The sequence below is a fragment of the Mytilus trossulus genome, chromosome 9, assembly GCF_036588685.1.
Source record: "Mytilus trossulus isolate FHL-02 chromosome 9, PNRI_Mtr1.1.1.hap1, whole genome shotgun sequence".
Taxonomy (NCBI): Eukaryota; Metazoa; Mollusca; class Bivalvia; order Mytilida; family Mytilidae; genus Mytilus; species Mytilus trossulus.
In genome coordinates this window covers 40529835-40601923 of record NC_086381.1, presented here as the reverse complement: position 1 = coordinate 40601923, position 72089 = coordinate 40529835, and the positions used below count along the sequence as shown (strand labels likewise).

The 72089-nt window shown below is 33.3% G+C and overlaps 2 protein-coding genes and 1 long non-coding RNA gene across 5 annotated transcripts; 1 reads left to right on the top strand and 2 right to left on the bottom strand.

The window, feature by feature from the left end:
* Nucleotides 1-36891: 36891 nt before the first annotated feature.
* On the bottom strand, nucleotides 36892-56020 carry LOC134682910 (uncharacterized). 3 transcript variants are annotated; one of them, XM_063541824.1, is made up of 3 exons: nucleotides 55877-56020; nucleotides 54801-54855; nucleotides 36892-40692 (listed from the first exon to the last, which is right to left on the bottom strand). In XM_063541824.1, exon 3 carries the CDS (start codon nucleotides 40646-40648, stop codon nucleotides 36968-36970), a length of 3681 nt encoding a protein of 1226 aa, XP_063397894.1. In that variant the 5' UTR covers nucleotides 40649-40692; nucleotides 54801-54855; nucleotides 55877-56020; the 3' UTR covers nucleotides 36892-36967. The 3 variants fall into 3 exon arrangements, with proteins under 3 accessions (XP_063397894.1, XP_063397893.1, XP_063397895.1); XM_063541823.1 differs by having other exon boundaries at nucleotides 55886-56020; XM_063541825.1 differs by having other exon boundaries at nucleotides 55882-55967.
* On the bottom strand, nucleotides 51112-53873 carry LOC134684622 (uncharacterized). The gene is made up of 2 exons (XM_063543922.1): nucleotides 52755-53873; nucleotides 51112-51775 (listed from the first exon to the last, which is right to left on the bottom strand). The coding sequence occupies exons 1-2, from the start codon at nucleotides 53871-53873 to the stop codon at nucleotides 51158-51160; spliced, it is 1737 nt and encodes a 578-aa protein (XP_063399992.1). The 3' UTR covers nucleotides 51112-51157.
* A 591-nt stretch (nucleotides 56021-56611) lies between the features above and the next one.
* Nucleotides 56612-66152, top strand: LOC134682911 (uncharacterized). Its single transcript, XR_010100930.1, has 3 exons — nucleotides 56612-56726; nucleotides 60378-60557; nucleotides 65841-66152. It is a non-coding gene; the product is annotated as an uncharacterized LOC134682911 (long non-coding RNA).
* Nucleotides 66153-72089: the final 5937 nt, after the last annotated feature.

Genomic DNA, 72089 nt, shown 5'->3' with positions numbered 1-72089 from the left:
GGCGGTATTCGTGCCCTGCTTCATACTCCAAAGTGACTTTATACACCAAGGAGGTTAACTTTTATCCCATATGGTTTGCATTGTAAATATTGAAGCAGAATCGGTAATTTGGTAACTACTATTCGTACTCCATAGCGATTTTATACACCAAGGAGGTTAACTTCTATCCCATATGGTTTTTGCATTGTAAATATTGCGCCTTTTGGTAACTTCTACTTCATACACCAAGAGGTTAACTTCTATCCCATATGGTTTGCATTGTAAATATTGCGGCAGAATCGGTAATTTGGTAACTACTATTCGTACTCCATATCGATTTTATACACCAAGGAGGTTAACATCTATCCCATATGGTTTTTGCATTGTAAATATTGCGCCATTTGGTAACTTCTACTTCATACACCAAGAGGTTAACTTCTATCCCATAGGGTTTGCATTGTAAATATTGCACCAGAATCGGTAATTTGGTAACTACTTTGTATAACTTTGTATAAAAGTGACACCATTTATATACAATGTTTTATATAAAGATCGTCTTGCACACCATAATAGTTAGTATGTTTATTAGCGTAGCTCCCCCATTTCCCTTCCCACGCAAAAAAATACAAAAATCAATACTATTAATTTACGGCCTTACACAACATAACCAAGGGTAATTGGGATGGGGGGACTAGGCCAATTATGGAGGGACTAGGCCAATGAAATGTGATCACGCCGGGTTTGATCACACACGTGACTTCCTACTATACAGGTGTGTGTGTGTGGGGGGGGGGGGGCACTTTCTTTTTTTCTTTTAAAGAATCTTCCCCTTTTAAGATGTGATCTCAAAGAATGTGTAGGAGAGATTCGCTCTCTCTGTCTGTGTGTGTCTGCAAGGGTGGTGGTGCATGTCGACTGTGTGTGTATATTTTTTAGGATTACGAGGCGCAACTGACAAGCGCGTCCGACTCCAGATCGGAAGGTTGCAAGTTCGAATCCAGTCGGAGTCCAAAAAAAAAAGTCACACACACAGTGTTTCACACGCACACAGAGAGACTCTCTTTTGGGGGAGGGATGTGCACGGTGGTAATATTCAACATATTGATACTGAAAGTCTCAGCAGTGCAGTGCAGTACCTCATGTGTATCCTGCCAGAGAGTTTTTTTCAGGATTAGTCGAACCTACTTAGCTTGATTCTGAAAAAAACTCGCCCTATCTCTGAGTTTCGGGAATCTTGCACGATACTATTAACCATATCATGACCATACGGTGTAGCACCATAATACAATAATTGTTAAAGGTGACCCTCCATGTAGTGTTGCACGCACACACCATAAAATATAGTTAGTTTAGTTATGATATGTTAAAAGGGAGACCCTACCTCTCCAATCAGGAGCTTGCATAACACCACACTATCATCATAATAATTAAGTAAAGGGTGTGGTACAGGTAACACTCATAAACCCATCGTCTTGCCATGCACCATTTATCATAATTACACATTTACAGTCGTGCTATACCTAACAAGTTGAACCTAAAATAGCTGATTCTAAACACCTCCCCCAGGTCCAATGATTCAGGATTCTTGCACGATACTATAAACAATCTCATTACCCATACAATGTAATACCATAAGGTTTGTCCATCACACGGTATTGCACACACAACATCATCGTAATAATAATATTTGTTAAACCCCATTATTTGGGATACCCATTGTATTGCACACCAGCATAAAGGTGTTCATAATATCACATCAACTGGCTTATTCTTAAGTATCGTCTCGCACACACGCACACACGCTTGGCTTACTGGCAGTCGTAATAGCCGCAATGGACTACACGCCCAACCAGAAGCCCTGGTGTCTCAACTACATGAACGGAGACGCCAGATTCAAGAAGAGCATGGTCGGCATGACGTTGGACGACTAGAAGGACGGATTGAGCCGCGTGTATTGCAATCTCCTCTTGAAAATGAGAAAGGATGTAGTTCAGAGAGACACAAAAGAACAATAAACACACAACAAAATCGGCGTCAAACTTTTATTATGAGAGTTTTTTTTTCTTTTTTTCACATACACAATTGTTGGACATGCGAAGATTGTACGTTTGTAGTCCTAGCGGTTCGTAAACCCAAATGCGACGTCCCCATCACAAACTCTGGAAAGTCGTCGTCCACGTTTGGTTTCCTCTCCCCGGGTACGATGCTGTGCCACTGTATGAGGTTTCCTCCGAATATCACCAGCTTCTTTGCGTAACTCACGTCGTCCTTCAGGTGCGTCTTGGCCAGAGCCACGCTGTGCTGTAACAGGTCCGAGTGCTTGCCGATATACGAGTATAGCCCCGTGCTGGTAACGATCACGAACAGCTTCTTCATGACCATGAAAGGAGTTGGCGTAAGGGGCCGTGGTCTCGTGTCCACCGTGCAGGCATAGCGTCCACTTGGCCTTTCCCCCATCGTCTCTCCGATGATGCTGTCTCAAGTCCATGTAGACTCGTTGTCCTCTATCGAGTGCACGACGGGATAGCGGTTGTCTTTCATGTGTTTCAACACGGCCACGAACTGCCGGTAGCTGGGTCGTATTCTCAGCTTGTACAGCATGTCCGCCAGGAATTGGTTTATGGTCGTAGGCATTTCGTTGTCTGTGTGTCTATGTGTGGCACCTTTATTGTCTTTCTTTAAGGTTAACACACCTAATATCGAAAAGGCAAACGAGACACGACACAACACAAATATAAATTATGTGTCGTGTCGTGTGGTGATGGTATATGATTCCAGAGAGAGAGAGATTAGGGTAGAGGAGAGAAGTGTGTGGGGGCATGTGACGACATGGCTATGTGTGACAATCATCACCACCATTAATAAACAAAACACATCATTTTGATATATCAGCATCATACCATCCATACATCCATATCATGCATTGTATTCGGACGTCCTCGTGTCCATCGAGTCGCAGTCACAACATTTTCAGCAGTCAATAATTGTCCATATTGCCCTACACATTGGACAAGTGGGTTTGTCGTCTTTCAATAGACCACTTTCGAGTTCATCTGTCACCGGAAAAAACTCGTCAATTATACGCGCCTTTATCACCGTCATTTGTGCGTTTAGGGGCGTCGTCACTTCCTTCCAATGTTGAGCGAGTGGTTGGAAAACTATAATTCTATTTTGTACGAATTATTCGGCAAATTGAATTCTCAAAATTGACAATCAACACTGCTGTCATTAGGGAAATGTCAGTAAGTACCTACAGAGCAACCATTATTTCTAGTTTATCCTGCACAAAGACGATCACTAAGACGCTTGATGAACGTAAATAGTGCAGGGATACAGGCGAGCCCCTCTATCTGGTAAATGACGTCATAAAGGCGTGTATAATTATCGAGTTTTTGCCGGTGATGGATGAACTCGAAAGTGGTCTATTGTATCCACTCTTTAATGCAGGCATCATGAAATACGTGTATGCAATTTTCATTCATACACGTTAAGTCATTATACATCTGTATTGATATCTTACATATTGCACATTCATCCTGGTCCTCTGTTTTGTGGCTTTGGTCCATTTCTGTTTTAATTGCTTTCAAATTGGTAGTTTCTTCAAATCGGAGTTCAATGTTTGTTTTAATATTTTGATTTCTCTTCAAAATCAAACTGATCCAGATATGGATAATTCGAGAGAGTTTATTATCGAGAGGGTTTGGTTTCTTCCTAACAGTCGCTATTCCGTTGCTAACGGTCCACTCCAATTTGCTGATGTAGTCTCCAAGCAGTCGCAACGACATGATGTTGTAACCCTGTATGAGTCTGATCGCATATCCGTCGATGATCTCCCTCGCCGCAACCTTGTTATCCGTGTCCTTGTACGACATCCTGTTTCGTTCGTCCAGACACAACTGAATTTTTTCCGACTTTCCCATGTCCATCTCAAAGCCGTAACTAAAGTCCCTAAAACTGTCGTACTTGTCCACCACCCTTTCCAACCTCGAGTACTTGTTAACAGTCGGAGTGCCGTATACCATCACACAGTACTCTCCCGCCCCACGCTCCTGCATGTTGGCGTAACACACCATCTCCAAGGGCTGGTTTCCACCGGGTATCCAGCTAAAGCGTTCCACCTTCAGTTTGAGCTCATCCTTCATCAGGAAATCGTGTCCCATCTGGCGCATCGCGTCGAATTTATCCTGGCATGTTGGAGAGTCGTTGTTGTAGTACACGGTAAACATAATTGTATGTATGTATGTTTAGCAGCCGCTTTTGTGAAAAGAATCAATTATTATGAGAAGTATATATAGTGTATATATGCCGATCGGGCGGTGATGAACACCCCCACAAACGACTCCTATAAATCCAACGATTGGTCTATTTCTATTCTTCTTCGGTTGTGCGCATGCTGCATTTCGCGAAGGACGCGTCGTGATCTTGCAAGACGGTATCCGTGCCCTGCCTCGTACTCCATAGTGACTTTATACACCAAGGAGGTTAACTTGTATCCCATATGGTTTGCATTGTAAATATTGCGTAAATATTGCGCCAGAATCGGTAATTTGGTAACTACTACTTTGTGGAGCAAATCGTACTCCATCGTGACTTCATACACCAAAGAGGTTAACTTCCATCCCATATGGTTTGCATTGTAAATATTGCGCCAGAATCGGTTATTTGGTAAATACTAACTACTACAAATATTGCGCCAGAATCGGTAATTTGAACTACTACACTACAATTTGGTAACTACATGTACTACTTTGTGGAGCAACTCGTACTCCATAGTGACTTCATACACCAAGGAGGTTAACTTCTATATAATATGGTTTGCATTATAAATATTGCGCCAGAATCGGTAATTTGGTAACTATTACAATTTGGTAACTACTACTCGTACTCCATAGGGGGTTAACTTCTATCCCATATGGTTTGCATTGTAAATATTGCGCCAGAATCGGTAATTTGGTAACTACTACGCCAGAATCGGTAATTTGGTAACTATTACAATTTGGTAACTACTACTCGTACTCCATAGGGGGTTAACTTCTATCCCATATGGTTTGCATTGTAAATATTGCGCCAGAATCGGTAATTTGGTAACTACTATTTCATACACCAAGAGGTTAACTTCTATCCCATAGGGTTTGCATTGTAAATATTGCGCCAGAATCAGTAATTTGGTAACTACTTTGTATAACTTTGTATAAAAGTGACACCATTTATATACAATGTTTTATATAAAGATCGTCTTGCACACCATAATAGTTAGTATGTTTATTAGCGTAGCTCCCCCATTCCCCTTCCCAGGCAAAAAATACAAAAATCAATACTATTAATTTACGGCCTTACACAACATAACCAAGGGTAATTGGGATGGGGGATAAGGCCAAGGAAATGTGCCCACGCCGGATTTGATCACACACGTGACTTCCTACTATACAGGTGTGTGTGTGTGGGGGGGGGGGGGGGGGGGGGGCGGTCACTTTCTTTTTTTCTTTTAAAGAATCTTCCCCTTTTAAGATGGTAATCTTAAAGAATGTGTAGGAGAGATTCGCTCTCTCTGTCTGTGTGTGTCTGCAAGGGTGGTGGTGCGTGTCGACTGTGTGTGTATATTTTGCAAGACTACGTGGCGCAACTGACAAGCGCGCCCGACTCCAGATCGGAAGGTTGCAAGTTCGAATCCCGTCGTAGGCCAAAAAAACATCACACACACACACAGTGTTTCACACGCACACAGAGAGACTCTCTTTTGGGGGAGGGGTGTACACGGTGGAAATATTCAACATATTGATACTGAAAGGCTCAGCAGTGCAGTACAGTAACTTTACTACGCTAAACCTCATTCATCAGTTGTTCTTGATTTTTGGTTATGAAATTGACAGTTTGTTCGGTAGTTATATGTCCTTTGATTACTCTTATACGTTCAATTGCAGGCAAAACTACATTCATTTCAAAACCCATGTCAAACATAGACATTGCAACGCTATTTGAAAGTATATATGCGTCGGTAGTAGCATGAATGTTGTTGCTAATTGAAGCAGTGTTGTTAAAGGTGTTGTTGCTAGTTAAAACAGTGTTGTTGCTATTTGAAGAAGGTTCCATCCTCATTCCGTAGTTACTTATGGTGACGTTGTATATCTGATTTGCACAAGCCATGTTTTATGATTTGAGTTCCGAATCATAAAGACCCTTGTCCCATGGTATGATGTTGATTTTGTAATTTATATCATCACTACAAATGTGATTTCTGCATAAGCGTACAATAGACCGACTGTCATTTTTTTTTTTTTTTTTTTTTTTTTTTTTTTTTTTTTTATCTTTTATTGATTTAATCAACAACCACATACCATACGTCGTTTATATCATTTATCATTTATCATTTATCATTCTACTTGGTTGGTTGACTCCCGGGTATAAAAGATACATCATCATGGCAGTGAACAAAATTGACTCAAACGAGAAACTTGCACGTACCATTGGCATGCAGGCTACTGCTATAAACGGTGACTAAATTGCGTACAATGTAAAGAAGGCCGAATTGTTTAACAACATCAAAAAGATGGATCTGTGTGGAGGTATGAGTGTATTGTCTGCACACGACGACGTGGTGATGTACGTTCCGTTGTGTACGTTATTTCCTTCTTTATTTAAGGGTATCAGCCTGTTTCCGCAGTATAAGAAAGCTGGATTTTATGAATACGAACCGTTTGTTAGTTATGCTGTCATCATATCCAAAACACCGCTTAAGGGCATACGATACAGTTACAGGGAAGTTAATGACGTTGCTAACGTAAAATGTTATTTTCGCGACGAAAAGCTGTGACATACCGGGAAAAGATGCATTTAAAAAAAAAAAAAAAAATTGTGTTTATCTTTTAAAACCAAAAAGTTATGTCTTTCTTTCGAAAAAGAAAATACGGACACAAATCTTAATTTTTAGCAAATATACAAAATTTCAACCGCATTTTACTCAAAAAGTAGCAATTGAAGGTATATTTTTTTAATTACATATTTGATTTATACAGGTAAAAAATAGCCGATATGCAATTTTTTATCAACTTGTAAATACAGGTTCAAAACTGTATCGTTACACTTAAAGGTAAGCATTCAGACATTTATGAAACGTTCTATGCGGGTGGTATAGTTCAACTAGATGACGCTGAATTGAAAGAAAGTTACAATACGGAATATATAGATGGAGCTAATGATGATGCTGGTAAATCCCTCTAATGATCATTGCGGCTCATATTGTTTATACTCAGTTTATTCCTCTATCAATAAGCTTTAGCTTTGATGAATAATTTTATGCTTAAATAGGAGCTGACGGGTTGCAGCAGTCTATTCCATTATTCAAAATAAGTTATTTCTCAAAGTTCACGCGTATATCGATCTTAAAGTCATATGTTACTCCTTTACTATTCGTAGCGGAACATATTGACTATATACCTTGTGTTCCTCTCTTGAAAAGCTTTCTGAATGAGATATAAGGTATATCTGTAATCAGGGACTGAAGGGTCCTGGCAGTCGGTTCCTATTTATTCAAATTATCCATTTCATTATTCAAAATTGGCTATTTCTTCATTTTTATGCGTATTTTGGCATGTAGGTCCTCCGTAACCCCTCTAATAGTCATTGTGGCTCATATGGTTTATACTCAGTTTATTCCTCTATCAATAAACTTTGATTTGGTGTATAAAATTTTTCCTTAATTAGGAGCTGACGGGTTGCAGCAGTCCATTCCATTATTCAAAATAAGCTATATTTCTCAATGTTCATGTGTATTTCGATATTTTTAAAGTCCTTCGTTACTCCTCTATTATCCGTTGCGGAACATATATAACTTTTGTTCCTCTCTTAATTAGATTTCGAATGAGGTATAAGGTAAATCCATAATTAGGGGCTAAAGGGTCGCAGCAGCCCATTCCATTATTCAAAATATCTAATTCATTATTTAAAAATTGGCTATTTCTTAATTTTCATGCGTATTTTGGCATATAGGTCCTCCGTAACCTCTCTAATGGTCATTGCGACACAGTCGACTTGTTATGTCTATAATTAAGGATGTATTCTTCTGACATTTCAGTCTCGTTCAGTCTCGTTGAAATCTCGTTCATGAATTATTTCCAAAACTTGTGATGCAGGTGGAAAATCAATCTCCGGCGCAGATTTCCTATCCTTTCCATACATGCTTTGCAATACTGCACTTAATATTGAGTGTAGTGTTACAAAGTAATGAACGGAGCAGATATGTGATCTCTACGCCGGAGATTGGTGGAAAATATCAATGAATGCTAAAAATATTATAATCAAACATAACTCTGTGAAAAAATTGGGTATTTACAATAAACGGTTTTTGAGTTATCCAGTTTTCAAATTTTACGCCCAATCAAGTCAGTATTTTTAGCCAAAATTTTGAGAAAATGGGTGAGGGATACAAAAATGTTTTTACAAGAATCATGTACCCCCAGCCATTTCATTTTAGTCTTTTCAAATTTCTTAGATATGTATTTTATCAATCATTTATAACAAAAAAGTTGAAATAATATGCATTTTTTTCTTTAAACTGAGAAAAATCACAAAAATAGAAATTTGACAGCATGGTAAATTTTACACAAAAAAGCGTCAAAATATGATAAACTTTCTTATATTAACACCTATAGTTTCTTTAAGTAAAATTTATTCAGATTGGTCCACTTCATCTTTATAGAAAGTATGAAAAAAAGTTTTATTGTGGAACTGTGATTTTTTTCCCAGATAATAGCCCAAAAATAGGTAAAAATCGATGAAAAATGGGAAATTCATCAAAATTGGGCCGTAGCAAAAAACCGAGTGCACCACCATTTGATTTTTTCTTCACCAATTATTTTGTTACAGTCTTATAAACCCAAAAATCAGGTTAAGAGAAAAAGTTTAATTCTAGAAATTTTTGGCTCCTCAGAAGTGTACATCCTTTATAAAAGGATGAAGAATAGAAAAGGTCCAGTAATTTAAAAAAAAAAAATACCACGTACAGTACATTGTATTTCATTTTGATATATGTTTTGGTATTCAGGTCGTCCATACATGTCATTGAACCAAGGTATTTCTGTTAAACATTGTTAGGAAAACCAACAAGTTTGTCCTCCGAAACTAAATAAAAATAAAGTTATACATCTAAAGAGTTTTTTATTCTATTTTCTCATATTAATTTGAATATTTGTAATGCTGAGTTCACACGTAATTCGAATTCGATTCGCAAAAACTAATTCGAATTAGTTTAATTCGCATTCGAAACGTTTTACGTCCTAACGTCAATTCTAATTCGAATTACAATGCGCATCGCTTTTAATTGGTAATAACAAAAGCGTTTTTCTAATGCGATTTAGTTAATTCGAAGTAGCCAATTCGAATCAATTCGAATTAAAAAAGAAGAGTGTGTGAACGCGTATATCGATCTTAAAGTCATATGTTACTCCTTTACTATTCGTAGCGGAACATATTGACTATATACCTTGTGTTCCTCTCTTGAAAAGCTTTCTGAATGAGATATAAGGTATATCTGTAATCAGGGACTGAAGGGTCCTGGCAGTCGGTTCCTTTATTCAAATTATCCATTTCATTATTCAAAATTGGCTATTTCTTCATTTTTATGCGTATTTTGGAATTTAGGTCTTCCGTAACCCCTCTAATAGTCATTGTGGCTCATATGGTTTATACTCAGTTTATTCCTCTATCAATAAACTTTGATTTGGTGTATAAATTTTTTCCTTAATTAGGAGCTGACGGGTTGCAGCAGTCCATTCCATTATTCAAAATAAGCTATATTTCTCAATGTTCATGTGTATTTCGATATTTTTAAAGTCCTTCGTTACTCCTCTATTATCCGTTGCGGAACATATATAACTTTTGTTCCTCTCTTAATTAGATTTCGAATGAGGTATAAGGTCTATAATTAAGGATGTATTCTTCTGACATTTCAGTCTCGTTCAGTCTCGTTGAAATCTCGTTCATGAATTATTTCCAAAACTTGTGATGCAGGTGGAAAATCAATCTCTAGCGCAGATTTCCTATCCTTTCCATACATGCTTTGCAATACTGCACGTAATATTGAGTGTAGTGTTACAAAGTAATGAACGGAGCTGATATGTGATCTCTGCGCCGGAGATTGGTGGAAAATATCAATGAATGCTAAAAATATTATAATCAAACATAACTCTGTGAAAAAATTGGGTATTTACAATGAACGGTTTTTGAGTTATCCAGTTTTCAAATTTTACGCCCAATCAAGTCAGTATTTTTAGCCAAAATTTTGAGAAAATGGGTGAGGGATACAAAAATGTTTTTACAAGAATCATGTACCCCCGGCCATTTCATTTTAGTCTTTTCAAATTTCTTAGATATGTATTTTATCAATCATTTATAACAAAAAAGTTGAAATAATATGCATTTTTTCTTTAAACTGAGAAAAATCACAAAATAGAAATTTGACAGCATGGTAAATTTTACACAAAAAAGCGTCAACATATGATAAACGTTCTTATATTAACACCTACCTATAGTTTCTTTAAGTAAAATTTATTCAGATTGGTCCACTTCATCTTTATAGAAAGTATGAAAAAAAGTTTTATTGTGGAACTGTGATTTTTTCCCAGATAATAGCCCAAAAATAGGTAAAAATCGATGAAAAATGGGAAATTCATCAAAATTGGGCCGTAGCAAAAAAACGAGTGCACCACCATTTGATTTTTTCTTCACCAATTATTTTGTTACAGTCTTATAAACCCAAAAATCAGGTTAAGAGAAAAAGTTTAATTCTAGAAATTTTTGGCTCCTCAGAGGTGTACATCCTTTATAAAAGGATGAAGAATAGATAAGGTCCAGTAATTTAAAAAAAAAAAATACCACGTACAGTACATTGTATTTCATTTTGATATATGTTTTGGTATTCAGGTCGTCCATACATGTCATTGAACCAAGGTATTTCTGTTAAACATTGTTAGGAAAACCAACAAGTTTGTCCTCCGAAACTAAATAAATAAATAAAGTTATACATCTAAAGAGTTTTTTATTCTATTTTCTCATATTAATTTGAATATTTAATTTGTAATGCTGAGTTCACACGTAATTCGAATTCGATTCGCAAAAACTAATTCGAATTAGTTTAATTCGCATTCGTTACGTTTTACGTTATAACCTCAATTCTAATTCGAATTACAATGAGCATCGCTTTTAATTGGTAATAACAAAAGCGTATTTCTAATGCGAATTAGTTAATTCGAATTAGCCAATTCGAATCAATTCGAATTAAAAAAGAAGAGTGTGTGAACGCGTATAACGAATTAGATTCGCATTCGATTCGAATTTAATTCGAATTAAACATTAGAACTTAGAACTTTTATTAACACTCATGACAGTTTGCACTGTAACAAGAGGCAGACAAATGATACAAATAATAATTTACAATGGCGAACAAGATAGAAAGAAATATACATACATAGTTCATTATAACTAATTATTCTCTGTACACAATGCAAGTATACACATAATTACATAACACGTGATACTCATTCAAAGCTATAATAATGGGATCTGAGATCGCCAGTCGATTACATGTAAATGATAATATATTAGAATTATAGATATTTCATAAGTTTTTTGATAAAAAAATAGACAAGTTATTTAAGACTTTTACATTACATAGAGACATCAAACCTTTCATTTTATATTCTGAAGGGTTAACAATATAGTAATTTGGGATATATGCACGTCTTAAATTTTTAACCTCGTCATTTTGACATACAAATAAGTAATGCAACTGATTTCCAATACAATCATTTTTGCACAAGTACATAGTATTTCTAGGCCTCTTTTGGAATATTATATATATTTGTCATCAACCAGTATCTAGTGGAATTTTGATATTTGAGCATCTAAGTTTGGTAATATATATTCTATTTTCTTTTTTTAATTTTACCAAATAATTTTCTAAGCAAACAACGTGTTTAAACAGTAAATAATATCCACCTCTAGAAGAGTTTTCAGCATCACTAAACCACTTTTGAATAAACTGATCTTGTAAAATTTGCTTTACATATATTTGTATGTCAACATTTTCTTAAAATACATTGATTGTTCCATACATAGCTCAAACTTGTGTTCTCTAATGTAGATTTAATAAAATTAATCCACAAAATTTGGTATAATAATGATCCTGATAATTTCGTGGTGTTTAATAATAATTTTGACCAGAATGATAAAATTCGTAATCGTACTTTAACTTCCAAGGGATACATGCCAGTTTCACCGTACACCATATAATTAGGAGTACTGCTTCTTGATGAAAGAATTATTTTCAAAATTTTGTAATGAACTCTTTCTAAAATATCTATGTTTTCGAAACCCCATATTTCTCAAGAGTAAATCAGTATGGGTTCAACCAAAGAATCGAGCAATTTTAGTTGCAAATCGATAGGAATATTTGAATTTTTCTGTAGAGAGCATAGAGTGCCTTTTCTACTTGTTCTATCAATTTTTTTCTGGCATTTGTAAATCTACCGTTACAATTAAACAGCAAGCCTAGATAAGGATAACAATCTACTATTTCAATATCAGAACCATATAATTTGAAATCATGTACTAAGTGGTTTATTTTGCTTTTTCTTTTTGAAAATATCATAATCTTTGTCTTATCTGTGTTCACAGAAAAATGCCATTGTGTACTATATAATTCAAACATATCTAATGTATTTTGCATATCATTTGCTGTTTCAGCAAGTATGATAGTGTTATCTGCATAAAATAAGAAAAAAAATTGTAAATATAGTCCAACATATTCCTGACAATGCGCCATTTATGTTAGGGGACAACCATTTGATATTCTGGGGGGGGGGGGGGGGTTGGGGGGGGGAGGATTTTGAAAATAAATAAATCAGCAGGGGCCTGTTTATCGAAGCTCTCTTAGGATTAGGACGTGTCCTAAGACCAACTTAGGACACATCTTAGTCCTAAATGGGTTTATCAAACCTGTCGCAACTTAGGAAAATCCTAGGAATTGTCCTAACTTTAGGATACCAATTTCGGTGTCTTAAGATGGTCTTAGGATGGTCCTTACTTTAGGATACATTCAAAGTTCGTCTTTTGTTCATTTTCACGCGTATTATTTTTAAAGCAGTAGTAAAAATAGTCGAAATTCTCCGTAATGATATGAATAATGCACGAGATTTGCCTTTGAACTGTTAAATAATGTGACACTTCGAATTCAACTCACTCAAAAACATGTTATGATTTTTACGTATTATAATATATCTTGTTTACAGTTAAATTGTTATTTTTTTTATTTTTTTGTCATGTTTTGTTTCATACTGTTTAAATGTACAATTATTTTACAATAAATATTTATTACCTTTAATTAAAACTATATGATATTAGTTATTAGATTCTAATTAACCATATTTGAAATAAAATTATTGAAAAAATACATCTATGATATCAAAATTAGTTTTTTCCATATTTGGTTTGTATTTTCTTTACCGCTAATACTTAGGAAATCAGTTAGGACGTCCTAGCTAAGATATTCCTAAGATAGCTTCGATGTGCATGCTGGGACGTGTCGTAAGTCGGTCCTAACTTTATCCTAACTTCTGTCCTAAGAAATTCTTAGGACCGATCTTAGGACAGTTTCGATAAACAGGCCCCAGGTCTATAGCTTCTTGGGCCCTCAGCGGTTCCAAAACCCTTCAAAAAAGAATTTTGCCTCGCTCCGCTCAGCGAAATATGTTTGACAATACTTTTGAAGAAGGCTAAGTAAAACCATACTTTGATACTATGTATGTATGCAATACATGTATATTGGTTGGGAAATGATTCATTTCGGGAAGAAAGATATAAAAAAAATAATCTAATTATACCAATTGTCTTTTATAATATGCTACATGTATGTATTTGTGTTTCGTTTGTCCTGTCCTGCTATGTATAATACAAGAGGACAATATATACAAAAGTATTAAGATAATAGTATTATCTTAATATGTTTGTATATATTGTCCTCTTGTTCACAAGTAAGTGTCTGAGGTTATGAATAAAATCTTGAATCTTAACATTTCTGCAGGGGATAAAGATTAATTTTGATTAAATAGTACTCAATAATTTGACTATACATGTATTATTCATATTGTATTATTCATATTTAACAAATTATTTAAAAATTGTATGTTTTTCGAATATCATAATATAGATATAGGAAGATGTGGTGTGAGTGCCAATGAGACAACTCTCCATCCAAATAACAATTTAAAAATTAAACCATTATAGGTTAAAGTACGGCCTTCAACACGGAGCCTTGGAAAATGAATAATCAGTCCTTTGCTTTAATGAAAATGAAAACTCTTGCTTCAATAGTGCAGAAAATGAATAATCTGTCCTCCCAGTTTACAAAAATAAATAACCGATCAAAAACAAATCCTCCTGCCTGCCCCCCCCCCCTCCCCCCCTCCCCCCCCCCCCCCAGAATATCAAATGGTCGTCCACTTATTCTCAAACAAAAATTCTTCTAGATCCGAAAGAAAAATAGAAAACAAACAAAAAAAGGTGATAAATTTTCTCCTTGGCGTACACCGATATCACTAGAAAAAGAAGCCAGAAATATCATTTCCCTTTTTGACACAAGATTTAATGTTATCATACATATTAAAAAATCACTCTTTAATTGTTTCCGGTAACTTGATTTTTTACCAACTTTTGCTATAACCCCAATCTCCAAACAGTATCAAACGCTTTCTTAAAGTCGATAAACTACAATAAAGTTTTTTTACCAATAATATTCTATCAGCACATGTAAACAAAATATGTTATCCAATAGCCTTTCCTGAAGCCAGCTTGTGCTTTTGGAATTATTTCAAATAAGTCTGCATATTTTGAAAGTCTCCCATTCAGTGTGGCAGTAAATAATTTTCCCAGAGAAGATACTAGAGTAATTCCTCTATATGAGTCAGGATTAAGGGGGTCCCTCTTATTTTTGAAAAATAGCAAAATAATACCTAATGCCCAAGCTTCAGGAATGGCTCCAGAGTCTAATATATTATTTTAAAGGGGCATCATAAATTGAATGGTAGATTTCACATATTCATTGATGACCATATCGTAACCTGGCGCTTTTCCGTTTTTAAAATCTTTAACGGCTTTAAAAATTTCATTTTCTGTAATTTTACCATTTAAATGTACGTATAAACGATGCATTAGATGACACCAAAATGACGAATTTAGTAATACGGGATATAGCTGTAGTGTCACAGTCATTTTTTTTAATTTTTTATTTCACTATTCACCGCTTCAAGTTGAATAATCATAAACTATTTCATTATTCATTTTTTAACATTGAATAGTGAATAGTGAACTATTTCATTATGCATTATTGAATTCTGAATACTGAACTACATGTATGAATAATGGACGTACTTCGGCGCAATTTAGTAATACTGTATTTGTTTACCTCAACTATTGTATCTGTAATTAAATTGTATGTTTCTCTGTAAACTTTTATTTAGTATTTAGAGAATAAAGTGTCTTTCTATCTATCTATCTATCTAACATTATATTTGGTATTTGAAAATCACACCTCCAAACTTGAATTTTAGCACAATCCTTGGATTTCCAGCATCAACTTTAACATTTAATGTTGAGATTTCACGTATGAAAGATAAGGTTAGAAAAATATTTTTGATCAAAGACTATTGATGATTTTTATTTTTTGTTTGTCATGAAATCAATAAGATAGCAGATTTATGAGATGTATAAGTACTTAAGAAGATAACTTCAAAAGATATAAATGCATTTATTTTAAACAGTTACACTAATTATACCTTGCTTTGCTTTACCCTTTTAACTTTGTAATGTGGTGTTTTCTGAATACAAAAATATTTTAACCAGGAAAAAGTCGTCTTTTTCAATATATCTTTTATAATAAGTAGTAAATTACAAACGTTATATCTTTTGTTTTGTGGAGGCGGCTATTTGTGTTTCACCTGCACATACATTTTTAACTGTAAATAAACTACAAATTAATGTTATTTGCCAATTATAACTTAGAGGTCATGAACAATTGAGAAATTGAGATTCAGTCAGAAATAAAAAAAAAAAAGAAAAAAAAGAACTCAGTTTTAATTTCCTGCTGATTTGACAGTATTATTACATTTGAACTGTTTATTCCTTTAAAAACAAAATTGGCATTGGTCGTCACTGATTTTGCTGATACCATGTTATAAACATATACCTTTATCTGTTTATGATACATATCTACACACAAAACTATATAAAAATGGGTTATGTGTGTTCAAGATTTCTTACAAATAGTTATAGATCTATATAAGACTTACGATAAATTTTACACTTTTAAAGATTTTGTTGTGAAAAGACGTACAGACCCTAAGGGTTTATTGTCAGCACTTGGTATTTGCTGTTATTTCAATAGTCTTTTTTTGTGAATGGAAGGAGATGTGTGGAGTATAATAAACAAGTGTCTGATTGAGACAGCAAACAAACAGCACGAACAACCAAACACCGATCTAATTAGAATGTAGAACTCCGATTTCATTATACATACTTTGTATGAAGTATAACGACATCGGAGTTCTATATTTTAATTAGATTACAAAAAATATATGTCAGGAAATGAGATGCTTTGATTGGATAACTGGTTTTGAGAAAAAGTATGTCAACCTGTTTAATAACCTCGTTACCCAAAACAACCTTGGTACTGATAACTTATCAAGTAATTGCAAGTGAACAAAATAGGTCCATGTTAAGGACTGTACTTAAACCTATAATGGTTTACGTTTTACAAATTATGACTTATATGGAGAGTTGTCTCGTTGGCACTCAAACCACTTCTTTTTATATCTATATAAATCTATCAATGGATTTCCCCAAAATCATGTCGTGTTTGCAGAGAAAACAATGTCTTTTGAATAACAACACATATTCAAAATTATCACTTATCTTTGTACAGTGTGTAACAGATGAGAAATCTATTTGATCCTGAAAGCTATGAAAGTGTGATTAGCATATATAAATAAGTCTATTGTCAATCAACCTATTCGGGAAATAGATACGCGGGTACCACATGTGGAGCAGGATCTGCTTACCCATCCGGATCACCTGGGATCACTCCTAGTTTTTGGTGGGGTTCGTATTGCTGATCATTGCAAAGTCTTTATTTTTATATGTTGCGTCGTGTGTACTATTATTTATAAAATTGATAATGGAAATGGGGAATTTGTCAAAAAGACAACAACTCGACCGTAGAAAAAAACAACAGCTGAAGGTCACCAACAGGTCTTCAATGTAGCGAGAAATTCCCGCACCCAGGAGGCATCCTTCAGCTGGCTTCTAAACAAATATATACTAGTTCAGTGATAATGAACGACATACTAATTTCCAAATTGTACACAAGAAACCAAAATTAGAATAATACAAGACTAACAAAGGCCAGAGGTTCCTGACTTTGGACAGGCGCCAACATGCGGCAGGGTTAGACATGTTTGTGAGATCTCAACCCTCCCTCTATACCACTAGCCAATGTAGAAAAGTAAACGCATAACAATACGCACATTAGAATTCAGTTCAAGAGAAGTGCGAGTCTGATGTCAGAAGATGTAACCAAAGAAAATAAACAAAATAACAATAATACATAAATAACATCAGACTACTAGCAGTTAACGGACATGCTAGATCCAGACTTCAATTAAACTGTCTGAAAGATTATTATTTCATCATATGCACATCAGGCAATCAGTACTATTATTTGTCTGTTTATCTTTTTTCCCTTTAAGCCATGGCGTTGTCAGTTCGCTCCTCTTTTAATTAAATTCGTGCTGTTTAAACCAGCATGATAGTTGTTTGCTCCGTGTTGAAGGTCTCGCTGTGACTTTGAGACGCAGAAAAGCAATGAAAGCGCTTTTCCTTTGCGTTTTGTGTGTGTGTTTTTTTGCTATGCATGTACTGACTTTGTGGCATGCTGGGATATCTCATATCCTCTGTTTTGTACAATTAAAGTTATTATCATGATTAGTACACCGAACTTAACAATCAAAACTCAACTGATATTACCCGGACAATTATTTTTTTTGGAATCCAGAGTTGGAGAATTTACGATAAGAAAGATGGTTCCTTCTGTTATCTTAAATAGAAACTCTAGGCTGAAGTCTTAGGTTCTGGGCATTTTTATGAAATTTTACCAGATTGCTATAAGTTGCAGCGTAATTGCATTCATCTTGTCTATCCATTTCTTTGTCAGTCTGTCTGTTAGTATTGTTTTTCTATTCATCTAACAAGACTTTGTATATTCGTTACACTTTTCTCCGGTACTACTGTGATATTTGGTCAGCAGCCTAAAAGTAATAGATTGTCACATATTCTATAACATTAGAAGATGTGGTATGATGCTAATTAAACATCTCTCCGCCAGGGACCAGATGTTGTAGAAGATGCACATTTTGTATATACGTGAAGGACTCTGAAGTACGATGGTCACGCTAAAGTACGATGGTCACGCTAAAGTGCGATGGTATACGCTAAAGTCCGATGGTCCGCGAAAGTAAGGACGTGAGAAACGTAGTTGGATTATGACGTTTATTGAGGTAGCTCGGGACTACTCGACTGCGCATAATTTCACGCATGCGCACGAAAAGTTTGTGGTGTAAAATTTTTGATTGATTTAAAATGTTAAATTATAGTAATTTGTCCCTAACAAATTATTATCGTTATTATGTGTATCTGTGAAAGACCATGACATTTTTTCCAATTTCACCTTTTCCCCGCCAAAATTTATGATAAGGGCCGTTTCTGGCCCCCTTTTTCCAAAAACTTTTAAAGGTTGAAGTTAAAACCCATCACGCCTGTGTAATGTACTGCAGTATCTGCTCGTCCATGTAGAACCCTATTTTTAGGTGTTATGTACTCAAATATGTTCAAATTTAGACCTGGAAAAGGCCTACACGACGAAAAGTGTTTAAAAAAAAAATCTACAATTTCGTCATGTTCGAAGACGAAATTTGACATCAGCACCAACGTAGTGTCCGTAGACCATCTTGAAATTTTCAACCATCAACTGTCTTCTTATGTATCATTCACATAATAAAATATCATGGTGGTCTACTTGTACATGTACGTGAAATTAGTTGTGTCCCTTGAAACAATAATTAATGTTTATGCATTTTAATTTTAAATATTCAACGAAATCTTACAAATTAATTTTATTATAGGTTCTCAATAGAATCATGTTCAAAACAGTGTGGTCCTAGCCATTGATTGACGACCTAAATTATCCCATTGACTGTGACAGATTAGGTGAACGTTTGTCTGTAACGACCATTGCTCACTTTTTACTTATTATAGAATTTAAACTGTGGGGTCACCAAAGGTTTTTATGCCTTTAATTATAAAATAATTCGAAAAATTATTCAGGAATAACCTTTATGTTTTGATTCATATTATTGATATAAATCAACACATCGTATTATTCCGGATTCGTTTTTCGAATTGCTTTATTTAGGTGTTGAGAACCTTTGGTGACCCCACAGATTCAGTGTCTTTAAAAAGTACATATAGTGAGCAGTGATTGTTACCGACAAACGTTCACCTAATCTGTCCCAGTCAATGGGATAATTTAGGTCGTCAATCAATGGCCAGGACCACACTGTTTTGAATATGATTCTATATTTAAACTCTTTTTGTAGTTCTGCAGAAAATAATTTCCTCAACACTTGTATATTTTTCACTTTGAAGTTCTCTATTTAATTATCTACCGAAAAATAGATTTATGTATCATATTTATTAAGTGCATCATTCTTTCAGTACTCGACCGTGCAAGGGCTGTATCACCAGTCGAGGTTGTTAAACACTTCCATATATAACTTTCTGTATCATGACAATACCAGCATCAAATGTGCATTGTGATGAAGAATGAAAACTGTGAATTGGCGACAGTTGATCAGATAGTCAATCAAAAAATTAAGAATAATAAAATGACTTGTGTCTGTTTACAGTACTGAACTAATGCACTATGCATGTGCAGTTATTCAATTTGCTTTCGCAAATTTTTTGTTCTTCCCTCGCCGGGATTCGAACCCATGCTACTGCGATATCGTGACACCAAATCGCCTGCACTGCAGCCGTCCCGCTAGACGACACGACCACCTGGGCTCTACAATAATGAAGCTTTCAGTGGCCGTGTGTTACCTTTCCTCATCAGTTTTTATCTAGCGGCGTACTGCAGTACATGATATATAAGGCATGGAGATGTTAATGTTACAGATCAGCTCAATTATCTATAGTTAAGGATCTTACAAATAAATGTAGGATACAGTCACAGAAAATAATTATATTTATAAGTACGTCTGAGTCAATGACAACTCTACAACAAATTTATCCATCGGATCGACATCAATGATGGTGATGCATGGCTGTGTACATTATGTACATACAACTCGTCTTAACACAAACCCAACAATGTTAGATCTGTCAATTTGCTCTCGCAAATTTTTTGTTCTTCCCTCTTTGGGTCCCTCCCTCGCTCTTCGAATCCCGGCGAGGGAAGACAAAAAAAAATATTTAATTTAAAATCACTTTTTTCATTGAAACTTGTTCCGTTCTTGTCTGCCGCTTACGATCACAAAATGACTTTTTACCCCACTATACCCAAATATAATCCAATAAACGTTTCAATGCAATATTCATGGTGTGGAATGATATTTGACACATATTCATTTAAAAAAAACCCAACCATATGCACATTTGTGTGCATTTAGAAGCTTTTTAAACGATAGTTAAATCAAATAGTAACACTAAAAACCAGAACGGACATGAACATATACAGGGCAATTTTTAAATTGCTATTTCTTTTTCACTCTTTCAAATTTAAGTTTTATTCAATAACATTTGTATTTTCTTAATTAGATTTGAAATGATTTTCATACATGTAGATATAATAAGAAATATTTTATTTCGTATTGAAATATTTTCCAATTTTTTTTTTTTTCATTTTTTAAAAATAAATGCTTCAAATGAAATTTGAAAATGTTCTCCTACATGAAATAAGATTTTAAATATTCATTGAACAATTTATGTTTAATTATCACATGTTTAAAGTTTACGTACACGTGGACGGACTAGAAATTAAAAAGTTGGTAGTTTCAATAGATTTTTCTACATTGGCTAGAGGTATACGGGGAGGGATGAGATATCATAAACATGTTTAAGCCCGCCGCAATTTTGCGCCTGTCCCAAGTCAGGAGCCTCTGGCCTTTGTAAGTCTTGTATGATTTTTAATTTTAGTTTCTTGTGTATAATTCGGAGTTTAGTATGACGTCCATTTTCACTGTACCAGTATACAGATATTTTAAGGGGCCAGCAGAAGGACGCCTACGGGTGCGGGAGTTTCTCGCTACATTGAAGACCCATTGGTGGCCTTCGGCTGTTGTCTGCTCTATGGTCGGGTTGCTTTGACACATTCCCTATTTCCTTTCTCAATTTTAAATTTCAAATTAAAAACTTGTAGTTTATTAAATTCCATTCATCTAGACGAAAAAATATTTTTCTGATGCCACAAATCAGGCCTGAATGTGGAGATTAAAAGACTTGAATGGACATACAATAAAAGATCGAAGATATAAAAATAAAAGGTGGTCCATGCTGTACAGTCGGTGCAGGATGAAAATAATCCATCATCTATGTAATCAAAGTCTTGAACACTTCCATATAGTTGGAGCTTTCACTGTCGATGTCGGTTATTTATTACAGACTATTGGTAGCACTCCACAGTTAGGTGTATAGTTTCGCATTTTGGCCCCTGTGGATTTTTCAAATATGAAAGCTATCCCTATATGTACATGGTCAAATTCCAGCAAATGAAAGAGCTTTTGTTGTTGTGCTTCATCCAAAAGTCACATTGAGGCCTTCAACATAGATCGAAACCTCGCATCTCACTGCTAGTTCGAAATGACCCCTAGAAACATTTTATTTCATCCAGATTTCAACTATCAGATCTTTTGGAAAATAGAACAATATGTTTCAATCATTTTTTTTATTTTAAAATAATTCAAAATAGCAAGGCATAATACTGGAAAGTAAAACGACACTACAATGTCATTTTTTTCATACAAGTTTCCACATAAAATTTTATAAGCATAAAAATATCACAGGCATTTGTTGGCAGATTTAAAGTATTTAGACAATGAGTAAAATGCAAATGTATTGGTTAACAAATTTAACAGATTTTTTTATACAATCGTGACGCTTGGATTTCAAAAACTCCTAACATTCATATATATATCAAAGTTTTCCGAAAATCACAACGCTCATATATATTTCAATGCAAAATCTTTTATATGTTTTTCAATTATCACATACACAATTTTGACATCTTCGGCTTATTTAAAAGGATTAAACAGCATATATCATGTATTTACAGACATTTAATCATAAGATGAAATAACTGACTCAATGATAATTTAAGTTGTTGAAAATGCAACACGGCATTGATATATATATAATATAACATACACATATAAAAAAAACCACGAGGAACACCTTAGCCTGTATCGCTCATCTGGTGTAAAAAATACACCAGCTTGCTAAAAAGAACTGTTATATTCACATACTTTACCTAGTCTTAATGTTGCAGATATTTTTTGCAATTTACTTGTTTAACCTACATTCAATTTTTTTTTTAGATAACAGTAAGAACTGTAGGGGACACCTGTACAATTCAGGATATATACCTAGTTTCTTTGAAGTTAAACTGAAGGTACAATTTTTAGAAAGCTGTGAAAATTGCAAAATTTGGTTGAACAAATAGGGAATTTTAATTGGTGGTGTGACACCTTTTGGAGTCCGGCTCCAAAGAGTCCCGCTAAATTGAAATATTCTTTTTTAACTTTGAAAACGCTAACTTTACCAATTTCCCTTACAATTTAACCTTTAAAAAATTGAGTTTCTAAGAAAAAATAACCATTTTGACTAAAATTTACGGAAGCGTATTAGCGCCACACATTTTTTTTTTTATTTTTTTTCCTATGTTTGCGTTATAACGCAAACCTTTGCGTTATAACGCAAACATTTTGCGTTATAACGCAAATATTTTGCGTTATAACGCAAACCTTTGCGTTACAACGCAAACCTTTGCGTTAAACGCAAACATTTGTGTTATAACGCAAACATTTTGCGTTGCGTTATAACGCAAAGGTTAGGTTTGTGTTATAACGCAAAGGTTTGCGTTATAACGCAAAATGTTTGCGTTATTATAACGCAAATGTTTGCGTTATAACGCAACGCAAAATGTTTGCGTTATAACGCAAATGTTTGCGTTATAACGCAAAGGTTTGCGTTATAACGCAAACATAGGAAAAAAAATAAAAATGTGTGGCGCTAATACGCTTCCGTAAAAATTAATAACGAGCAAATAAAAATACCAAAAGTTTAAGCTGAACTGACGAACAGGCGTCGAAATTACGTCAATGTTGGATTGTTGACAAAGTTGGAAAATTGTCAGATTGTTGGATTGCGCGCTTTGCCGTCCAACTAAATATTTGAATTCTCAAATAACTTACAAAAATCATAATAATATACAATTTCAGTAACAGTTATATAAAAAACAAATTTTGGATGGTACTAAACAAATTTCTATGGTAACTAAAAATACAACAATATAACAGCGCCCCCGGAAGGCGTAAAGGAACAACATTGCAAAAAGTTATGTGTGTCACCGGCGAACCAAAATGACAAATATCAAGGATAGTGAGCATTAACATCTGAAACATTGAAGAAGTTGACTATAAATACTAAAAGGAATTACAAGGAGTATGTGAAAACAGTTGCCAACACATAAACATAGTGTTTTTATTGAACAATCGTTTAAAGTGACACATTGGTTCTACTGCGCATGTCAATACATTTCATTCAGAAAATTCTAGCACAGGTGCGTGGAATTTACAACGATTTACTACGATCTACTACAGTTACTACAATTGGATCATCACAAAAATACAAGATCTTCAGTTGGATTATTCAGTGAATTATTATTATGAACTGGTAATTTTATAACATGAACTTCCAATGAATTGTTTATCAAATATGTACAAATGACACTAATTCAATATTTCTAGAAAAATCATAATATTATAATTGTTCTTACTTTACTTTATTAAATGTTAATTAAAACTTATTTGCTTCAATTATCAAAGTTCCAGACTACAAGCATAACAAGTAGTACAATACAAGTTATTTCACACAGTTACTGTTTCCTACATAATAACTTTAAAAAAAAATACAGAAAATTAAACAGTATGCTTTATTACATGTAATACCAATTTATAACATACATCAAAATATCTTACAAGTCTATATACTAGACTTACATGTCTATTACACGTCACAATAAAATACATGTACCCTAGTCTTCATGCTTAACAAATTGTAAACTTTGATGTTGATAACAACTCTTTGATTGTTTAGTTTGTTGCACTAAAACTCGGCGGAGGACATTTGAGCGAAAAAAATAGGACGTTTGAACGCGAAAGTAGAAACCATTTCAGCGCAAGCATTTTGGTCCGTGTAACAAAGTATTAAAAAGTTTTGAAATTTTAGATTTTTGGAATTTTGATCAAGGTTTTAAAATATCAAAATTTCAAATTGTGTTAAAGTTTGAAATTTTGAAATTTTAACCAAATTATTAAAATATCAAAATTCTAAATATCGTTTATAAATTTGATAGTTTAGAAATTTGACCAAACTTTTAAAATACTAAACCTAACGCGCATTAAATTAATGTATTTTATTTACTGTAGAATATTGTGAACATTTTATACGCAAACTCAATCTGTGTAATTAATATGAATGTATAACTTATGTATGGAAAAAATATTAAATAGATTTTTTTTTTTTTATGATAGAGTCCACCGTTTATCCCTGGACGTTGGATCATTGTAAACACAGGGCCCCTTGTGTATTCTTCCCTGAGTTATACAAGGAAAATGTAATCAGGTGATTTTCAATAAATGTATTTCAAGTCTTAAAAAAAAAAAAAAAAAAAAAACCTAACGCGCAATTTTGATTATTTCACTTTTTGAAAGTTTGATTTTTTAAATGTTTGCTTAAAACCTAAAAATCGAAAATAGAAAAGGGGCAATAAGAGGGATACCTGTAAAAAGCGAAACGAAATAAAAGCGGAACGAAACGAAACAATATGAATTAAAAACATACTGATACTTAAAAGTTTATGTATGAAATAAAACGGACAGTTGAAAGCGGTGAAAAATTGGATGACAAAATTAATATTTCTTAAAAGAAGATAATTCATTTAAAAACCAGACGTACGGCTCTGATATTGACCATTTTACCTGCTGGTTTTTCTAGCACCCATATTTTAGGAGAAACAGGATTAACAGTAAAAACTGAACAACTCGCAGTAGGTCAAATAGTATGGTTATGTTGAGCATGTATTTACATTTTCTACTAAACTCTACAAATAAATAGGCCCAATACACGATGTATTATCTCTTTTCATTTCATTTTTTTTCTGTTTTGCTTTACGTCTTCTTACTTTCTGCAATCATGTTGGCTAAAGAATATATCATTTCATGTACATAATGAAATATCATCTTAAACGTTTTTATCTGTTCTTTGTAAGTTGTTTGCCCTAAATATTCAGCTTTAAGCGTTCCGTAAGGAGGTCGATCAAGAAAAGCGCTTCATGATACTGAATGCACGGTCTAAGGTTGTGCTAGTCCACAGTGTGGGAGGGTTTTAATATAATCTTTTTTACGCTGAAATTAAGACGGTAATAGGATCCAATATCAGTAGATTGGTGTACTGTTACAAGGTATCTACAAAAACTCATCATAGATGGATACCGGAATGTAAATTTTGCCGGTTTTTGCGCCAGACGCGCGTTTCGTTTACAAAAGACTTATCATTTACACTCGAACCAAATCAAGTTAAAAAGGCAAATAAAGTCAAATAAAATTGAAAAGGCCAAATAAAGTAAACTTTTTAATCCAACGTATAGCTCTGGTTTTGTAAAAGTTGAAACCTTTCATATCATATATAAACGTATACCATAAACATTATTTTCACGAGCATTCATTTTTATGTAATAATTACCGCTGTACTACATTAAGCACCTAACTTGCATTCATGTTTATGCAATAGTTGCCGCTGTACTACATTAAGCACCCATCTGGTTCATTCCCTCTATTCCCACTTTTGATAAATCTGGTGAGAAAAGGTAAAATTTCATGTGGGAATAGGAGGAAAACTTGTGCAAACAAGGGATTATACTGTACAAACATTTTTTAATCAACTGTTAATTGACTAGTGTTTTTTTTTTTTTATTAGAACAGATAATAAGATATTTTTGCATCTGTATGAATTCTGTTTTTTTTAAACAAAATAAATATGAAAGAAATTAAAACAAATATAAGTAAATTATTTTATTACTTTGACAAGTGTGGACACAAATCCAAGTGGATAATATGTTTGGATGTTTAATAGTTTTTTCTGACATAAAGAGGTCTTTGGTTTTCTCCTATAGGGTTCTATGGTAAAATATAGCAGTGTCTTTTATTTCATGTTCAAGACTGTCATTGAGGAGACACTAATTCAAATCAGTGCCAACCGTTCATAGTGTTTGATAGTGTTTTTTGACATAAAGAGGTCTCGGGTAAACTCCTACAGGGTTCTGTGTTAAACTGGTGCAGCGTGACCACAATATACTGTACCAAAAACTAAAAATAGCATTGCCTTATTTCAATGTTCAAAACTCATAGAGGAGACACTAATTTAAATCAGTGCCAACCATTCATAGAAGTTTATTTAGTTAGACTGTGCCTTTGTTATCAAATCTACATATTTGCCAACATGCTTTGAGTGCTTCCTGAATATATAGATAGATATGTTCCTGTAATTTAATTTTGTTTCATTGTGGTTTCCTATCAACATTTAAACTTTAGAATAACCTTTTTTGAATATAATCATCAGCTAAGCGTGCTCCATCCCTGGGGAGATTTACTTGAAGAAGAAGAAGGCATTTGTTTTTATCTAAACGCTACAAAAATAAGTCTATTCCGTATAACTGTGATCCTCATTCAATGTTACAACCTCCGGTCTTTTGTATTGATCCTATACCCCTATTAATTTATCATGATTTTACGGAATGGAAAAAATATTATCAACAACACAACTTCTAGGTTATCTACGTGCATAAATAAACGTATTGGTAATGCCACTACAGCCAGATTATTTAACAAAAATGCACGTGGATATCCACAAATTTTCCCGTGCAATGCCAAAAAATGACTAACTTGTTTTAGATTAACTTCTCAAAATACTATAAGGTCAACAGTGAACGGGAGAACCTTTTCGCTCTCCTTTTCCTGTGATATTACCTGAAAAACTCAAAACCTAATATATGTGGTAACTTGAACCCAACCTAAGTGTGGTATTCAATATGTGGGACAGACGGGACGAGAGTATTTCAGAAGAAATCAAGAACATCTGTACCGCTTTCGTAGACCCAAAAAAATCAAAAGTTTAGTATATCAGCATTTAGATAAGCATAATCATAATCTGAAATATATAAAATTCCAACCGCTCGAAACCGTTCAAAAACAACCAGGAGAATCACACAAGCAATTTGAAAAAATCACGCGAAGTTCGCGAATTGTTTTGGATAAAAAGACTTCAAACAGCTTATCCTCTCGGTCTAAATGATAAAATATTAGGGCAGGGGAACATATCTAAAACTCATATCGATGTCATTAATATTGTTGATAAACGACTTAGAAATAATAGGTCTCATGGTAAACGCAAGAACCGCAATCAACGTATTAAACATCGTATAAATTATACACTTGCTGATCTGTTATCTATAATAAAGAATAATGGCAGACATCAAGTATTATGCAAACTGGGTCAGATACCTATAAGTAAATTATATGCTATTTTTCTTGAGTGTGATAAAATTTCTTTTTTTAGCCCATTTTATGAATACACCCGTATTATTACAGCCTTTTGTCATCACAGGCTTTTTCCTATTATTGATAAACCTGAAAATCGTAAACGACATTTTCTCAAATTAAAATATATAAATAGAGGTATTGATTTTATTAATTTGTCTAGCATATTCAATGACTCTTCTGTCTATAGCTTAATACCTCCATATTTTGATAATATAGAACAACCCATTATTTCGTATTCTTATAAAAAACCGAGCAGAAATTTGATTTTCAATTATACGTCAATTACAACAGACGTCAATATAGAAAATAATGTTCCTTCCACTTGAGATTGCGAAACATCTAGTTTTAAATATGTTCCCTATGGTCATGTTATCACAGGAGACCTCAACATAGTCGATGACCGTGAAGTCATAACTTTTCTAAAGAAAGGACCGAAATACCGTCCTCCATCTACAATAGATTGGAAACAGTGTCGTCAGGTCATTAAAGACGCTCTGTCTGCCTATTGTAAAAATTGGTGCAAACGTGAAAAATCCGATAAAAAATCTTAAGACAGTTATTTGAATAAAATTATGAATACTGTTGATATTCGAATATCTCATTTAGAAAACAATTCTGAAATTAATAATAGGAACCATGATATACCCATTTCTAGAATAAAAAACAAACTCAAGGTACTCGCAGAGCGGTTTGTGTTCGTACCGGCAGACAAGGCAGCAAATAATGTAGTGGTGGTGTGACGCATATACTACACGAAAGTTCTTCAAAACGAAATAATAAATTCCTCTACATTCAGGTCAGTGCGCACCACAGAGAGTCAAATCGTTAACAAGCATACCACTGCCACTGCCCAGCTTAAAGCATCTTCCGAATATTTGAAAGTCCCTATCATGTACTGGTTACCGAAATTACACAAAAAAACCATTTAAATTCCGTTTCATCTCCGCTTCGAGTAAGTGTTCTACTACTAATCTATCAGTGCTTCTAACCACCTCCCTTACTACTATCAAAGAACTGGTTATTAACTTTTGTAATAAAGCTTATGAAAATAATGGTATTAATTATTTTTGGAGTGTTAAAAATTCTTTAGAGGTTTTAGATAAAATACATGCTTTCAATGGTCCTTACAATTCTGTTGACAGTTATGATTTTTCTACTCTGTACACTACACTTCCACACAATCTTATAAAGAAAAAGTTTTTGTATTTGATAAAATGGTCTTTCGAAAAATCTCATTGTAATTTTATTTGCTGTAACTCGTTTAAGGCCTTTTTCTGTAACGAAAAAGGAAAGTATGCTAGATACACTTACTGGAAATGTGAGGATATGATTGAAGCTTTAAACTTTCTGCTTGATAACATTTATGTACGTTTCGGCGATAAAGTGTATCGTCAGGTAGTAGGTATTCCTATGGGCACTAACTGTGCCCCTTTAATAGCAGATTTATTTCGATATTGCTATGAATCTCAGTTTATGACCAAACTCAGTAAAGACCCATCATTGTTACATTTGGTTGATACATTCAAAAATACCTACCGTTATCTGGATGATATTTTTTCGTTGAATAATCCGGAGTTCTCTAAATATACTTCAGAAATTTACCCAAACGAACTTACTTTAACTAAATCTAACATAAACAGCAGCAGTTGTCCTTTTCTAGATTTAGACATTTCAATTTCAAACGGGAAACTTCACACTAAAATTTACGACAAAAGAGACGATTTTTCATTCCCTATTGTTAATTTTCCTTTTTTAGACGGCGATGTGCCTTTGGCTCCATCATACGGTGTTTATATATCGCAACTCGTTCGGTTTGCCCGTGTGTGTTCTGATGTCATAGATTTTAACGAACGTAATCAATGCATCACTGGTAAATTGTTGTGTCAGGGATTTCGATACCATAAATTACTTAAAACTTTTACTAAATTCTTTCATAGATACAAAGATTTGATTAGTAAATTTGGCTGTACCTGTAGAAAGCTTATTAAAAATGGTCTTTCTCATCCTAAATTTTATGGTAATATTGTACTTAAAGCGAGGAAATCACTATGTGATCCTTGTAAACTCATCGAACCTTTAAACAAACTTATCAGTAAGGGTTATCGTACCAATATTGTAATTAGATCTCTGAATATAGTTCACATTGGCACTAATATTGATTTTGTCATTAGCAAATTAAAACATAACTAAATTTCATTATCTTTTGAGGCGAGATGTATAGGGGACACAGCCACGTTAACTTTTATTTCTATAGAAGTCGCTCTTCACTATACTACTACCTGTCGATACATTTATTTTTGGCATTGCACAAGTCATGTCTTCTCTGACTATTAATGACGTTAAAATACTAAATCCCTGTGATGTGTTTTAGTCGATTTTAGTCTCTGATGCATGATTTTTTACTATTAATTGGTTTTGGCTTTTAACTAGCTGTCAGTAACTGCGAGTACTCTCAAATCGTATTTTCTTGTTAATTCGACCTGTTGATACTGTTTATAATACTTTTTTGTCATTTTTTATTTATATGGATCTTGGCTGTATACCAGCTTTGATTATTTGTAATATCTTCAATTTTTTACTTATTCTTACAACATTTGTATAAACTTCAAGATTACAAAAAACCGGTTTTTTTTCTAAAGTGAACATTGATTGGTTAAATATTTCTCAGTGTGTTTGAATTTGTTTGACAGCCTTTTGGTCATGACTGTTTGTCTCTAATATTTAATTAACTGTGCATTTGTATTCAGATATCGCAGATCAAATTTATTCGTTCTTTGTGTAATCATACGTTTTTTGATTGAGTTAAGTCTGCTAATTGATATTTTATCGTATGTTTTTATATGTTGTGATGTTATGCTATTTTTTCAGAAAAAGGGAGAAGGTTTGGGCCCATTAAAACGTTTAATCCCGCTGCAAATGTTTGCACCTGTCCTAAGTCAGGAATCTGATGTACGGTAGTTGTCGTTTGTTTATGTAATATATACGTGTTTCTCGTTTCTCGTTTTGTTTATATAGATTAGACCGTTGGTTTTCCCGTTTGAATGGTTTTACACTAGTAATTTTGGGGCCCTTTATAGCTTGTTGTTCGGTGTGAGCCAAGGCTCCGTGTTGAAGGCCGTACTTTAACCTATAATGGTTTAATTTTTAAATTGTTATTTGGATGGAGAGTTGTCTCATTGGCACTCACACCACATCTTCCTATATCTAATCTATTTATCAGAATTTTTCCTTATTTTCAAGTATTTCTTTTACGAAAAAAGAAACATATTACAAATAAACACGGTATTATACCTGAACAGTGTACCAAATATGTTATGCTTTAAAAAAAAATACAGGTAAATCTTAGGTGAAATTCCAATTAACCCTGATTGTTATAAAAACAAATGGTTTATCAAAACATCTATTGTTATTTGCAAGTGGGAATAGAAGGAATAGTAAATTTAAAAAGTGGGAATAGGAGGAAGACACCACCCATCTATCCAGTTGAAGGTGTCGGCTGAAAATTGTGTTCAAAAGTTTTAATCAGCGATAAATGGTATTCTTCTGGGGAACCAATATTTAGATAGTCCCTGTTTTTTACTTGATACTACCACTAGGGGCTTCGATAATGGTACATTAAAATATTCTGATCCCTAATTTGATTATATAATATTCTGTGCCAGAAGAGGACAAAAGAAAAATTATCCATGCCTTTTAGTGTTAAATTTTGAACCAGACAAGTTGATTAATGGCGAAGAAAAACTTAATAAAATTGTTTAGCGCTTCGACAAAACAACCTCACCCCACTTTTAAAGTTACATGGTTGCTACAAATGTACCTTAAAGACAACGTTTGGACTGGTTATCATACACGTAGCTCCATTATAGGTTCTAAATGATAATCAACCACTGTTTTATTATAGTAAACAAAAGGAATAGATTTTTTTGTATTAAAGGATATTACTGTCCCGTATTTGCATTTTGTTATTTGGGTATTTTGAAGTTATCGTACGACAATCGACTTTTAGCAAACTAAAAATTCACATGTACACCCAGTCAGAATGGGGCGTGCAAAGAGAAGCCACACTGTCAGCTGCATGATGGATTTTTTCCATTTTTGGCCGTACACCAAAGTCGCTCTCGAAAAACCAGTACAATGTTAAACGCTGAATTTGAAGTAAAGAATTCACATACGGAACGCTGAATTTGAAGTAAAGAATTCACATACGGAACGCTGAAACTGAAATTTGAAATTCAAGCAAAATAAGAACGAAACAATTAAAGACATAGGACTTGTATTTCCTATTGAAGTGCGTTTTACTGTTCGTATTACTGTGTTTTTCATTCTTTATTGGCTAGAGGTATAGGGGAGGGTTGTGATCTCACGAAACATGTTAAAACCCGCCGCATTTGGGCGCCTGTCCCAATCCAGGAGCCTCTGTCCTTCTAAGTCTTGTATGATTTTGATTTTAGTTCAGTTATGTTTCGGAGTTTAGTATTACGTCTATAATCGCTGAACCAGTACACTTTTTATATAGGGGCCAGCTGAAATACGCCTAGTACAACTTTTATTGCGACGCTATATTTAAGTATTCCTTCCGTATCATTTCTTGGAACTGAAATACATCATAAAAGGCAATATATTATCATCATGCAATCGATAAACAAGAATGAAAACGTTTCAAGTTGTATGCCAGCCCACCGAAGCGCTTTTTCTGGATCTACCTTCATCAGGAACGTCAAAAAGGCGAATAATACTATATGGTTTACTGCGAGTTGGTCATTTTTCACTGATACTTCTAAATGTTGGGCACTGGGAACACAAAATAGCTTTGAATTATTTATCTCAAACGCTAACCTTATATAAGAGATTTAAATCAACGTAGTTGATTCCGGTTTAAATAGGTTTAATTATATTTTTTTTTGATAGATGCACAACCTTAAAATTTCAGGATACTGTTATCCCATGTGATGTCTAATATGTTTCATAAAAAAACCCCGACTTCTTCTTTTCATTATTTATTTTGTTATTAAGAATGATTTGATATATTTCATGCTATTTATTTATAACTAAGAATAGTTCTGATCAGAGCCGTGTTAATATCAGTGATTACAGGTACCCCTCTTGTCGCCCCTTTATATTTTTGATATTTTAAGCAAACATTTAAAAAATTAAACTTTCAAAAAGTGAAATAATCAAAATTGACCATTAGGTTTAGTATTTTAAAAGTTTGAACAAGTTTCTAAAATATCAAATTTATAAACGATATTTAGAATTTTGATATTTTGATAATTTGGTTAAAATTTCAAAATTTCAAAACTTTAACACAATTTGAAATTTTGATATTTTAAAACTTTGATCAAAATTCCAAAAATCTAAAATTTCAAAACTTTTAAAAACTTTGAATTGATAAGTGTTACACGGACCCATTTTAACCCATTTTAGCGAAAATTAAAATTGTCAAAGCCCATCTTAGCGAAATATGTTTAACCCTTTTTAGTAAATAAATAATATATAATAGATTTAAAAAAAATAATAGACTCAAGACATGTCCATTAAAATACAACACTAAAAGACTCTAGACAGCACAACACAAAACAATATAAAACTTTTCAATTAAACTAAAGTCTAAAAGGTTAAATCAAATAATAATAGTCTGTTCTAGTTTGGAATTTATAATTGGCTCTAGATATACCCCTGTACAACACTGTTCATAGAATTGCATTAGGAACTGCTCTTTCTCTTTATCTTTTATTAATTGTGTTGCACATTCCTCTATAAATTCTATGTCTATCCTATATCGGAATCCATCACAAATTATTTTGTTTTCCTTTGTTCGTTTCAACAACTTTTATTTCCATTATGAAAATATATTCCATCAGGTAAATTTTAAGGGCATACGATACAGTTACAGTGAAGGTAATGACGTTGCTAACGTAATTTGTTATTTTCGCGACGTCAAACTGTGACATATCGGGAAAAGATGCATTTTTCGACTGATTTTTATCATTCAAACTGATTTAATTTGAAAACTAGTTCATGGACCCCTATTTTTCAAAACGGCATTTTGTTTAATTTTGCAGGGAGATTATGTGACCCAAATTTTATAAAACTGTAAATAGAGGATTTTTTTTAGTTTTGATAAACATGCAGTAAAAAAATTACGTTTTTCCTCAAACTATGAACATTTGATAAATATGAGTTATTTCTGAATAAAAAATTGCATATTTTTTAAAGATATTTATAAAATACAGAAATTACCGATTATTTAACAAAAAAAATTTGTGCTTATCTTTTATAACAAAGAAGTTATGTCTTTCTTTCGAAAAAGAAATTACGGACACAAATCTGAAATTCGAGCAAATATACAAAATTTCGACCTCATTTTACTCAAAAAGTAGCACATGAAGGTATATTTTTTATTACATATTTGATTTAATCAGGTGAAAAATTGCCTATATGCAAAATTTCATGAACTTGTACATACAGGATCAAAACTGTATCGTATGCCCTTAAATGGGGTCTAATGTTGGCGCTCAAATGTCCCCTACTAGTTTAAATTTTTTCGCTCAAATGTCCTGCGTCCCTAAAACTATGGTAAGCATCTGATAAATTGATTAGAGTATGCATTATTGTTGATAGATATAGGAAGATTAGGTGTGAGTGCCAATGAGACAACTCTCCATCCAAATAACAATTTAAAAAGTAAACCATAATAGGTTAAAGTACGGCCTTCAACACGGAGCCTTGGCTCACACCGAACAACAAGCTATAAAGGGCCCCAAAATTACTAGACGTGTAAAACCATTCAAACGGGAAAACCAACGGTCTAATCTATATAAACAAAACGAGAAACGAGAAACACGTATATATTACATAAACAAACGACAACTACTGTACATCAGATTCCTGACTTAGGACAGGTGCAAACATTTGCAGCGGGATTAAACGTTTTAATGGATCCAAACCTTCTCCCTTTTTCTGAAACAATAGCATAACATGACAACATAGAAAAACATACGATAAAATATCAATTGGCAGACTTAACTCAATCAAAAAACGTATGATAACACAATGAACGAATAAATTTGATCTGCGATATCTGAATACAAATGAGACTGTATGTACATGATGTAAGAACCTTGATGTTGTTTATGTGTTTTTATTGATGAGTTGCTGTCTCATTGGTTTATACCGCTCATCTCATTGTATTCATAAAATGATACTGAAAGATCGTTTAAAACATGTCTTACAGTTCCTTCTTATTCCAGTTTTATTTCACAACACGAGTTTTTACAAACTTATTTAACGTAAGCCAATGTATATATATTTGACTTTAAAATACTATCTGGCAGGGGAAAGTTAATTAGCAAAAGTCAATATTTATTTGCCCAAACACATTGAACGAAGTATGTATGGCATGAAACGTAAATGATAAATTATAAAACTGGCAATTATAAAATTCAATGAATATTTTGGAAAGTGACAAATTCTGAAATAATTTCGTATATTTGCTCACCAATAGTAAAATATTAAAGAGATAAGATAAAGATAAATTCATTTTGTTAAAGTGTCACGTATTGATCTTACACAATAGTAAAATATTTACAAGTACATTCACATAAACAAAAAGATCAGTACCCAGCCTTTAAAGACTTATGAGACACTATTATCATGATTATATACATAATACTGAGACACTATGATATTCATAATACATCTAGTTTAAAGAATGCATCTCACAACTTAAACAAATTTCTTTGGTAAAGCTTCGATAAAAATAAAACATTACTATATATTCTAATTAAAAATTAACAAAAGTGAAAGAAAAAAGAGAAAATAAATAGAATAAAAAATTAATTCAAACCACTTTCACCAATTTTCTAAAACACATATACTAAAAAATTTCTATCAACATACATTGTATAACATAAACTATTACAACACATATATTTTCATAGGCTTATGGACGGTTATATGTTATAAAAAAAAATTCCTCCTGACGTAAAATTAGGTAGTATAGTGTTATACTTAAATGTCATTACAAATCATTAAAGCATTGACCTTGAACTCTGTACTCATGTTTTCAAAATTTTTAATAAATGGACGTGCCTTTTAAAACAAACCATATCTAATGTCTTTATACAGAGGGCAAACCATTCAAAACTGAGTTTCGTGTTCCATATCATTAAATTTACAAAATTTACATTGTATATTATTCAACGGTCTGGTATATATTCCTGTCTCTACAGCTACATGTAGGGGTAGCGATCCACTGTGAAAAAACGCCATAGTTCGAGTAACTTTTCTTGATTAAAGCGAAAGAATATACTGTTCTGATCTTACACTTTTCTTGTACATACGGTAAGTCATTATTTTAACTTGTTCCTGTTAACATCGTTTCTGTCGTCATTTAAATCTTTCTAGAAATCAGCCTGGTCAAAGTTCTTAAGTTTTTCATTTATGAGGATCATCGCCGTTTTAACACTGAAAGTGGCGTTATGAACAATATCAACAACATCTTAAACGTTTGCAAGTTTGTCTATTTGATGACGCCACCCTTTTCGTCGCCGCGAGTCCCACGCTACTCCTTTTGATATAAGTTGGTAACTCGTATGATCTTACATTTTAGACGATCGAGGCATGATAGTTTTTGCTTCGTATAACATGAAGTAAGTCCAAAATCTCCGCGCACGGCTGCGTTGGAAGAATGCTTCCTAAAAATAAAATCACAAAAATACTGAACTCAGAGGAAAGAAAGTATTTTGCAGCTTTGTTCAGTACATTGTTAATTATTCTGTGGGATTTGTATCCCATAATGGCATTACCGTAGAATACTGGTTCTAAAAACCGGTTCTATCATCCTCTGGTAAAATATTAAAGGAACGATTTACTTATTTTCAGGATAAATGTATGACTCAAACTGCCAGATATATTGTTAAGTTTGCAAATGCTCATTACATTGTCTTCTATTAAAAAAAAACCCAAATTCTTAATGTTTATTTGCAAATGCATTTTCTGTGTTCTCTCGAATATTAATTTCTCCGAACTGTATATTTGCAATGTCCGTACGCGTAACTCGATATCCCATCATCAAGTATATATCTTTTGTCATCAAATGGGGACAGGCCCCGTTTATTTATAGATATATTATATAACTGGTGGTCATATGAACGGATCTGTGTCGAAGTAGACGTATGAATTTCTTTATTAATCAAACACTGTTTGTAATGTTCGTGTCTCGTGTGAAGCTTGGTGACACTCTTTTTTATACCAGCCGCTGTTTTCTTTTCTTTAAGATTTCCATTTTCTTCATATATTAATGAGTACATCTTGGACTTTAGACCGACGAATTCCTGAATTGGAACACCATTGGTCTCATCCTTCATCTTCCCTAATACCTTCTTATTCAAAGTGCTATGAAGAGGATGTTTAGGGTCATAATCTGATGTATCAAACCAGTCCTTGTTCTTAATCATATCTTGGTATATGTCATCAGTCTCGAAGCTATAGCATAATGAGTCCGTGTCCGTAAACAAGAGTTTTGCGTTTGTTCCATATTTCTTCTTTATTTTATTATAATGAAAGTCATACATCAACTCTTTTGACAAATCAAGTATTGTGAATCCTAAATAAATTGGCTTGTTCAAGTATAATCGTGGCTTCAGCATATGGACAGCCACCAGGTCGTTGTTGAATGTTTTGAAAGCATTGAACGTTGGTTTGTTGATTAGTTTTCTGGCTTTTGATTGGTTATTAACTAACTTAATATCTGTTCTCTTTCTTATATTCTCCATTGTCTTCCCAAAAACTACATTGTTCATTGATTTAAAAAAGTCTTTCTCAAAACTATTTTTGGCCATCTGTCGTTTGGCTGTGTTAAAACCGATATATTTCTTTAGCCATTGTTCTTGTTTAAATACCATGACTCTATGAGTCTTAGTCAGTCTCATTCCTAATGATAAATACAGTTTCAAATTTCTGTAATGTACGACGTATTTTTCCTTATGATATAGATTCGGTATTAATTTGTCAGTCGATGTTCTAGATATTTTTAAATCCTCAAGCAGCTTTTTTGCATAGGGAGATAACATAGCCTCTGTTACCTTAACTTTTTCGGGAGCTAGTGGGTATTCGTTGTGGCTATCATGTAATTCTTCTGGATATTCCAAGTCCACTTCAAATATATAACCATTTTCACTATCATCTTTAATGCCATTGACATCTAGATTGCCTTTTTCAAACTCGTCTAACCATCTGAAACCTTCAACTGGAAGTGCCTGTGACATAGCCCATCCGTATAGGTTGTTTGCATCTAGGTACATCACGTAGCTATTTGGTTTATTTTTATCGTAGTTTGGTACATCCTTATTGTTAGCTTTGGCATGACGTTGAGATATCATCGATGTTCCACCTCTTAATCCTTTCTCTACAAACAAATGCATGTCTATGTCTGTAAGTAATTCTAATTTAACTCGCGTCATTTTCAAGGCAGCCTGCCATGCGAGACCGGGTAATGTAGGAAAATGTGCAGCATCTAGTCCATAGTATTTGAGGCAGATATCTCTGAAATTTTCAAAGACATCAGCTAATGCAAGGACATCTGCTGCTACATATAGGTCGTGGTAATCTCCAAGACTCTGCATGTTAAACTGCTGCCATACTTGTTGAGCATGGTCATAATCAAGCTCGGATATACCTTCATTTGATAGCGAATTGTAAAAGGCTTCGATTGGTGGTAGTTGACTCTCCGTGAATTTTGAAGTAGAATCAAAATACTCATATGGATAAACTTGTTTTCTCAGAAACAGGTGCATCTTTTTTTTCGTGAAATACATAGTCATGTGTCGAAATTTACTAGGACTATCTTTTGCAAGGTTCTCAACAAGATTTTCTAAAGACGAAGGCATGAACAGGTGCGAATCAATAAAATCCATACAACCCATTGAGAAAGACGTATACTTCTCCATGTTGTTTGGTATGCATTTTAGCGTTTTGTTGACCTTTCCAATGGCTTGGATGATCAAATGACTATCATATCCACTAAGGTTATGAAAAACAACCGGAATTCTGCCTGTAAGCCTGTAGTTGATATTACATTCTTTATGTGCAGGACCTCTAAATTTGCCTGTTATGTGACAGTGGTCTCTAACTTTTATACTATCATGGCTTAGTTTGCCTTGACATATATGGCATTCTGTTGCTTTCATATATGACTTCATGTCACCTGGGGTCATTTTTAAATATTTATGTTGCTGAAATTTCTGTTCAATTTCTTCTTGCTCTTTTATCATATGTTCAACAAATTTATCAGCCGCATCGGCACCTCGGTAAACCACTGTTTCTTTTGAAGTTTCTGGTGTCAGACCAACTACTTTGTATGCAAAACCACACGGAGTATGCTTTGTAATCTTTGATGTTGATGATTTTGTGTAATTGTTTTGACATCCAACAATAGGAACCAGCAAACATTCGAAATCAGCATAAATAATGAACGGTACCTTCAACTGTTTGCGTATATCTTTATAATAGAGCCATTTATCTGCTTCTTTAGGGAGATCGATTTTCTGTATTCCGTGACTCTGACAATATGGTGCGTGGTTGTTTAATATTCTTTCCTTTGTAAATCCTTGCAAGCAATATAGGCAGTAGAAATGTTTATGTCCATCAGACTTTTGATCGCCTAATAATCGATTTAGATTTTTGATATAGCAGAAATGTGATTTTTCCCTGTTCGAGATAATCATAAGATTTACATGAGGTTGAGAACGAAGATTAGTGATATGTAGAGGAAATATCTCATTGTTTTTATATCCAAATATGTTGATGGAAACATTATTCTGCTTCTCAAATCTTGGAATATCCCTCATTTCGACAGGAAATTCAATCCCATCAGTATTCAATGTTTTAAAATACTTTTTGTATTTTGAGGTCCTCTGTGCATCTCGTTGTGCTGGATGTAAGCCAGCAAGGATTGACCACACGAAACATTTGTTGTCATTGTTTTTAATATTGATGATTGCTTTTTTCGACTTCAGTTTTATCGGGAGTTGAATATAACTTGAGCCCCGCAATGGCCTATACCGGGCCATATTAATCGTTAAGTCAATTACTTTATCTGCGGTCCAGTTACTACCTCTGCACTGGTAATCGGAGAAAGAAGTATTCATTTTATCAATGGATTCCTTTAAGCCCACATCAATATCTTCGACTTTTAGACTCGTTTGACATTTGCCGCGAAAATAAGGTTCTGCTGTTTCTTGTAATTCTCCATTTGTTCTGCTCATTCTCATTTTCATTGACATATACCATTTTATACCACCACTATCTCTAACTTTTTGTTTGATGATGTCATTCACATTGTCATACTGACTGTTCATAAAAGTCATCGGATCAAAAATGGAAATACAATCGAATTGATTCAGTCCTTTTGTCTCGATATTATGTGTTTCAATGGTTCCATTGAGGGCTTTGACATTACATTTGTATAGCTTTATTTCTACATTTTCATCGATGTCAGTACTACTATCTCTTCTTTGCTGGCATCTTTGGCTTTTGATGTGACGTAGATAGTTGTCACGTCTGTTAAACGTCTCTCTACATGGTTTACACACATGTTTCTTTCCCGAATGAGCCGTCCTTTTATGCCGGGATAGTCCTTGCTTATGTGAATAGGATTTTCCACAGGTCACGCATTCATTTTTGGATATCTTCATTGGTCTACTACAGCTTCTATTTGTTCTACTTGTTCCTTCAATATCTGTAAATAAAGTAAGCATATATATATAAATATGTATATATATAACAAGTCAAAAAGGGTACAACATCACCATAAAATAACTATAAAATATACAAATATTAGATATTTCGGATAACAGATATCCTTCTTCAATAATAGCACGATGTCAAATGAATCATGTCAATTCAAATTGAGACTCTATCAAAATCTTGATTTATACAATTTAAGCGAACGCTGGAACAATTTTAAAATTTCCAAACACACCGCAAAGACTACAGAAATATGCCAAAAATAAAAATAGTTATTTACGATGTGGAATGGCACAACTTTAGATTTCCAAAGGATGTGACAGTTGAGATGTAATAACTGCATTGAGGGCAGTCCTCAAACAAAAAAATCAAAAGTGTCCTTACCGATCCAGGATGGTATAAATTAGGCAACGGCAGGGCAATTACAACGGAAACTACATATTAAAGCCTTCCAAACGAATAGCAGTCTAATAGTGATTGAAAAAATAAGTTTTGTATATTGAGCTTAAATAATTGAACGTGGCAACGTACTTATACATCATCCCGAATCAATGAAAACCTGTAATTTAAACGGTAATTTTAAAAATAATTTCGAACTGTAAAGCCAGTACTAAATCCGGCGTTGTTTAAAACAGGTGGTCACAGAAAAATGAGGGACTCGTTCTATGTTTTATTTATTTAAGCTCAATATACAAAACTTATTTTTTCAATCACTATTAGACTGCTATTCGTTTGGAAGGCTTTAATATGTAGTTTCCGTTGTAATTGCCCTGCCGTTGCCTAATTTATACCATCCTGGATCGGTAAGGACATTTTTGATTTTTTTTGTTTGAGGACTGCCCTCAATGCAGTTATTACATCTCAACTGTCACATCCTTTGGAAATCTAAAGTTGTGCCATTCCACATCGTAAATAACTATTTTTATTTTTGGCATATTTCTGTAGTCTTTGCGGTGTGTTTGGAAATTTTAAAATTGTTCCAGCGTTCGCTTAAATTGTATAAATCAAGATTTTGATAGAGTCTCAATTTGAATTGACATGATTCATTTGACATCGTGCTATTATTGAAGAAGGATATCTGTTATCCGAAATATCTAATATTTGTATATTTTATAGTTATTTTATGGTGATGTTGTACCCTTTTTGACTTGTTATATATTATATTTTGTAGTGTACAGAATCATATTACATGATCCATCGCCTTGTAAGATTGATCGTTGACTATTTATTCAGTCATTAAATATGTATATATATATATCTAATAATTATTTCTATGACGGTATCTTGCATTAATTTGTAGTATTAATAAAATTAACGGTACTAATTTTCTTGCACCAGATGCGCATTTGGACAATACATGTCTCTTCAGTGATGCTCATGGCCAAAATATTTGAAATCCAAAGCTTTAAAATCATTTACAATAGATATTCTTGATGCCTTATTTATCATGTACTGTATTACGCCGCTAGATAAAAACTGACGAGGAAAGGTAACACACGGCCACCGAAAGCTTTATTATTATGAAGCCAAGGTGGTCGAGTGGTCTAGAACGTCGGATATAGTGCAGGCGGTTTGCTGTCACGATATTGCAGTTGCAGGAGCTCGAATCACGGCTAGGGAGGAACAAATTTGCAAAAGCAAATTAACAGAGCTAAATTTGTTGGGCTGATATTTAGACGAGTTATTTGTATTTATATACATATTTAAATGTATCTTAAGGTTGCATATAATTATACACAACCCCTAAGGGCTCAATTGCTCAATTCTAACAAAAATAACGCAGCAAGAATGTGTAAATACTAGTATCCTAAATGCGAGACACAATACATATAATACCAGCAAAATAATGAAATCCGAAGGAAATCCTAATAAGATGTAGAAAAAAAACCGAGTTAATGGCAATTACTTCTTAAGGGATCAAAAAACTATGTTGATCCTGTTGATTAATTTGTAGAACAAACTTAGTTGGTCATGGATTGCCATTTATACTTTCTCATTATCTATCATAAAAAATGAACGAAACACAAAACACAGTAAAATTTAATAAAGATACACTATTTCCCACAATAACCAAACAATAGGTTGTCGAACTTGTTTGAAAATTTTCTCTTGTATGATGAAAATATTTGTAGATCCTACTTGGTCCAAGGACACAGTTATCGTCCTTTTGTTTTCGTTGTCTATCCCTAGTGTAAACAGTGTATAACTTGAATGTTTTATTTGATACAATTTCCAAATTTATTTCTTGATATTACATGCCTGAAATATTAAGTAGGGGGATGTTATTACATGCTAAAAAAATTGGGTGCTGAATCTTTATTTTAAGTAGTGATTTGGTCCAGTGTAAAAAGGTCACATTTTATCACGTCTGAAGCTGTCAAACTGAATTTTACACCCCCTTAACACAGAATTATCAATATTTTGAGTTAGAGCTGGTAGAAATTTCTATAATTTTGATAATATTTGTCTCAATGGTAGTACACTACACTGTAAACATCTTTTTAAGAAAGAGCTAGTGCGATGTTTTGAATTTAAGTTTATTGTCTAAAAGAAATGCACTACGAAATAACTGTGTTCTCGGGCCACTTAGCTGAATTTTGTTTTGGCCATTCACACTTTCTCAAAATCTATTATAATATTACAGATGATAACAAAAAAAAACAGTACAATTTCATTATAATAAACTACCAATATTTCGGAGAGTTACCATATATGCATATGGGTGATCCGATTGGTTTGAAAATTTCATAGTAGATAGATCTTGATTTATTCATCACTTTAAAATCATATCACTATAGTTTTTTTTAGGTAGATGCCAAAAACTATATTTGACCCCTATTTTCATATTTTTTGGTTAATGGATCAAAACATTAGATACCATTTGTAAACCAATTACCCTAAGAAACATTCAATAAAGAATAGAAGTATTAGGGTCAGTAGTTTCAGAGAAGAATATTTTAAATGTTACTAAAGAAAATGAAGTAATGGTGTAAAATTGTCTTTAAAGGGCAATAACAATTTTGATAATGTAAACTTTTTTGTAGAATTATTTTTGCTAAAAAAAATCTGTTTACAATTTAGCTTTAAATTCAATAATGTTCAAGATAACCAAAAAAAAAAATAACATTACAATAATGGACCTATTGCATATTTTTACCTAGTATCAGATTTGCTCTAGTTTTTATATGTATGCCAAAAACTGCATCTGACCTTTGTTATCTTTTTTTAGCCAATGACGCCATGATTGTTGATGAATCAAAACTTCGGATATGGTTTATACACTAGAAACTATCATACATATTCAGTTATAATGTTAAGGTACCTGGCCCAGTAAATTTTAGAGGAAAAGATTCATGAAATAGTTTACGGTACTGACATGATTTAACAAACTTTACTAAAATTGTCCGTTTATAAATTTATAAATTATTAAGAAACTAAGGTTTCAACTCCCTCAGGCAAAGTTGGCTTTAGATGAATTTGGCTATTTATTTTAGGTATTTTTTGACATACAGCTCTTCAACGGTTTCGGTACTTATACATCTTCGGATTTCAAATGTTTGGCTTTGAGCGTTCCTGATGAAGGTAAATCCAGAAAATCGCTTCGGACGCAAGAAATTAATAACGTGTTGTTTTCAATATTTTACATCACTGGGTCGATACCTCTGCTGGTGGACTATCAGTCCCCGAGGGCATCATCAGCTCGGTAGTCAGTATTTCGGTACTGACATGATTTAACAAACTTTACTAAAATTGTCCGTTTATAAATTTATAAATTATTAAGAAACTAAGGTTTCAACTCCCTCAGGCAAAGTTGGCTTTAGATGAATTTGGCTATTTATTTTAGGTATTTTTTGACATACAGCTCTTCAACGGTTTCGGTACTTATACATCTTCGGATTTCAAATGTTTGGCTTTGAGCGTTCCTGATGAAGGTAAATCCAGAAAAGCGCTTCGGACGCAAGAAATTAATAACGTGTTGTTTTCAATATTTTACGACGAAGACGAAGACGGACGAAGACAGACACCAAGTAATTATATGAGCTCATTTGGCCCATTGGGCAAGGTGAGCTAAAAATCGGATTTTTTACTCTAGAATATAGATCACAAAAATTTATCATTTTACTTTTAGGTCAGACAATACTTGGTCATGTGTTGCCAAAGGCGTTATAAAAAATAGGTAATGATAATTTCAATGGATGAAATGAAATAGCACTGACATAGTTTCACGGCCGACACTCGGCTAACCGAGAGATAGGTCTGTTAATCTATATTGAGTATGCGGCTATATCGGCGGTGGGTCTGTTAATCAGTTTGGCTAAAGTCTGTTAATCAGGTGTTATCGTGAAAACCAGTGCAAGGTCATTATGTTTCATTGTATAACATTTTAATTATATTTATATCATAAAAACAATTCATGTCTGACAAAATGATTTGGAGTACTGAATTCAGTGGTGTAATTCATTTTTTTCTAGCTTCAATAAACGATCCATAAAATGAAAAGGCAAGTTACTCATCAGTAAATCTATACACATTTTACACACACAAAATGTACACAAAAATGACAAGTTGGTTGAATTTGCTGGCATGCAATCTTTTGAACATCGAAAAAAGACTGGCATTATGTTTGTTTACCATATTAACATCAATATGTGAAAAATCTACACGAAAAACTGTATTTTGGTGACATAAATCAATTTTTGATAAAAATATGGTCTGTTAATGGGTCGGATGTATAAAACTCGGTCTGTTAATTGGTCTGTTAAGAGTTATGAATGACATTGCAAGTATTATTTAATTGCTATATGTGGTGTTATCTGAATAAAGAGATAGGCTCAAGATTAGTGGCTAGAATAAATGGAAACAAAACATGAACAATGAAACATAAGTTAAGACATTGGAATCTGAAAATTGATAGAAATGATTTTAAAAAGTGTAAAATCAAAGTCATATTAATTTCATCTAAGAATGGTCGCATATATCATGTGGATTCTGTTTCATTGTTATGAATGGTTCCAATTTGTCATTTACATAAAACAAGTACATAAATCAGAGATAAACTTCGTAATGTTTTTTTTTATCAAATGAACTGAAATATGTTTATAATGCAAACAAATATTATAGACAAAACTGTCTCTACACCACCTTGAATGTCACTCGATAGAAAAAAAAAGCACGTTTGCGAACTGCGATTCGGCTAAATGACTTACGATATCATAGGAATACATCATTACTCGAAAAATAGAATTAATATTATACATGTATTGTGATTAACAGGAATATACAATTGTCTTGTTGTTACACATTAAATCAGCACCCAACACTAATATAAAAAAAAACTTCCTAATGTCTATTTCTTGTTTAGAACCACGGTTTATAACTAAATTACAGACATTTCCTTAGGCGGCAGAAAATGAAAATGATGACTCAGTACAAAGGAAAATACATACCGGAAATAAACTCCTCATTAATAGATACCAGGATTGAAATTTTATATGTGCACCTTATATGTACGCCTGACACGCGTTTCGTCTACGAAAAACTCATCAGTGACGCTCGAAAAAAATGTTTAATAGGCCAAAAACAAAGTTGAAAAGCATTGAGGAAATGCAACTAATACCAGCGTTACACATCAGCGTATAGCTCCGGCGTGTTAACAATAATTCTAATATGACGTCCTTAATTATTTCGCTTTGTAAACAAAGCCGTGTTCTAATGAGCACAAAATATGTTTGACACATGCGCACACATTTATTTTTATATTAAAGTTATTTCCATCGTTATCCTTTAAAATATAAACATTCAAGTAGCATACATAAACTTTTATAATACATGACATGTTATATCGAACAACATATATTTACCCTGCTCGTATTTTTTAAACTTATCAAATATGAAATGTAATGTACTGACTCCTCGTGGAGGAAACGGGAACAGCTAAACATTTTTACGGTATTTTCGTACGCTTCGACCTATAAAAAAAATACTGTATTTGTCATATTAGAATCGCAAAAATTCCTTCAAGTCATGCATGCTCTATGCTCATTTTCACATGAATAAGGCATTATATTTGACCACAATTTACACCTCGCTAACGCTCAGTGTAAAATATCGACAAATATAATGCGTACCCATGTTAAAATGAGCATAGAGCATGACATGAAGGAATTATTCCTTAATTTACGCTGCGGGTATGCTTTAAGCGTGTGTTGGGCGTACTAGAGGCTAAGGCTAAGCGTTTATCCGGCGTTCATGAAACGTATGTTTGCGTATGTTGTATGCTTTTTATGCTGCATAAAAATTTCCTCGGGTTGTAGCGTTCATCAAGCGTATTTACTTTCCTTCAGTGGCTAGAAGTATAGGGGAGGGTTGATATCTCATAAACATGTTCATCCCCTCCGAAATTTTGCGCCTGTCCCAAGTCAGGAGCCTCTGGCCTTTGTCAGTCTTATATGATTTTTAATTTTAGTTTCGTGTGTAGAATTCGGAGTTTATTGCGACGTCCATTATCACTGTTCTAGTATACAAGTACATATTTTTTAAGGGGCCAGCTGAAGGACGCCTACGGGTTCTTCTCAACATTGAAGACCCATTTGTCTGTTGCCTGTTCTCTGGTCGGGTTGTTGTCGCTTTGACACATTCCCCATTTCCTTTCTCAATTTTACCTTTGTATTTCGACGTACTTCTTCTTCTTCTGATATATAGTTTCAGCTTCATTAATATTGAAATTTACGAACTGTTGCATGTATGGTTTAAAAATATGAACAAAAATTCATCTTTAAATTTGTAGAATACTTGGTGATATTTACATGAAAGAAAACAACAAGTGATTAAAAAATATGTACATTGTTATTTATAGAATTAAATTATGTTGTGGAGAACAGTTGGTGTCAACTGATCTCTGTGAATTTTAATGGTTTGATTTGCTACCACAACTTGTGGCAACAAGTTCCATTGGATGATTGTTTGCGGAAAGAATGACCATTTGTAGCTGTCTTTAGAGGTGGATATTTGCCTAAATGTTTGAGTATGTAATTTTCTTGTTCTAGTATTTGATGGTATGAGGACTAGTGATGGGATTGCAATGAGTCCATGGATGACCTTGTAGAACATGATAAGTCTGGTTTTGAGGCGGCGCTCAGTGAGTGAGGGCCATAGTAGTTCGTTTACCGTGACATACATATCGGGCCGCACTCCTCTGTACCATTTCTAGCTTATTTTTATAATCTGCAGTGTGTGGATCCTATAGACTACAGGCATATTCAAGTTTTGGTCTCACTATTGATTGGTAAGCACGGGATTAGATACTGGTTAGAAATTTTTAAGTTTCGCCTCAGAAAGCCAAGAGATTTATTTGCATTTAATATGATGTTGTTGTAGACTAAGTGATTGTTCCATTTTAAGTTAGACTGTAGGGTTACATGTACGCCGAGATATTTTGCAGATGTTACTAGTTCTAAAGTATGGTTAAGAAAGATGTAATCTTGTTCAAATGGTTATTTTTGGTGTGTGATGGTTACAATAATGCACTTTCCTGGACGGAAGGCCATGAGCCTTGAAACTTATGCAACGCGCTTTGAACGATTGCTGAGCGTTCTTATGGCGTGCCACTAACGTATAACGTTTTCTCTGTACGTTTGGTGCACGCCGGTCTGTCCGCCAGTGTGTGACGCCGGCATAAGGTAATCTATTCATGAGGTAGAAAAGCCTTAGTATTCCAAAGAAAACGCATGGAATTTAACCAGCTGTATTGCAACATATGACAGATTCATAGATTGTACAGATTTTGAACAGACCAAAAACAATAAGGCTGATTGATAACTTGGCGTTAATAATATATTCATGCGAATTCGAGCGGCCAATCAGTCCATATAACGCTAATTTGAAGTGACACGCCCTTTTAATAAAATGGATTTTTTTAAAGTGCTCTTTCTATAAGGATACTGTTGCAACGTATTGTAATTTTTTCGTCACAAGTACATCTCATTATTTTTAATGTGAAAATATAAATTCAAGCAGGAACATATATATTGATATACTGTTTTCCAGATTCAAGGTAGTAAGACTATTGACGTGGCTAAATTACTCTTAACTGACACGATTTAAATTGTCCAACCCATTAACAGACTGTATTCCACTAATATTCATTAAAATGTGGTATAACTCAACTTATATAACAATTATGAAATATTTATCAACGACAATTGATTTTTTAGAACCAAAGTACTACTTTGTGTCCTTTAAATCATATCTAAAAATGTTTTTTGGCCTTTTATCTAAAATATTGCTATGCGTACAAGTATAAAAACCACATACTTGCGCGACGCCTTTTCGTTTTACTTAAAATTGAGCAGGCTATGCATTTTTTTTAATGGTGAAAAATGTTCTATGATATATATCATTTTGTCAGACACTTTTCTTTTTTTGATGTGATTCTCATAATATGCCAAAAAATCTGTATATTTAACAGAGTTTAACATTAAATTGTGAGTTTTACTCTTAACAGACTTTAGCCAACCCGATTAACAGACCCACCGCCGATATAGCCGCATACTCAATATAGATTAACCGACCTATCTCTCGGTTAGCCGAGTGTCGGCCGTGAGTTTGTGAAGGATAAATTGTTTTTCTTCTGCTTCAGTTAAAATTTGATAATTATATATATATTTAGATTTGTTTTTATTTTAAATAGCAACACACTATATATAAATCCCCTCTTTAATTTTTTTTTTTATAAATTTAAAACTCTCTGTTTGAATATTTGAATTCAGACCATTCAACATTAAATGCTTACTTTTTATTGATAAATTTAAATCCATAGGGTTTTCGAAAACAATCATTTGCTTTATATATCATCAGCAGTCAGGCATTGTGTTTTTTTGAAAGAAAAAGAAAATAATTCCCTCAAATATAAGGTAAATAAATGAAATAAATATCATTTTATTTATCCGTACAATTTTTTGTGTGTGTATTCTATATATGTGTACCATAAAAACATGCATGAAATTTTGCAAAATTCAAAATGTTTTATTTTAATCTTAGCTCTTTCATCTTTAATCAGTAGGCTATTTCCCCAAGAAAATGCCTAAGGGGATTGTACACTTCGTTAGTGCAACTATTAAGAGTTCACTTTAATAATAAACTGACAATAAAAAGTCATTCATGTAAAGCATTTCATAGTGCATGGAAAACCATGTACTATGAAAATTAGAGGGCAAAAAACTGACTTTTCATTGGACAATTAGGGGTAAGTATGTTTTAACATTTTCGATAGATATGTTCAGTTAAATATTGATTTTCGATTAACTCTGGAATTTGGATAATAAGTCAACCAATATTCAATTATGATGATTTATATTTATAGATTATTTATGTTTTTTTAAACGAGATGCATTTTCTCATTCTCATCTCATCGAAGGGCGGAGCCCTGAGATGAGATGAGAATGAGAAAATGCATCGAGTTTAAAAAAACATAAATAATCTATTTATCGCTGTTATTTGTATTTTCGAATATCATTTAATTAAAATTTCAGTTAAAAAAGGTATTTTGTACGATGATAATGCATTTTCTTTTGTGGTACTATTTTTTTGGCGTAGGCTTATTTGATATAAATATGTAGTCGCTCAGAATGTTCATTCATTTGAAAAAAGGTGTCCCATTTGAACATTCGACGTGATCAAGTATGGCGAAGACCATTTTCACTGTTTACAAGCTGTAATTTGGTGTTTCTGCGTATCAAATGAAGTGAACGATTGAATATATAATGTAAGTGTATTTTAAGTAAGTGTCAACCCTTTTATATCTGTAAAATGAAATTTATTGTGTACGAGACGATATATCATATAGACTGCATGCAGCATGGTCAGACAATAAGTTAAAATCCCACACATTTAACAGATAAATGTGACAAACACTGCCCTGTTGTCAGTACGATTACTGGTTATTATACAATACATGTATGGAAGATGTGAAAATGTCCTTCATCAAGGCCTCGCCCCGATCAAGCTCCCCCCCCCCTTTTTTTCAAGCTGGAGAACCATGTCTCTTCGGTCCTTTTGATATTTATTGACAATTTGTAGACAAAATTAATAATGAAGACCATTAATAGTTACTATTTCCATCCACAGCTACTTTTAATTATGAAATAACCAGTTAAGAAGCAAAATTAAAGATATACAACACCAAAACATTTCATTTGTATAATTTGGACACTTCAATTGCCTCATTAGCAATCATATCACTTTTATCTGTTTAACCCAAAACCTTGCAGTCTGTATAAATAGAAATAATTTGTCAAACTTATCCAATAACTTATATCACACATTGTTTAATATATATGTAAACTGTTTAATTAACTATAACAATAATTGAATTGTAACAAAATAGTCCATTTAGAAAACATTATGAATTTTGATTATTTCATGTATGAAACAAATGTATAGATTAATATATCAGTAGATCAGTCACTGTCTGATTCAATAACCTGAACACGTCTGCGCTTGGGTTTTGGACCAGCATTGTCATCTTGGCAAGTACTTGAAGTAGTTGAATTTCCAAAATTGAAATTGAAATTTCCTCCATTTATTATAGTTCCCTGTGGAAAGAGCATTGCTGAATTTTTAAGTTGAGAAGTGTCTGTATTGTTGTTTTGATCTGATTTAGTTGGTACACCTGGACTTTCAGATCTTTGTTCTGGTTGACCTTTACTGTTTGATACTGACTCGGAAGAACCACCATCTAACACATGTGCTATTTCTTTTTGTTTCTTAAGACTGTTTTTCTGATATGATAAGAGGGATTGAATGTTTTTATGGCCTGTATGCTGTTGAACAACAGTTAATGGAAGGCCCTCTTCTATAAGACGTGTTACAGCTGTCCTACGACCAGAATGATTTGTGAGTTTTTTGTCTGTTATGTTGGCTTTTGTTGCTGCAGATTTCATCAGTGTGCGAAGCTTTCCTTCACCCATAGGCATGTTCTTGTACCAAGTGACCGCTTTGCCTTTTTTAGAATGGTTTATTCCAAGATAAAATGGACTGGTGTCATTCTGCATTTCTTGCGGTCTGTGATTTTTATACTGCAAAATTATTAGTAACATATTACAAAAGATATACATTGCTAGAAAATTTAGACAAACTATTCGTTTCAGGATGTTCGCTACTCTTTTTATATTTTTTTTTTTAAATGACTGGTATAAATTAATAATATTCAAATACAGGATTGCAAATTAAGGGTCTTTTTGGTTGTTATTGAGATGTAAACCATTGGTAATTTTTGTTTTTAATTGGGAGGGGGGGGGGGGGGTGTGCATAAATCACAAGATTAATTATACATTGGCACCTTTTTCCTTTCAAAAACTATGAAATAATGACAATGACTTTAAATACGGTATACATTGTATCTGTCATAAATAAAAAAAATTATAGCGGACATCCTTATTTGGCAAATGACAATAAAGTATCTTTCTAAAATGTATGGTACATGTACTTAATTTTGGCCTCAATTGTATGGTTCACTGAACTTAGTAATGTGATCATGTAATACAAATGGTCCATTTAATATCAGGTTTATAAAGCGCTTGGCATGGTAACAGTAATGAAGCAAAATATGTTCATTTTTGGAATGGTATTTCTTAATTGTATGTACACAATGTAATTGTAGTGTTTAACCTCAAATTCATGGTTCACCGAACATGGGAAATGCCAGTGCTAGTCTCTGAACTATCATATGGACACATTTTCTTAGTTTTATAGTAACATGTACCCTATTTACAACATTTTTTTCATCTGATCAAGTCAAGCTGATATATATTTATTTTCGAAACCTTTTACAAGATACACGAGTACCAGACAATTGTATAAATTTCATACAACATTGCATACGTACAGATTAAATGTCCTTACTAGGAACTGCCAGTGTGTTGAGTTATTTTTCTATCTTAACACCTGATAGTTGTTGGATAGGATGTTATTGTTCAACTCATCGTGCATATGTATGTGTACAATATTTGTATACTCTTTTTTTTTATTCGACTTAATATTTAGAATATATCATACCTTCTCGTATGCAGATACATGACATTTTTCGGGATTGTCATGGTTTATCCATGCTTTAGGCGCATATGCTCTGGTATTTTTGCAGTTTGTTCCATCCCTTGTTTTTGTGAGTCGCTCATTATAGACCAGGTGTTTTTCTGGGGTAGCAACCAATTTAACATCCCCCCACTTCAACTGCCTATGCTCATGGCATCCACGTAGTCCAAAATTTCGTGTATTTAAGTACCACAGGAGAGTGACCAGACCTTCAGGGTTGTCCATGCCTAATGACCCTGCCTCTATCATGGTCTCCTCATCAGATAATTCCACTGCGTCTGAAACATATGGTCGGTTGCCCATTCCCATCTCTTTCAGTTGTTGTTTTTTTGCTTTGAGGCAATCTCTGGATTTCTTAAACTCATCATCTATTTTAATGTCATATTTATATCCATTTTGCTTCAGATATCGGCAAATCATGGACATGTACCCATCAAGTGTGCTGGGTTGATACTCATTTGATTCGCCTTCTTTGGCATTTTCTTTTCTGAGACCAACATAAAATTCTTGTAGATACTCATCTAACTGTTTTGGATCAATATTAAAGATCTCCTCTTGAACATTTCTGATACTTAAAATGTAATCAGTAAAAATCTTTACACAACTTTTCATTTTTCTTTTAGTATTGTCATTCTCTCTGTCAAGCATAAATTGCTCTCTTTCATTTTCATTTATCTGTTCAAATCTCTTGTTGAATTTATCAGACTTTGAGCAACTTGGAGGGGCAATACATGTAGCTGTTTTGTTGACATTTGAAGAACATGTAGCTACATTTATATCAGTACCAGTATTTGTTTCAGATATTGTCTCTAGAATTATATCATGAAAATCATTGCTGTCTTCCAGAAAGTCTATGTTAGGTGGTAAATTTGATGTGTGATTGATATTTTGTGTTGTATCTTCTTGTTTTTCAGTGTCAGTAGTTTGATTTGTCTTAAATGTCCAGTGATTGACATTGGGAACGTCTAGTGAAAATGTTCCAAATGGTTGTGTACTTAAATTTTCCTGGTATTCAAAGTTTTCTATGTTTTGTAAGGCTGTCTCTAGGTCGAAATCTGAATCCCACAATTCCGATGTGTCCATGGCTGAGCTTTTGGGATTTTTTTTCAAAGCAGACGAAGAAATGTACATGTACGAAGAAATGTACATGCAGACAGACCTACGATGATTTGAAGTAGACTTATGTAAAAAAGGACATTTGTTATTTGTTATAAACATGATATGATTACTTTTATTAACTTCCAATAAATTATTTAACGGCGAAATTCACGGTAAAATATTAAAACGAGAAATCATCTTTTATTGTTGACATTTCAGCGCAGTCATTCGATAACATTTTTTTTATAGTTCCGGCGAACCTTTTCTGATTGGCCGACACTTTAGCGCATGAATTAGATTATTACGCTGTTGCTAAGGTCCTTAGAAACTAGCGATAATTTTCATTCTCACTCTACACGAGTGATATGAAAATTATCACAAAAAAACATCAAAGGAAAAATACAGATAATAGCGATAATGCAGTTTATAAGCATTTGTTTTTATTGTATCAAGTCAATTTCATTATTTCATATGCATGATCTCTGCATACACAACATGCTTTAATTGTCTGAAATATTTAAATATTATTGGTTCATATTTGTTCAATATTTATTGTGTCTATTTGAACAGTCATTAGTATGTTAAATGAAATGGCAGGTAAGTTTTTCATTTTAATAACTGAGATAAATCCGTTATTTAAATTTTATGTACACAAATATTATCAGAAACTTTGTTATTAGCGACATGATTTGGTAGTCAAAAGAAAGTAAAATTATATCTGAATTCAGACCTGCGTTCGGATTTTCTAAAGTCAGTAGATTTAACGTTTAGTATTCAAATTGATTTGCAGTACTGTTTCAGGTCGAATATGATACGTTTGCTGTTAAAAAAATTTAGTAACCTGATTTAATAGCTACATTTGTAGCTTATCAGTATTAACGATCATTGAGAATAAATCAAAATAATAAATACCTTTATATTTAATCCGGCAGTGTATGTATTGTCGTCAGCATCTCCAAACAGTGTCCTATAACAAATCAATTTTGATTCTTTAAAATCACTGTAACGTTGCTATTATACCAGTAAACTTAATAATTGTAATTTTGTAAACAGAAATAATATAACAAATTGATTTCGGTTATCAAAATGAAATATTTACTTGTGTCGTTATAATACACACTAATAACGGATTAAATGGTAATATTCTAAAGTTTACCATAATAAGGATTAGATTAAATATAACTGTAACGTTTTTCGTTTATAACATGCATCACTGGGTTTTATTATCCTTGTATAATTAGATTACTTATTCTCATTAACCGTTATACAGTATACGTAATTCCTTACAATCTATGTTTATCGCCTTTAATCAGATTATACTTGTTAAATGTCAAACCAATCATGTTAAGCAGCTGGTGCCCCGCTGCTATGTTTATACAGGTGACCAGTTGACCTTAGCCCCGTGCGTGTTTATATATATTAAGACTTTGTTCAGACTACACCAGGATCCATTTATTTATTTATGTGACCAGGATTCCCTTAATCACGCTACCAGAGATTTTTAGGGTTACCCTATTAAAGAGTATATATATTTGGCATTTGTCGTCCGTGGACGTGTGAAACGTAGAGACCAAACAACAAAGCACAAACACAAGAATACAAACACAAGAATACACACTTTAGTTTAAGTCCCCATACTGAAACACTTTTTTTCGTCACATAACTTTATAATCTAACATTTTCAAAGTGTAAATAATTATTTTGGCCACATTTGAATTTGCGACATTATTTTTATGAAATGAATTGAATATAACTTGATACAATAAAAAAGAAATGTAAATAAATCGTAATAGAAATCAACATAACAGCTTTCCTTATAAAGCTGTTTGGTAATATCAACAAGTTATATCAAACAATATATAATAATGTTTACTCTTTTCATGGATATTTTACTTTCAAAATCCAATTTCCCAAATGTCAGGTTGTTCTTGTATGAATACTTTTTAATATAAAATATAGCACAACAATACATATAACAGATATATTACCTTACTCACATGTATAGTTGAGTACGCTGTTATTATAAAATTCCGGCAGGCCATAGACAGAAGAAGAATATAATGTGTGACTGCATCTATTTTGAATATCTACGTTGACACTATCAAAATTGTTACGGAAATCCACAGTTGACGTACTTCCCGGTTAACGTAAGTTGATTGCAAAATCACAAGTCATAACAGATGGTGGGTGTTGCTACATGGACGATCTGTTGATATTAGAAATCAATAATCTGATAAAAGAAGAAGGTCATGATATGAATTACACATAATTGATCAGTTATAAAAAAAGAAATTTTAGCAATATTGTGGGAATCATGTGTAGTTCACATGGTGTGCTAAAGAACGATCTATTTTCTTAATGGCGGCACGCATCAATGATATGTATATATGCAAATAAATGTGTACTGATGAGTACGTCGTTTATTCAAACATGTACATGTTATTAAATTACTATTCCGATGACTAATAATAATCTTGTTAAGTACAAAGAAGAACTATTAAGTGATGTAGTTATCATCATATTTATCTTCGAAACTACAAGATTTTTTTATGTTGAAACTTGGTTAATTGTACGAAAAATGAAAGAAGTTGCTATTTGCCTACCTTACCTCAAAAAACGATCTGCTCAACTGTCAAAATCAGCTGTTAAAGTCTCTTATGTGAAACTGACTATATTTTCTGAAAACGTAAGGAAGAACATTCTAAATGAAGTACGTGTATATACATAATCAAGAACGAAAGTAAACAGAAATAGTATTTAAGATGACAAGAAGAAGTTTGGCTAATTCTTTAGATTAAATATGGATTGAAAAAGAAGCAATAATAACATCTGCATAAGGTGATAATGTTGTAAATAATAAATTATCATTACGTTTACAACAAACGTACTTTTTGTTATTGTGAAAGTAAAAATAAGTATGACCTAGTTTCGCGGTAAACATATACGCATGGAAATAAACTGAATGAATGAATGATAAATGTATTACAATCTATAATCTGCGCACAACATTGACTTAAAGGTCCTGATTTGAGATTCACTGAGGGACTTTCCGTTTTCGTTTAGAATTTTTCTTGGAGTTTTGTTATTTTTTCTGGAATGTTGTTTTTACATGTTGATTTCTTTTTCATTCTTCCAGTTTCCATTTTAGAAATGTTTGATTTCTTTGTTCATCATTTATCACAGCTGAAAAGCTGGATCTGCATTCACTCTTCAACATTAATTAAATGGGGGAAGTTGAAAACATCCCTTTGTAATTTTTACGGACGATATCACGAGTTGGTTGACCGTTATGGAATAACCGTTTCACAAATGATATCGGATATGTTCATTGAACCATTTCGGTTAATTTTTGGGGATGAATGAGGAGAGTTTTTTCATACTTATCAGAAAAAACATTATTAAAAACTATCTATCAGATCTATAAATTAAGACCTATTAGATGTAGAGTTTCTGTTCATATAGGGTGGATGGGCTTTCATGGAAAAAATTGACCTATCAGAATGTTTTACTGCAAGGATTGTACCCATCAGAATTTTAAATACAATTCCAGATAATGCATGAAACGAAACTGTCTACATTCCAAAGCACCCCCTAAGATCTGAAATAGGTATTTTTTATAAACCCTAAGATGTAATTATTTTTGATTATTTACTGCTGCAAGACACTAAGAAATTTTTTTGCGTATAAGTGTACGCGTCAGATGAAAAAACCAAAAATATTACCTGTAAGATGTATAACATTCTACACCCATCAGAAAGGACCATGCATCCCCCTTTAGCAGATATTAACTGGATTGGCCAATTACGTCGTAACTACAATCCCCTTCCCTTTCATGAATATGACCTACCGAATTAGACTATTTACTGGATTTGTTATCACATAATCAACACGACGGGTGCCACATGTGGAGCAGGATCTGCTAATCTTTCGAAGCACCCGAAATCACCCCTAGTTTTTGATTGGGTTCGTGTTGTTTATTCTTTAGTTTTCTATGTTGTGTCATATGCACTATTGTGTGTCTGTTTGTCTTTTTCATATTTGGCCATTACGTTGTCAGGTTATTTACGATTTATGAGTTTGACTCTCCCTTTGGTATCTTTCGTCCCTCTTTTAGATATAAGTGTCTTTGCATAACATGTCTTCCCACTGTTTCTCTTTCTACATAATTAAACTTAATTTTGTCAGCTTTCAAAGCCCGGCTTTAAAGTTATTGTGAAACTCGCCACTAAAGAGGCATCAGGAATCAGATGTGAATACCTAAAAATTCCTGTTAGTGTACATTCAATCTGAGTCTATTTCCTCTTGTAGTAATGTTGAATTTTCGAATTTCTCCCTTTTAATCGAATATTCCCCATTCAAAACATTAAGCCAAACTGGCAAGCTCCTCTGATTCGTGCAAACGAATGAAATCTTAGGGAGCGATAAATCGTACTTTGTTAAATATCAGTGTGATTCTAACAAAAGATTGTCTATAACTAACGTTATCAAAATGTTTAAGTTTTTTTTTATTGATACAAAAGATTGTCTATAACTAACATTATCAAGATGTTTAAGTTTGTTTTATTGATACAATATTTGTTACGAACGTGGGACGTGTTTGTCAACAAATCGCTTATAACATAAAGAGCTTTATCGTGTATTATATAAATAATGCAGCCATGATTGGATAAAATCCCTAATTTGTTGCCTGGTTACCATTTTCTCGGTTATAAATCAAATACTCACAAATCTAGTGTTTACCCGTATTACATGGTAATATATACGATGTTAATCCTTGATCAACGTACATATTTGCATTGAAATCCTTGTATAGAAGTTATGTTTTTATTTAGTAATTTCCATAATCACAAGACATTAAAAACAAACCATTCATGTGTAGTAAATATCTCCTTATTGATACGATATGCCGGGGCTTGTTTTTCATATCATGCTTTCCTTGATAGAGGATTCTTAATCACAAAGAAGCTATTAAACCAAGAGTTCCAAAATGTGAAGTTGAAATCATCCCTTCGTAAATTTTACGGACGCCTTCACGAGTTGGTTGACCGTTATAGAATAACTGTTTCAGAGATGATATAGAATGTGTTCCTTATGTCGTAACTACAATCCCCTTCCCTTTTCACGAATGAAACCTACCGAATTAGACTATTACCCGATTGTAATAAAATAAGCGATACGACGGGTGCCATATGTGGAGCAGGAACTGCTTTTTCTTCTGGAGCAGCTGAAATCACCCCCAGTTTTTGGTGGGGTTCGTGTTGCTTAGGCTTTATTTTCTAGGTTTTGTCTTCTGTACTATTAAATGAATAAACTATTAAATCTGGCTGAAAAAAATGAGAAATACAGCCTTTTTCATCTATGATTTCTTTACATAAATAAGATCGCTTTTAATCATTTAAAAAAAACTAGCTTTATTTTCAAATTTAATAAATTTATTGTTCCATAATATTTGTTTTTTCATATCTGTGAATTAACTGTTTTTTTTGTTAGACCTCACTAGTTCCAACATTTTATGAAATCTTTATACACATCTGGGATGTGTTCAATGCTTTCGTCTGGCTTATCCCCACTATTTGTCTGAAACACTAATCGAAAGTAGCCTAGCTTTGATTTTTTTTTCTCACTGACGCTTTCTTTTTGCATATAATCAAATCTGGGTTCACACGCACGTGTGATCAATCAATAAAAAGTGAAAGGAAATATAAAGATCCAAATGTCAAGCAATCAGCTGTTGTGGTTTCGACTCAATGCCGAGGACAGGCAATCATTGAACAATCGGATATCCGTTGTTCGTCATCATTTACATTCGAAGATATATTTTATGAAGCAAAAAAGGTAAAGTCTTGTTATTATATACAAATTCGGGAACAACCGTCGGCATCACCTATCATAGTCCGATATTACTCTGGCGTCCAACGGCTGTTTTGCTAGACAAGCTGGGGATGGGGCTTTTCTTGCAAAACAGCCGTTGGACGCTATGGTAATTCGGACTATGATTTGGCAATGACGGATATTTCTGTGTTTGGAGAATTTAGACTTTTGAAATAGAAAGAAGAACACCCTCCCATCCAAACAATAATCTAAATGAATTACCAACAGGTCCTTCTTTAGAAATGTGTTGGCAGTGTTAATGAAAAAAACAATGAAAAAAAACTAAACCAAAATCGTGCGAACAGAGCAAGGAGAAATCGATATGCCCAGACAAACTGTTGTGTGACCTTATTAACATGGCTAGTACCATGGAGTGTGAGTGGTCTTCAGATACATGTACTTTAGAAACAGGGACAATTGTGCAATATAAACTTAGAAATGCTTTGTGGTATGTAGACCACACCCATAAACGACTGTAATTTACTGTGAAATATGTCAAAATCCTACTATCAAAATAAATATCCGATATAAAAATTTACCCATTCACATAGTGCATCTTACAATTCACAGTAGTAGCTAGTTTTGATTAGAACACATATCTTTCTGATTGTCTTTTAGCGTCCAAGCACTGCTCTTAATATAGTCTGAGATTACTCTGACGTCCAACGGCTGTTTTGCCAGACAAGGTGGGGTCAGAGCTCGTCCCATATCAAAAAGTGGATATTTGCCCATCCAAAATAGATGCGCTGCTTCGTCGATTCTGGTGCCGACTAACGGCCTTAAGATTATATAAATCAGGTACAATATGTTCATTTTTCATTGATCTCTTCATTTGTGTAAGTTTCATCTTGACTTATTCTTGACATCGTATTTAGTCCATTATCATTGTAATTGTTTTAAGATGAATAAGGTAAGTAAAGAGAAAAAATCTACTAATAACTTTAGACGGGAATTCAGATTAAAAACATGTAATTTCATTAAAAATTCAAATAACTCAAATGAACAACCAACTATAGTAACTGATCATGATACTTGTTAATGAGATATAAACCACATAGGTCATTTTGCCATTTTAACTGTACATGCCGATCATTTCTTCGATTATACTTTGATTGATTTAATGAAATCAAAACAAATGGATAAATTGTCACGGACACCAGGTTGACTTCATCTTATGCTGACTTCCTATATAAAAAGTAAAATCACAAAAATACTGAACTAAGAGGAAAATCAATTCGGAAAGTCCATAATCACATGGCAACATCATAGACCAATACGCATAAAAAACGAATGGACAAGAACTGTCCTATTCCTGACTTGGTACAGGCATTTTCAAATGTAGAAAATGGTAGGTTAAACCTGGTTGTATAGCGCTAACCCTCTCACTTTGATGACAATCTAATCAAATTTCGTTATATTTAAATTGATGCGTTGACTAAACAGTCACAATAAAAAATAGTCAAAATATGGGTACATCAGTCATCATCGTATAACAATTTTAAAAGGAACAATTTAAAAGAACACAAAAACATCTTTCTACAAACACATTCATTGATTTGTGTGTCTGACGTCAGAAAATTATATACGTCACATAGATTTGTCGTTCAATGTGCATACAAACAATTTAAAAATTTACATACTATTAGGCAATGTAAGCATACAGGGTTAAAAAATCAAAAGTATGTAAGAATAAATTTCAGAAATAGACCGAGATTTAAAATAGTCCAAAGGTTATATATAGAACTTATAAGAATCCACACAAATAGTTTATACCACTACGCAATTGAATGATTTTGACGTTTGTGGTTCAACGTATTTTGTAATTCATAATAGAAATATATCATAATGACATAAAATAGAACAATATCCTACTGACGAGATCTTTTAAAGTACAGAGTCACGTTATAAGAACCAAAGAAATACAAAAAGTCGCATATACAAAGCACACCACCAAAAAAATTAAAAGACAATACAAACACATTGGCGAGATGTATAAGTACCGAGCCACGTCAAACGGATATCGTATAAAACCATTCAACAGTAAAAGTAATATTAATAGTAGGACAAAGACAAATGAAAGAAATATAAAACGCAACACCACTTGAATAAATATTGAGTTTGCAATCAAAAATATGCAAACTATCAAAATACTTTTAAAATGTTAAATTTCATTAATTCATATAAATAACGTTGGCCGTTCAAAAGTATAAGATCATCAATTATGTAACTCGAATATGCAACTTTTTAGCACACCTGTCCCAGAGGGCCAAGTGAACTTTTTCATCACTTGGCGTCCGTCGTCCGTCGTCGTTAACTTTTACAAAAATCTTCTCCTCTGAAACTACTGGGCCAAATTTAACCATACTTAGCTACAATCATCATTTGGGTATCTAGTTTAAAAAATGTGTCCGGTGACCCGGCCAACCAACACAGATTTCCAACATGGCTAAAAAAGAACATAGGGGTAAAAATGAAGATTTTGGCTTATATCTATGAAACCAAAGCATTGAAAGAAAATCTGACATGGTGTAAAATTATTTATCGGGTCAAAGTCTTTCCGCCCTGAAATTTTCAGACCAATCAGGCAACTCGTTGTTTGGTTGCAGCCCCTGAATTGGTTATTTTAATAAAACAAATTGCAGGATTTGGTTATTATCTTGCATATTATTATAGATAGAGATGAACTGTAAACAGCCATAATGTACAGCGAAGCAAAACCTACAAATAAGTCAATATAATCAAAATTACCAATTGACCTCTTAAGGAGATATTGCCCTTTATAGGTTGCATTTCTATAAATATTGACCATGTTATTTCCCATAGGAACTCCTTTTGTAAACAAAACTAATTTTCTATGAATATTCTAAATCTCCCCAAAAGAGGCGTGGTTTGAGAAACAGCTGTATTTACAAAGTGCAACATTTAGAACATTTTTAACAATTTTTAACAATTTTGTATATTTTGTAATTTTTCACATTAGATTTTTACTATTTAGATAGTTTAATAGGTTCATCAAATATAGATAATTGTACGCAGCAAGAATGTTCAGTGAGGTAAGGTCTACAAACACATCACCATCATCAAAAAACAATTTTGTCATGAATCCTTCTATGATATACCCATAGACCAAGGTGAGATTATGAGTGGCCGTTCATGTCATTTGCGCGATTATATACGCGTATATAATTTTCAACGCGTATATATACGCGTATATTGTGGTTTTCAACGCGTATATTGTGGTTTTCAACGCGTATATTATCGTTTTATACGCGTATATTGTTAAAATAAACACGTTTATACTTTATTCCAATTTATTTATCATATACGCGTTAATATACGCGTTATTTGCATAAATATACGCGTTAATATACGCGTTAATATTCGCGTTATTTGTGTTAATATACGCGTATGAAATCATTATATACGCGTTAATAAACATTCGTTTGTCTTATTGTTTTAAAATAATTGACACCTTCCCAGAAGTAACGCGTTTATATACACGTATATAAACGCGTTTAGTACAAAATATTTACATTTATTATACGCGTTACAAAAAAAAACAACTTTTCAACAGTAACATGTATATATACGCGTATATTTTAACAATATACGCGTATAAAACGACAATATATGCGTTGAAAACCACAATATACGCGTTAATGTAGGTAATATACGCGTAAATATACGCGTTGAAAATTATATACGCGTATATAATCGCGCAAATGACATGAACGGCCACTCATATGAGATACACAGGCTCTCTAAATTTTGGATTTTCTACACCTCGCATTTCTATTCCCCATGTTTAATTGAAAGTTCGACTACATCATATACATCGTCTCATTAAACAAAGACTTTTCTAACAAAAAATGGGAGCATAGATAAATTTGTTGGATTTAGACAATGGAAAATCATATATGAGAAGAGTCAAACCAAATTATGTGGAACCTTTTGATCAACAATGTATTTCTTGAGTTTGGTGAATTTAAAATAATTGAGCTGAAAGCCATTTCATCAGATGTGTTAAAATTGTAAAACCAGTTCTAGCTGACTTGTCTTTAATTTCACATGAAATACAACTCACACCTAACCTAAGCAAAGACAAAACGAAACATGATCATATTTCAAAATTATGTATTTTCATTACAGATATGTTGATAATGGTCTGTCAACCAATACCCTTAATTTGGTTACGTCTCATATATACAATCGAATTTTATATTAATTAAAACTACCGAAAGTATATGGTCTGCATCATGTCTTGATTTTTTGTTTTCGATAGACTCAGATGGACGACTTAAAACTGCGATCTATGACGAAAGAATCGATTTCATCTTTCAAACTGCCGATTTCCTGATCGAAGTAGTTACACTATAAAACGTTTAACGGTCATCGTCAAGAATTAATTGACTGATATAATGTGTCGGTATCTCTATTTATTTGTATCATGTATGCACAGCTTTGTATGTTTATATACTTATATAGTAGTCTGATCTGTAATCTTACCGTTTCTGTACTTGTTCGCATTGTAACATCCTGAATCAGTGGATATCAGATCACCATGTATAGATATAGGAAGATGTGGTGTGAGTGCCAATGAGACAACTCTCCATCCAAATAACAATTTAAAAATTAAACCATTATAGGTTAAAGTACGGCCTTCAACATAGAGCCTTGGCTCACACTGAACAACAAGCTATAAAGGACCCCAAAATTACTAGTGTAAAACCATTCAAACGGGAATGTCTACATACCCAGTCTTCATTATTTCCTTATATATCAGTATAGTCGTCTAATATGATAATGACCTATTCCTGATTTTTCAATCACGGTATCTCTCTTTGCCAGAAAGTACATTTGCATAACGTGGGATGGAGGCAAATTAGGAGTTGTTAACTCAATCGACTCACCCGTTCTTGTTCTTTTTTTATTCAATTTGATACTCTGAGTTTTTGGTTATTGCAGTCTTCAATCAATGTACGCGATATTTGTACTGCCGCTGAAACTTTTCTATATAACATGGCATGTCTGTGTATCGGATCCCTGTAGAATCTTTTGTCTATGTGATTTTTACGGAGGTATTGGAAGTTGGCTATTGTACTGTCTATTGTTTTGATAGTTATTTAACTCTTTTGATATTTCACTGATACCAGAGATGAAATTATCACCGAAGACATCAATGTAAAACCAGCACCACTTGTTTGTCGAAAGGTTCCGGTGTGTTGATATTCTCATCCAAAATGTTGAATTCTGAATACATTTATTCTTGTTGAAACAGTAAAATCAAAATTTACTATTAACAGCCAATTAGGTCAGAATAAGATTAGAAACATCGATGATGAATTATTTACTTGCAAGTAAATAATTCGACCTCATTGGATCCGTATTCATGTGAACAATTTAACCACTTAGCTAGAAATGTATTACGCATGATTCCTTCGTGTTAGGCTATTAAAAGCAAAGAATGTCAACATTAAAGTGAAACAAAGGTAAACCGTTTGTTTGAATGATTCGATCCACAAATAATCATTCCGATACAGGAATAATAGAAAATTAACTTATTTATTTAACTTTAAAATTGAAATTAAGCAGACATATACAAAAAAAAAAAAATGCACGAGGTCCATGTATTTTAATATTTTTTATATTAATGTTATAGCTTATATCGTGTTATGAGACCGTCGGTTGTTTTCGGTGTCATCTCGATTGTTAATTAGACGAAGTCTAGACTGAAATACACACAAAACGAAGCTACATATTATAGAGGTCATGCCCTGTAAATATTGTCATTTCATTTTTGCGGTAGGCGTCTATTTGCTTATTTTCATATGTTCTACTGATATAAGCCCAGTACCTTTATCATTTTCAAGGCAATATGTTGAGTACAATTTGACGTATAGCTCTTTTATGTACAGCTTCAGCAAAATTAAGTCAAATTTTATGTAACAAATAACAAATTTTGGTATACCACTTTCTCCTTGAGAATTATCATAAGTTGTACAAGTTGTATGAATAACCAGTCTTTTATTAGAATATGTTTTATATTTGATATATTATATGATATATATATTCCTCTTTCAGTAGCTATATAGAAATTGAAATGAATGATTGCGAATCAAGGATCACTTACGAGTTTCAATTCTACTTACTTTGCAAGAATAGGGTGTGCTGCACAACAGTTATTGCCAAATATTTTACAGGAATTGCTTCTTATCAAAGAACAACCATCTTTGTTACAAGTTGATGTTCATAACAATACATTCTAGAAACAACATTACGACCTGATCAATTTTTACTGATAAATAGTGTTACAACCAACGGGTATGCATATTTCGATATACCCTTGAGTTATAAAATTATTCGGAACCTTAACCTTAATCATTTAAAATCTTATTGTACGGACAGTGAAACAGAAAAAAATGTACATAAGGCAGTTAACAGAATTAAAAGATTGAGAACATGAATCAAAAGATAGAAAACGTGAACTAGAAGCCTCAATTATCGTATTAAATATTACTCAATTTATTTCACTTGACTGGGCGGAGTTTAACCGAACAATAAACCAGTCCATCTATAGATAGGTGTATTAGGATAAACTCATCAATGAAGTGTACAGTAATTCTTTTGTAAATTCCCTTCATGACACTGATAGGTGATTAGAAATCAGTAATAATTATAACGGCAATCATCCTTATGACACACATCTTCAAATAGACTGTCCTTATGCAAATTAAAACCTAGCTCCGCCCGATCAGTTGAAATAACATTGGTAATAGAACCATGTCAATACTTGGTGATGAAGTTAGTCATGTATAGGGTAGATTTTTGAAAGCAAATGAGCAGAATTTAATGATACGCCAACGTGTTTCTAGTTTAGATGAAAAACTCATTAGCCAATCATCTCAATTAGAACAGGAAGCTTCAATGGTAGATGGGTTAAACAAAACGGTTTAACAGGTCGGGACCACTACCTTATATGGAAATGCATAAATTAGCATACTTATGTTCTCGCACATGTAATTGTTTATTTACATGTGACGCATTTTATTTTTACCTAGGTTTTTGACCAATCCACTAAATGAGTCACAATGCACGATGGACTACTACGTGTTTACAATCAGTCAAGAACACGTGTTATTTACTGAAATACAACAATTTTTTTCGTGCAATGCGGGATTCACAATTTCGCTTAGTTTTTCATTTTGTGTATCCTCATTTGTAGTTAGTGATATAAAGTATTACGTCCATGCTCAGATTAACGAAGAATTGTTTCTATGCGAAGAAAAAAGGTTTGAATTATCCGATATAGCCATTTACATGTTTGATTATGGCACAGAGATTTCATGTATTTGTCCACCAGACTGTAACGAAACAACAGCGAAAAAACACAATTACCCATGAGACAAACTTACTAGTGTAAAGTAAGGCGTCGATAACAGCCGGTGCTGATATTCACGAGTACAGCAATGTTCGTATAGATAATTAAAGGCAAATGTTGGATCCTTGAAATTTGTGTTCGTAAAAACGGCGATGAATATTTACATACATGGCAGTTTTAACAAAATCTAAATCTATAAGTATTGTTTTTTGTCACATTTCAGTATATGGGACTTCCAAACTGTTCCCTTTGTTTTGAAGGTAGTGAAGTCAGCAACTGTAGTTTCAGTTTGTTAGTTTTTTAACGGGCTCGGACATTTGCTAAACTGAATAAAATCATTACAGCTGATTTCTTATATCTGCAAAGTAAAACTTTGGTTGGCTTGCTTGCTTTGTTTGTATAGTTGTTTATACAAGCTTTGAAAATAAGATTGACATCTTTAAACAATATATATATATATATAGGAATAGTTTAACTTGTATATTTTATATTTTGTACAATATATAAACAAAGCAAGCAAGCTAACGAAAGTTGTGCTCTACATGCATTAGGAAATAAGCTGTAATGGTTTTAGTCATATGTATGTGCGACAAGGTGGAACATTTGATATGTTTTGTGGAAATTGTGGCGTTGGCTTTTTAATAAAAAAGAAGATGTGGTAACTATGATTGCCAATGAGACATCTGTCCACAAGAGACCAAAATGACACAGAAATTAACTTTTATAGATCACCGTACGGCCTTCAACAACGAGCAAAGCCCATACCGCATAGTCAGCTATAAAAGGCCCCAATATGACAATGTAAAACAATTCAAACCAGAAAACTAACGGCCTAAATTATTTAAAAAAAATGAACGAAAAACAAATATGTAACAACCACTGAAATACAGGCTCCTATACAATATATTTTTTTGTGGGATAGATTTCTTTTTTAAATTAAATTGGCCGGTTTTTTTTTTTTTTTTATGTTTGGATTGTTTTTCACAAGCAATTTTTGGGTCATTAATAGCTTATTTTTCAGCATTATAGCTATGACTGCTTACTTTACTAATTTATGTTTATGTCTTTCTTGGAAGATGTCTCATTTTGCACTCATACCTCATCTTCTTATTTCTATATACAAAGCACGTTTTAGAAAAAAAATAATAGGTAGTATGGCACCCAATATGATCCAGAGACTTTTAATATTGCTCGGAGATATTTTACATATGTCAACACGACAGCAGTCGAACGATAAAAAACCTCTGAGGTATATTTTGTGATAAAAATTAGCAACAAACGGATATTATCGATGGATGAAACTATAAAAAAATGTATTGAGCTATATACCGTACCAGCTCAGTGGCGGATCCAGGGGGCGGAGGTTCCGGGGGATGGACCCCTTTTTTTTTGGACAATCAGTGCATTTGGATTAGAAAATGTAGTTGGAACCCCCTCCCCTTTTGTCCAGGGTTAGGACCTCCTTTTTAAAATGGCTGGATCCGCCACTGCCGCTTTCATAACACTTTTTTTTAGCACACTGAATATTATGATGTTCTTACCATTAGTTCAGGTCCTGATAACAAAAATTACACATTCAGTACATAAAAAAGTTTCAATGAAAGTTTTCGTATTTTTCTAGGCAGAAATGATTTTGGAATGACATTATACAGGTTTAAAAGAGCTCAAATGATTTTCTTACTGGACAGTGGTCACTTCATTAGATATTTCACTGTGTCATGTCGTGAAATTAATGCAGGTTCAATTCATAACAATGCACAAATCCGGTTCAACTACTTTTGCAAGGCGAAAAAGAAAGTCGAATCGTGAAGCCAATAAACAATATTTTTTTAATCTGAGCATGCAAATTGAAGATTGCGTTATATATTTTACATTAAATATATTTGCAGAATAAAAACTTTGGTAATGAGAGTCCCAGACAATATATTAGTTGACTGTTTTCCCACTAATCCACGTGTTTTAAGTAGTAGTTTACTCGTGGTAGCCCACAATGCATTGTAGTTCATTGAGTCGATTGGTCAGTTTTTCAAGGCCATATTGGCCTTGTGTTTTGGAAATTACTATGCAAATATATTCTGACGTCAGAAAATCTAGAGTTCTCGACCTGTTTAAACAAATAAAGAAAATATTGATAGAATATTAAGTACTGATTCAGAAAGAGGTAATACTATACAATCCACGTCATTCAGACTTTAACCTCATTTAAAAGTATGCCACAACTCTATCTTTAATATTGTATCGGAAAAAAATGATTATACATATGGATATTTTGAAATACTCATACGCTTTTAAATAGCTCACATGACTATGTGAGCCTTTCTCATCACTTATCGTTCGTCGTCATGTGTCGTAGTCTGTCGTCGTCCTTTATTCACTATTACATAACTCTTCTCCTCTGAAATTACTGAGCCAAATTTAACCACACTTATCAACAATCAGCATTTTGGTACCTAGTTTTAAAAAATGTGTGTAATGACCTCAACTGCTAACCATGGCTAAATTTTGCAAAACCGTTCAGAATGTCGAATTTTCAATTGTTCATAACGTAAAAAGCGGGAGAATCAAGCTTCTAGCATCGTGCCGATAATAAGTCTGCAAAGAATTTTAAGTTCAAAGGTTACAACTACTTACACAAAATGTGCTTTGTTTTCCATCAGAGAAATGCTCGCTTACACAAGAGGAAAAGGTTTCGATCGCAAACAAATGCAGAACGAATCAAAGCGTTGATGTTGTTAAGTTCTTCATGGACCCTTATATCATTTATAATTCAGAACTAAAGTTCTTAAGTGAGCAAAAAGACAAGCTAAAAATATGTACACTGTTTTTGTGCACTGTGGTAAATAATGGCCTCATAAATGAAATTTGAAAATTGAATGACCATAATGATGAAAAAAAGAAACGCAAACAAATATTTAAAGCCTTCGGGGTTGACCCCTAGCCGTCTTTACAATCAATTTTAGATCAAATTTATGCACTCACACATACATATTTAAAAAAAATCAGATGTATGTTTTTTACCAATTCATGATAAACTCTTTGATTTTATTTGTATTTTTTTTGGACATAATTATCCAATATTGTTCATAAAATTTGGGAAAAGTAATATAATCAGCGAAAGAAAAAAAAATGATATCATTGAAAACAGACCATTGTGATTTTACAATCTATACTTTTAAACGAGAAGACCTCATTTTGGGTGTCGCTTCTCTTCTTTCCACAATAAATGAATCATCATGCCTCTGTGTCCTGTGGGTTCAGTGCATAATTGCATTTGTCATCCATTCATATGATTATTCAGATTGAGTTATTTTGGGTGAAAAGCGAGAAAAAAGACGTCCGGATATGTTTCCGTCATTGGGCGAAACTTTAAGTCAGATTAGACTCCCGGTTTGCGCTTTTCTGTAATACTTTGATCATACATTAGTACTACGAATACAGTGTATTTTCTGTCTTATATCCGTCATTGGACGAAATTTAAGTCAGATTAGACCTCCGGTATGCGTTTTTCTTTTTACTTTGAAAATAATACATATACTACGAATAAAGTGTATTTTCTGTCTGATATCATTTAATTTTTCAAGTTTACTATCCACGGCAGTCACAGGGTTTATTTAATAGGGAGGGTCTGAATAATATATCAATGACCGCTGTGGATCAATTATTAAACTGATATTTAACTGTAAAAAGAAAATACACTTTCAGGACGTCTGGAGCGGGTGTTTTTAAGATCGAAATTTCAGGATTGACCATTTCGAGATCCGGGATTTCTTTTTTCGAATTTCGGGATGTCGAGATATTTAATTTGTATAATAAATTCAGAACCTCGGGATTTCATGTTTTTAAGCCCGGGATATTGGGATCAGGGCCCCTCCGAAGTGGTTGATCCAGAAATGTTCATACGCAGGGGCCCGTTGACTGCCTAAGAAGGGGTCCGCTCTGTCATGCTTTAGTGATTCCCTATATAAGCAACCAATTATTTTTCAGAAAAGGGGGAGGGGGGCGGGCTCCCTAAATCCGCCTCTGACCCGATCCCCCCTTTAATGAATGTTCATAATATACAGATAAGCGCTAAAACTATTCATGTGTCATTAAAATTAATAGAGAACAATAAAAAAAAATTGTGGAAGAAGGAGGAGCCGGGCTAGAAAAAACAATTATCCTGTCCCAAATTACCTATGACTTTTGATACCTTTTCTGAAATTCTCAAGTCGCTAAATGTTTCACAAAAAAAGAAGATGTGGTATTATGAATGCCAATGAGACAGCTCCCCACAAGAAACCAAAATGACACACATTAACATTAAAAGGTCACCTTACGGCCTTCAACAATAAGCCAAAGCCGATACTGCATAGTCTGATATAAAAGGCCCCGAAGTGACAATGTAAAACAATTCAAATGAGAAAACTAACAGCCTTATTGATGTACAAAAAATGAACGAAAAACAAATATCACTGAACCACTGAATTACAAGCTCCTGACTGGAATGATCATAATACATGTACACTAAATGTATGTTAATAATGACATTAATAGAAAACAAAAAATAGGAATTTTGGAAATAAAAAAGGAGGGTTAATAAAAAAACATTTTCCTGTCCCCAAGTACCTATGACTTTTGATACTTTTCCTGAAATTCTGAAGTCATTATAAATCTTTTACAAAATTCTGCCTACAACACTTTACATCCTCACAAATACGCTCTGAATGCCCGCGATTTCGCGGGTGTGTTCTAGTTCTGATAAAAGAAAAGAACGAAAATAATTACTTCAATAGAATAACCGACGATCTATCAAAAGGATGTTTTGATCAGGTTTTAGACAACACTCAATTTAAATTTCCAGAGTATTTGTCAAAATTAATGAGTTTTATGGTCACAAATAATCAAACACATTTTAAAAGTATGGTCAATCAGTGGCGGATGCAGGAATTTTCGAAAGGGGGGGGGGGGGGGGG

What these genes read in the sequence shown, in the direction of transcription:
- LOC134682910 (XM_063541824.1), bottom strand. Translation starts at nt 40,648, where the DNA reads ATGAAGATATCCAAAAATGAATGCGTGACCTGTGGAAAATCCTATTCA.
- LOC134684622 (XM_063543922.1), bottom strand. Translation starts at nt 53,873, where the DNA reads ATGGACACATCGGAATTGTGGGATTCAGATTTCGACCTAGAGACAGCC. An exon ending in ATGTATCTGCATACGAGAAG is followed by an intron (nt 51,776 to 52,754) that starts GTATGATATATT and finishes ATAATTTTGCAG; the next exon opens with TATAAAAATCACAGACCGCA.